Source organism: Cervus canadensis, chromosome 4 (genome assembly GCF_019320065.1).
Source record: "Cervus canadensis isolate Bull #8, Minnesota chromosome 4, ASM1932006v1, whole genome shotgun sequence".
NCBI classification, from domain to species: domain Eukaryota; kingdom Metazoa; phylum Chordata; class Mammalia; order Artiodactyla; family Cervidae; genus Cervus; species Cervus canadensis.
The window spans coordinates 95,229,883-95,297,606 of record NC_057389.1 but is presented as its reverse complement, the minus strand read 5'-3'; the positions used below and the strand labels follow the sequence as shown (position 1 = coordinate 95,297,606).

The 67,724-nt window shown below is 54.4% G+C and overlaps 4 protein-coding genes across 13 annotated transcripts; 2 read left to right on the top strand and 2 right to left on the bottom strand.

Moving 5' to 3' along the window:
* Positions 1 to 8,293: 8,293 nt before the first annotated feature.
* On the top strand, positions 8,294 to 14,834 carry PODNL1 (podocan like 1). 3 transcript variants are annotated; one of them, XM_043466895.1, is made up of 11 exons: positions 8,324 to 8,415; positions 8,540 to 8,588; positions 8,726 to 8,953; positions 9,679 to 9,772; positions 10,059 to 10,123; positions 10,276 to 10,385; positions 11,725 to 11,881; positions 12,113 to 12,228; positions 12,888 to 13,545; positions 14,133 to 14,281; positions 14,404 to 14,834. In XM_043466895.1, exons 2-11 carry the CDS (start codon positions 8,586 to 8,588, stop codon positions 14,552 to 14,554), a joined length of 1,731 nt encoding a protein of 576 aa, XP_043322830.1. In that variant the 5' UTR covers positions 8,324 to 8,415; positions 8,540 to 8,585; the 3' UTR covers positions 14,555 to 14,834. The 3 variants fall into 3 exon arrangements, with proteins under 3 accessions (XP_043322828.1, XP_043322831.1, XP_043322830.1); XM_043466893.1 differs by having other exon boundaries at positions 8,294 to 8,588; XM_043466896.1 differs by lacking the exons at positions 10,276 to 10,385; positions 11,725 to 11,881 and having other exon boundaries at positions 8,323 to 8,415.
* A 601-nt stretch (positions 14,835 to 15,435) lies between these two features.
* On the bottom strand, positions 15,436 to 33,686 carry CC2D1A (coiled-coil and C2 domain containing 1A). Of its 2 annotated transcripts, none has more exons than XM_043466891.1 (29): positions 33,385 to 33,686; positions 31,895 to 32,030; positions 30,118 to 30,233; positions 29,960 to 30,025; positions 29,563 to 29,697; positions 29,232 to 29,466; positions 24,756 to 24,880; positions 24,239 to 24,311; positions 23,985 to 24,056; positions 23,762 to 23,892; positions 23,610 to 23,682; positions 22,214 to 22,347; positions 21,730 to 21,841; positions 21,475 to 21,647; positions 20,626 to 20,748; positions 20,484 to 20,542; positions 20,275 to 20,391; positions 18,826 to 18,899; positions 18,691 to 18,749; positions 18,518 to 18,569; positions 18,311 to 18,410; positions 18,135 to 18,225; positions 17,319 to 17,456; positions 17,162 to 17,226; positions 16,526 to 16,589; positions 16,309 to 16,435; positions 16,151 to 16,227; positions 16,030 to 16,077; positions 15,436 to 15,950 (listed from the first exon to the last, which is right to left on the bottom strand). In XM_043466891.1, the coding sequence occupies exons 1-29, from the start codon at positions 33,442 to 33,444 to the stop codon at positions 15,930 to 15,932; spliced, it is 2,856 nt and encodes a 951-aa protein (XP_043322826.1). In that variant the 5' UTR covers positions 33,445 to 33,686; the 3' UTR covers positions 15,436 to 15,929. The 2 variants fall into 2 exon arrangements, with proteins under 2 accessions (XP_043322826.1, XP_043322827.1); XM_043466892.1 differs by having other exon boundaries at positions 17,162 to 17,223.
* Positions 33,687 to 33,809: 123 nt separating this feature from the next.
* Positions 33,810 to 54,649, top strand: BRME1 (break repair meiotic recombinase recruitment factor 1). 5 transcript variants are annotated; one of them, XM_043466887.1, is made up of 10 exons: positions 33,810 to 33,854; positions 34,118 to 34,181; positions 34,712 to 34,763; positions 39,957 to 40,137; positions 43,922 to 44,003; positions 44,218 to 44,322; positions 45,701 to 46,954; positions 50,920 to 51,008; positions 53,566 to 53,658; positions 54,001 to 54,649. In XM_043466887.1, the coding sequence occupies exons 3-10, from the start codon at positions 34,733 to 34,735 to the stop codon at positions 54,152 to 54,154; spliced, it is 1,989 nt and encodes a 662-aa protein (XP_043322822.1). In that variant the 5' UTR covers positions 33,810 to 33,854; positions 34,118 to 34,181; positions 34,712 to 34,732; the 3' UTR covers positions 54,155 to 54,649. The 5 variants fall into 5 exon arrangements, with proteins under 5 accessions (XP_043322822.1, XP_043322823.1, XP_043322825.1 ...); XM_043466888.1 differs by having other exon boundaries at positions 33,834 to 33,907; positions 34,116 to 34,181; XM_043466890.1 differs by having other exon boundaries at positions 33,847 to 34,181; positions 45,701 to 45,865; positions 46,853 to 46,954.
* A 1,905-nt stretch (positions 54,650 to 56,554) lies between these two features.
* NANOS3 (nanos C2HC-type zinc finger 3) lies at positions 56,555 to 60,518 on the bottom strand. 3 transcript variants are annotated; one of them, XM_043466884.1, is made up of 2 exons: positions 58,755 to 60,518; positions 56,555 to 56,889 (listed from the first exon to the last, which is right to left on the bottom strand). In XM_043466884.1, the coding sequence occupies exons 1-2, from the start codon at positions 59,224 to 59,226 to the stop codon at positions 56,822 to 56,824; spliced, it is 540 nt and encodes a 179-aa protein (XP_043322819.1). In that variant the 5' UTR covers positions 59,227 to 60,518; the 3' UTR covers positions 56,555 to 56,821. The 3 variants fall into 3 exon arrangements, with proteins under 3 accessions (XP_043322819.1, XP_043322818.1, XP_043322820.1); XM_043466883.1 differs by having other exon boundaries at positions 58,743 to 60,515; XM_043466885.1 differs by having other exon boundaries at positions 56,555 to 56,891; positions 58,760 to 59,706.
* Between the last annotated feature and the right edge of the window lie 7,206 nt (positions 60,519 to 67,724).

Here is a 67,724-nt window from a genome sequence, read left to right as displayed (position 1 = left end):
AATACATGTAGTGTGTGTGTGTGTGTACATGTAAAGAAACCTGTATGCAGGTCAAAAAGCAACAGTTAGAGTTGGTTCCAAATTGGGAAAAGAGTACGTCAAGGCTGTATACCGTCACCCAGTTTATTTAACTTATATGCAGAGTACATCATGCAAAATGCTGGACTGGATGAAGCACAAGCTGGAATCAAGATTGCCAGGAGAAATGTCCATAACCTCAGATATTCAGATGACACCACTCTTATGGCAGAAATCGAAAAGGAACTAAAGAGCCTCCTGATGAAAGTGAAAGAGGAGAGTGAAAAAACTGGCTTAAAACTCAATATTGAAAAAACAAAGATCATGGCATCCAGTCCCATCACTTCATGGCAAATAGATGGGGAAACAATGGAAACAATGATAGACTCCCAAATTCTTGGGCTCCCAAATCTCTACTGATGGTGACTGCAGCCATGAAATAAAAGACACTTGCTCCGTGAAAGAAAAGCTATGACAAACCTAGACAGTGTTTTAAAAAGCAGAGACATTGTTTTGCCGACAAAGGTCTGTAAAAGCTATGGTTTTTCCAGTAGTCATGTGGATGTGAGAGTCGGACCATAAATAAGGCTGAGTGCCGAAGAACTGATGCTTTCAAACTGTGGTGTTGGAGAAGACTGAGAGTCCCTTGGACTGCAAGGAGATCAGACCAGTCAATACTAAAGGAAATCAGTCCTGAGTATTCACTGGAAGGGTTTCCCTGGTAGCTCAGTTGATAAAGAACCCGGCTGCAATGCAGGAGATCCCGGTTCAATTCCTGAGTTGGGAAGGTCCCCTGGAGAAGGGATAGGCTACCCACTCTAGTATTCTTGGGTTTCCCTTGTGGTTCAGCTGGTAAAGAATCCATCTGCAATGGGGGAGACCTATGTTCGATCCCTGTGTTGGGAAGATCCCCTGGAGAAGGGAAAGGCTACCCACTCCAGTATTCTGGCCTGGAGAATTCCATGGACTGTATAGTCCATGGGGTTGCAAAGAGTTGGACAGGATTCATTGGAAGGACTGATGCTGAAGCTGAAGCTCCAATACTTTGGCCACCTGATGTGAACAGTGGACTCATTGGAAAAGACCCTGATGCTGGGAAAGATTGAAGGCAAGGGGAGAAGAGGATGACAGAGGATGAGATGATTGGATGGCATCACCGACTCGATAGACATGAGTGTGAGCAAACTCTGGGAGTTAGCATGCTTGGCATGAAGCCTGGCATGCTTCAGCCCATGGGGTCACAAAGAGTCGGACATGACTCATACATATATATATACATATATATGTATATATATATGTGCTTAGTCGCTCAGTCGTGTCCGACTCTGCGATCCCGTGGACTGTAGCCCACAAGGCTCCTCAGTCCATGGGGATTCTCCAGGCAAGAACACTGGAGTGGGTTGCCGTGCCCTCCTCCAGGGGATCTTCCCAACCCAGGGATTGAACCCAGGTCTCCCGCAATGCAGATGGATTCTCTACCATCTGAGCCACCAGGGAAGCCCAAGAATACTGGAGTGGGTAGCCTATCCCTTCTCCAGGGGATCTTCCCAATCCAGGAATCGAACTGGGGTCTCCTGCATTGCAGGTAGATTCTTTACCAGCTGAGCTACCAGTGAAGCCCATATATAAGTATATGTGTGTATACATATATATATATATATATAAAATATATATAATGTGTATATATAATATTGTGTGTATATAAAATATTGTATGTGTTAATATGTGTATATATAGTATTTATGTATATATAATACAGTTACTATATATATTTTTTCATATATACATATATGCATATCATTTTATGTATGTAAAATCTATATAAGTAAGAGGAGATTTAGCATGAGGAGTTGACTCATGTGATTTTGGAGGATGAGAAGCCCCCAAGCTGCTGTCTGGAAGCTGAGGACCCAGGAAAGCTGGTGGCGTTATTCCAGCTTGGGTCCTGAGGACTAGGGAAGCTGATGGTGCACCTCCCAGTCCTAGGGCAAGAGAAGACCGATGTCCTAGCTGAAGCAGGCAGGATGAGAGAAAAGGCGTGATTGTCTCCTTTCTCCAACTTTTGTTCTGCTCAGGGATGCTGTAGATTGAATGATGCCTAGGCACAGTGGGGAGGGTCATCAGGTTTACTGAAACGACTGATTCCGACACTAATCTCCTCTGGAAACACCCTCACAGATGTGCACAGGAAGAATATTTAATCTGGGTGTCCCATGAACCAATAAAATGTTATCATGTGGTTTTATATTTGACACATTCAACGAACCATCACCAACCAGTACATGGCAGGCACATCTTCAGGGTTTTTTAAAATTAATGAATTACATTATTTATCTTTGTCTGTTCTGGGTCTTCATTGCTGCACTCAGGCTTTCTCTAGTTACATTTCATGGGCTTCTCTGGGGGCTTCTCTTGTTGGAGAGCATGGGCTTTAGGGTGCACAGGCTTCAGTAGCTGCTGCACGTGGGTGCAAAAATGTGTGGCTCTTGGGTTCTAGAGCACAGGCTCAGTAGTCGTGGCGGCACAGGCTTAACTACTCCACGGCAAGTGGGATCTTCCTGGACCAGGGCTCGAACCCATATTCCCTGCATTGGCAGGCAGATTCTTTTATCACTGGACCATCAGGGAAGGCCCACATCTTCTGTTTTACCAGATACTTTCAGGTTCCTTTCTGACCCTCCTTCTCCATGGCCATCGAGGGCTTTTCTTTCACCCACACCTCAAACCTAAGGATCCTTCAAGGTCCTCTCTCTGACTCCCTTCTCTTCTCCTTCTACATGTTCTTCTTGGCGAACAGCATCCATGCTATGTCTCCAGTTCTCACCTCTGTGGATCTCTTCTGTGTCCACTAGGATTCGATTCAGTTATTAAAAGTGTGGGTGGGGGGGCTTCCCTGGCACTCCAGCGGTTAGAATGCTGCACTTCCAATGCAGGGGTGCAAGCTCAAGCCCTGGTCAGGAATTAAGGTTCCACATGCTGTGCAGTCAAATAAATAAATAATTTTTTTTAAAAGGATGGGTGGGTGGGTAGGGGACACAATTCTAAGTGACCTGTGGAACCAAAAAAAAAAAAAAAGTATATATATATACACACACACACACATATATATATGGAATTTCAAGAACACAAAACCAAATGATAACAAAAACATTACATATAAAAACTTGTGAAATGCAACCAAAGTAGAACCTCAGAGGAAATGTTAGACCCTGGTGGTCCAGTGGTTAGGACTTTGCACTTCCACTGCAGGTAGTACAGACTCCATCCCTGGCTGGAGACCTAAGATGCTGCAAATCGCAAATTGCAGGTTGCATCCCTTCCTCCCTGCCAAAAGGGGTGGGGGGTTGGGAGGGAGAACTAGTAAAAATAAAAAATATAAAGAAATTTTTAAATCCAAAATAAAAATGGCTAACCAAGAGAGATATCTATTTTTTTCTCCTGGTCAAGATAACTGGTGTTGGTTATGTGGAAAGGCCTGAAATTCCACGGGCTGTTTTGACCTCCTTGACTTTCACAGGGCCCCCAAGACTTCAGTGTGAATTTCTCCACTTTTGTCCCCACCCCAACCACCTGACTTGTTTCTCTATCAGCCAGAGCAGCCGCCCCCCATCTGGCCCTCGACCTAATGCGTTTTACCTCTCTGGCAGTCAGAGATTATTCAAACAAGCCAATCACATCCTCGGAAGGGAACCAGAGGTTACCGCACACTTTTGTCACTACCAAGGCTGTCTCCTGTAGCCCCTGCTTCCTGACTCTGCTCCTGAGTGCACCCCCCACCTGGTGGCTCAGTGTCCTCCTCCACTTCCGGCCTGTGAGTATGTGTGACCAATTAACTGATGATGATCTCATCTATCCTGTTAGGTATCATGTGCTGGGCTATCATGTGTTTGCACTATTTAGGGCATGTGATCCCTCTTTCTCCAACAGGGCCGATAGGAGGGGATTAAAACATGGGTCAGTTCATGGACCGCACAGTCTTCCATGGTATGTGAGATCCAGTTTCCTTCTACAATGTCTTGTTGCTCCACCATTCAAGGCTTCTAGTCCCAAGGCAGAGTCATGGTCCCAGATAGCTGATGGCATTCCAGCCATCACGTCTATGTTCCATCAGAAAATAAGGCACCCTCCTTTCCTCAAAGTTGTACATCTCACTTCTGCTCACATAGTCATATGGCCATGTCTAGGGCTTCCCAGGTGGTGGCAATGGTAAATATTCCACCTGCCCGCGCAGGAGATGCAAGAGACACGGGTTCGATCCCTGGTTGGGAAGATCCCGTGGAGTAGGAAATGGCCACCCACTCCAGTATTCTTGCCTGGAAAATCCTATGGACAGAGGAGCCTGGCTGACTGCAGTCCATGGGGTCGCAAAGTCAGACATGACTGAGTACCGTACAACAGCAAGGGCTTGTCTACCTGCAAGGGAACCTGGGAAATGTAGTATTTTATTCCAGGCAGCCACAAGGCCTGGCTAAGTACCAGTTAGTTTTATGGATTGGGTCCAGATCTTGAGGGGCTTATCAATCAGATGAAGGCTGATTGAGGAGTTTGGCCTTAGCCTGTGAGTCAAGACTGGATGATATTAGAGGATGAGGAGGGGCAGGTCCAAGGTTAGCCTTGGGATCATTAACTGGTACTGAGTTAAGACCCCTCCTTTCCTCTTCTCATTGGGAAACCACATTTTCCATCAGTTTCGTACTCCCTCCCACATCAACTCTGCCCCTTCTTCCCCCACCCCAAAATGACGCCACATCAAGACTTTCCCGGTGGTCCAGTGCCTAAGATTCTATGCTCCCAGTGCAGGGGGCCAGGGTTCAATCCCTGGCTGGGGAACTTGATCCCACATGCCACAACTAAAGGATCCTGTGCTGCAACTAGAGATCTCGAGTACTGGCACAGCCTAATACATAAAATTTTTTTAATTAAAAAAAAAAACATTGAACAACAAAATGAGGTCAGATTGCTGCCCTAGCTCCCATGGTGTTCCTGCAACTATCTTTTGTACCCCTGATTCCACAGTCCTCTTACTCTGAGATCAGAGCCCCCGGAAAACCAAGAGACAACAACACCCCCTCCTCATGCAAACATCCCCACACATACAGACACAATCCTACACGCGTTTTGATTCTGCCAGGCTCCACATTCGTAGACCATACTCCTTTACCACCCCTGTAGAACTCCCTCTTGGGCAGGGCAGAGCTGGGATGGGCTGAACCCGGCTAGGCACAGCACAGTGCAGAGAAGGGGGTTTGTTGCAGGAAGATAAGCCCTGTGGGTCATTCACAAGAGTGGTGGTTATGTTCCCCACCAATCATCACATTCCATCTGTCTAGCCACAGGGACTGATTCCAGATGGACATGTGACCAATGCTAGACCAATGACATGTAACCTTGGGGCTTTCAGCTGGACTAAAGCTGGGGCTATCTTGGCACCACATAGAGGAGCCTGCTGGTAGAGCTGAGAGGTAGAGACAGTTTCCATACTGAAGATGTCATTTGAGCCCCTGGAACCAGCTATGCCTGAAGGACACCCCTTCAACATTTCTATTCATGAGTTAATAAGTACCCTGGTTTGTATTAGTTAGTTTGGCTTGATTCTCTATTCCTTTGCATCTTTAAGAGTTTCCTGCCAGAAACTCACATATTAATAGTTTGGTTCTCATTGTCACATCCCTGTGGCTAGAATCAGATCAGTAGTTCTTCAACACCCTGGGGCTTTATTTACTCTATTACTCTCTAATTACTCTGTTAGGGAGACTAAGAAGCTGCTACACAACGTCCAAGCTAGTGCTTGTCAGTCCCACATGGAGAACTTGGAGGCCTGTTGTTCTCTTCTGGTCAAAGCTAAGTCCTATCTTCTGTCCTAGCCCTGAGCGTCCCATTTCCCGAGGCCACACAGCCCTAGGAAACATGGTTAAACGACTACCTCTTTGGGTCCAAGTTTCTTCTTCTGTAAAAGAGGGATTAATAATACAGACACCCTCTGTCCATCATTCTTCCACGTCGTGGTCCTTTCTTCCCACCCACCTGATGCACTTCACCTCCATCACCCCGTGGCTTGACGACCCCTCCCCCAAACCCTCTGCAGTTGGTTCTGTCTGGGGCTTACCATGCCCTCCTCGGGCCACACCAGCAAACATCTCGTACCTCTTTATTTTTAAAAATATTTATTTATTTATATTTGGCTGCTCTGGGTCTTGTTGCTCCACCAAGGGAGTTTCACTGTGTCATGTGGGGTCTCCTCATGGGTCATGGGCTCTAGAGTGCTTGTGCTCAGTACTTCTGGCTCATTGGCTTTGCTGCCCCATGGCATGTGGGATCTTAGTACCCTGACCAGGGATCGAACCTGCATCCCCTGCATTGCAAGGCGGATTCTCAACCGCCAGATCACCAGGGAAGTCCCTAATATCTCTTTGGGGGTGGAACCTGCTCTACCCAAACTGCCAGGGAATTCAGGTCCCTTGCGGGTAGCCCTCAACCAGTGACCAATGGAGGGAGTTGGAGGATCAATACCTCAGCTCTCTCACCCCTGGTGTGGGATGACTCTGATCTCCCAGGGCTCCCTTTCGGGACTGAGCTCCAGCTGCCTGCGGTGAAAATTTGCTTGATTGTGAGAATGACCAACCATCCCAGTGTGCCCAGGACTGAGTGTTCCTGGGATGCAGGATTTTGAGAGCTAAAGTTGACAAGTTCCAGGGCAAGTTGCTTACTCCAGTGATATCTCATCAATTACTAACTGCTTCCTTCCTTCCCTCTGCCACATCCCTGCTCCCCTACAGCTGCTGTCTCTGAGGCAATGGCACTAAATCTTCATCTCCGTCTGTTTTGGAGAGACCCCAACCTCCATCATGCCCTTTAAGCAGCCCATCAGCCACTCCCATCCAAGCTGAGCACTGTTGGGGCAGTTGCTTAGTTATTTTTTTCCCCACTATCTGGTTTTCATCTTGTGACAGCCTCTTTTCTTAAAAATTAAATAAATAAATAAATTTTATTTATTTGGCTGCTCTAGGTCTTAGTTGTGGCATGTGAACTCTTAGTTGTGGCACATGGGACCCAGTTTCCCGATCAGGAATCAAATGTGGGCCCCGCGCATTGGGAGCTCAGAGTCTCAGACACTGGACTGCTAGGGAAGTCCCTGTCTTATGACAGTATTTTGAAAAAGGATCTTCTGTCATCTTCATGTTATGTGTTGGAAAGCTGAGGTTTGGGCAGGAAAATGACTTGTCTGAAATCTTGCCATTAAGTGGTGCGTCTCAGGGGATGGGACCTGGGGCAGAGATGGGCTTCCTCACCCCTCGGCACACACTGCCACTCTGCTGTTGAGGGCCTGGTATGTGCTGGGCGCTATCTTACCTTTGTCTTTTTTTTTTTTTTTTTTTTTAATTCGTGCATTTGGATTTCCCTGGTGGCTCAGTGGTAAAGAACCTGCCTGCCAATGCAGGGGATGCAGGTTCGATCCCCGGGTTGGGAAGATGCCCTGGAGAAGGAAATGGCAACCGACTCTAGTATTCTTGCCTGAAGAACCCCACGGACAGAGGAGCCTGGCGGGCTACAGCCTGTAGGGTCACAAAGAGTCGGACATGACTGAGCAACCAAGCTCTCGCACACATTCATGCATTTGTTTGGCTGCCTGGGTCTTAGTTGTGGCATATGGGATCACCTAGTTCCCTGACCGGTGATCGAACCTGCCCTGCCGTGTTAAGAGCACAGAGTCTTACCCACTGGACCACCAGGGAAGTCACCTCTGTCACCTCCTTCTTATGCATTCTCTCAGTTAATCCCTACACCACTCTGAGGAGGGCAAGACCACCATTCCCCCACTTTGCAGAGTGGGAAACCAAGGCCAGGAGAGGTGGCAGGGCCCAGGTTCAAGCCCAGGCAGGCTGCCACCGAGCGCACATCCTTAACCACACGGCTGGTGCCTCAATACTTGTAATTTCCTCTTGGGCGGCGGCAGCTGTGGCCATTTGGGTACAGGGGGAGTACAGACTCCAGGGGGAGTCTGGCTGCCAGTGAGTCCAGCTGGCAGAGGGGAGGAGGGGCCCAGATGGCAGGCCTGACTGGGAGCGCCCCAGGCTGGTGTCTGGACTGGCAGGCTGAGCCCGGGTCTGCCCTAGCCCTTGCTCCCAGCCCCGTCTCCCTGGGGACCCTCCTGGGCCCTGAAGTGTCCTCCACTCCTCTGCACCCACCCCTACTCCTGCGGTCGGCCCAAATACCAGACAGGGCGAATCTCAGCTTTCCCCCAAGCATTCCTCGCTCCTGTGGCCCGGCCCAGGCTGGCCGAGGTTACGCAAGCCGAGCTGGGGTGGTTGGGGGAGGCGGGTGGGACTGAGGGGATGGGCTGGCCGGTCCTCACCACCCCATCCGGTGCCTGCCCGCCCTCCGCAGGGCGGGGAAAGGGTGGGCCAGCTCCCCTGAGACCCTGGGGGAACGGGCTGGGGGGAAGGAGGGTGGTTTGTGTGAGATGGGGGGCGGTGGCGGCCACAGCACAACCTCCAGAGGTGACCGCCTGGTTTCCATTAAGGAACCCTGGTCAGCAGTTCGGGCGAGACAGCAGAGCGGGGCTGGCTATGGTAAGGTGGGGCGGGGTGGGTCTGAGGGTGGGGCCTGCCTGCCTGCTGCACACCCCCCACCAGGCGGGGATGCTTCCGTTGCCATGGTGACCCGGTGCCCAGCCCGGGGACACCCTGACCTGTCCCTCAACCCCCAGCGACTGAGCCTATTGCTGCTGCTCCTGCTGCTGCCTGGCCTCCCACCCGCCCTTGGCATGGAGGATGATGCCTCCTTCCCCCACCTGGGGGAGAGTTCCCAGCCCCCACCTCGGGCCTGCCCCCCACGCTGCTCCTGCCCCCGGCCCGACACGGTGGACTGCGACGGCCTGGACCTCCGGGTATTCCCGGACAACATCACCAGGGCTGCTCAGCACCTCTCCCTGCAGGTGGGGCCGGCGTGTGGGTGCAGGGCGGCTCCCAGGGTGGACGGGGGAGCCTGTGGAGTGCTGGGGTTCAGAGTGTGGGGTCCCCGTGCAGGGGTGAGGTGCTGGGCATGTGGGTCGTGACACGGATGGGAGTTGGTCTTGATGAGCACGCAGGGGTCTGTGCAGGAGTCAGGTGAGAGGAGGTGGGGGGCACAGATGCTAAAAGTGGGAGGGGCTGAGAGCTTAGGGGTGTCGGAGGGGTCAATGTCTGCTGATTACGGGGTTGCTTGAGGTCAAGTGTAATGAGGCATCTGGGGTCAATTGTAGGGGTGGATGGGGCACCAGGGGGCCAGTGTCTTTTTGTTACAGGGTTGTTACGAAGTAATGCCTTTGGGATCAAGTACAGGGTGAAGGTTCAGTGGTAAAGAACCCTCCTGCCAAGCAGGAGACAGGAGTTCAATCCCTGAGTCAGGAAGATTCCCTGGAGGAGGGCATGGCAATTTACTCCAGTATTCTTGCCTGGAGAAGCCCATGGGCAGAGGAGCCTGGTGGGCTACAGTCCATGCGGTCACAAAAAAGTCAGATTTGGCTGAGCGACTCAACAACAAACAGGGTGAAGGGGCGTCAGGGCTTCCTGCTTAGGCTGATGGGAAGCTGAGAAGCAGGGCGTGGGGCCATCTGTTGGGGGCCCAGGGTCACGGGGGTCAGGGCGTGAATGTCGCCCCCCACCCCGGCTTGCCCTGCAGAACAACCAGCTCCAGGAGCTCCCCTACAACGAGCTGTCACGTCTCAGCGGACTGCGGACCCTCAACCTCCACAACAACCTCATCTCCTCTGAGGGTGAGGGGGGGGGTATGACGGGAGGAGGCCCCTCCAGAGCTCGGTCCGGGCTGCCCTCTCCTTCCCCAGCTGGGTCTGTGGGCAGCTCTGCGGCAGTTCCCAGAACTGCCCTTTGCTGAGCAGGATGGAAACTCAGGGGGTGGGGGGCGGGGGCTGTGGCTTCTGAGGACACGCGGGGGCGGGGCCGGAGGAGCCTCTGCCAACCTCCACCCGGACGGGAACACGGGCTGCCCCCTGCCCTCGCCCCCCGCCAGGAGGGCCCCCTCACTGCCCGCCTCACGCACAGGCCTGCCCGACGAGGCCTTCGAGTCGCTGACACAGCTGCAGCACATCTACGTGGCCCACAACAAGGTGAGCGCCCCGCCGCGCCCCCAGCCCGCCCCAGGCTGGCCCGGCAAGGGCGCAGCCGGCTGGGGTCACGCAGTGCTGCGCGGAGGTGGGCGGCAGGCGGGGCGGCGCAGGACGGGCGTGCCACCGGGACCACTGCGGCTGTGCCCCCGCAGCTCTCTGTGGCCCCCCAGTTTCTGCCCCGCTCCCTCCGGGTCGCTGATCTGGCTGCCAACGAAGTGACTGAGATCTTCCCGCTCACGTTCGGGGAGAAGCCAGCGCTCAGGTACAGCCCCTGGCCCAGCCCAGGCCCCGCCGTGTCTTGGGTAGGCCTGGGGTCACTCTGCACCCTGGGGTCTGACTGGGGTCATGAGCCAACCCTGGGGAGGCTCTGAGTGGCGGGGGAGACACGGCCGGATGCTCTGTCTGGAGAATTTCAGACTGGAGAGTGCACACACTCACACATAACACTCAACAGGCACACACTCAGATACATACACCCACACAGTCACACACACACACTCATTCACACACACCCACTCACACACAATACACCACACACACACATACACCCACATTCACACATACACTCAAACTCACACGTATGCTCAACACACATTCACTCACACACATACACTCAGTCACACCCACTCACCCACACAAATCACACCCACACAACTCCCACACACACACACTCGTCACACCCACCCACCCACACAACTCACACACACACACTCAGATACATAAACACCCACAAATTCACTCATTCACACACATTCACTCACACCCACCCACTCACACACACACCATACACAACACACACACACACACACACACATTCACATACTCACTCAAACTCACACGTATGCTCAACACACACTCACACACACACACTCAGTCACACCCACCCACCCACACAACTCTCACACACACTTTGACACACACACACACACACTCAGATACATACACCCACAGACACACACACACACTCACACACACACACCCACTCACACACAATACACAACACATACACCCACATTCACACATACTCAAACTCACACACATGCTCAACACACTCACACACATACACTCAGTCACACCCACCCACACAAATCACACCCACACAACTCCCACACACACGTACACTCACACACACACACTCAGATACATACACCCACACAGTCACACACACACTCATTCACACACATTCACTCACACCCACCGACCCACTCACACCATACACTCAACACACTTACACATGCATACACCCACATTCACACATACTCACAAACTCACACATATGCTCAACACACCTTCACTCACTAACACACATACTCAGTCACACCCACCCACACAACTCACACACACACACTGACATGCACACACACACACTGACATGCACACACACACTCACACCCACACACTCTGACACGCACACACACATGCATTCACACACACACTCTGACACACACACTCTGACATGCACACACACACTGACACACACACACACACATGCACTCATACACATACACACACACACACACACTGAAGCCTGCCCTGAGCTGGGGCACGGGGTGGTGGGGAGGCCGGGGCCGGGCTGGTGGCAGGAGCCTGGCTCCCCTCAGGTCCGTGTACCTCCACAACAACCAGCTGAGCAACGCCGGCCTACCCCCTGACGCCTTCCGCGGCTCCGAGGCGGTGGCCACCCTCAGTCTCTCCAGCAACCAGCTCAGCTACGTGCCACCCAGTCTGCCGCCCTCACTGGAGCGGCTCCACCTGCAGGTGCCCGTCCTCCGCTGACCGCCCGCGTGTCCCCACGCCCCTCGGGGCCCCTGCACCTGTCCTGGGGGACCCCTTGTCATCCCAGCAGTCAAAAGTGCCTTTGGGTCCTTTCCTCCAGCATGGGTAGCTCACAGGTTCTCTCTGAGCAGCCCTGCTCAAAAGAACACCCTGTCCCTTACTCAGGAGCCCTCTGCCCTGGACCCTCGGTCTCATTCCCGCCTCCCTCCCCAGAACAACCTCATCTCCAAGGTGCCCCGAGGAGCCCTGAGCCGCCAGACCCACCTCCGTGAGCTTTACCTTCAGCACAACCAGCTGACAGACAGTGGCCTGGATGCTACCACGTTCAGGTGGGGCCTGGGACAGGGGCTCAGAGGGGTGTAGGCTCATGCTGGCAGGAGGGTCTGAGGACTTACAATCTGGGAGCCCCAGGTCTCCATTTCACCACCCCCCCTTTATGGCCAATTCAAGGTCTCATTTGCTGTGTGCCTATTGTGTACCAGGCTTGGCCAAGCACCTTGCCTCCAACCGCCTGGTGCCTCAGTCTTATTACCCAACATCGCAGCTGCCACATGAAGCTCTCAGACTTAGAACTCTGACCTAGTCACCCCAGACTTACTTCCTGCCCAGATCTCTCAGCTCGTCACCCCCAAACTGAAATCTCCACCTTACATCTCTCGGGTGTGTGCTTGCATGCTCAGTCATGTCTGACTCTTTGCAACCCCGTGGACTGTAGCTCACCAGGCTTCTTTGTCCATGGGATCTCCCAGACAAGAAGACTGGAGTAGGTTGCCATTTCCTTCTCCAGGGGATCTTGCTGACCCAGAGATTGAACCTGCATCTCCTCCTCCCCTGGAAGGCAGGTTTTTGACCACTGAGCTACCTGGAAAGCCCAGACATCTCTCAGGACAGCTCCTCAACTCCCCCCACCCCAACCTGCCCTGCAGTATCCATCTGGGGCCTTCACTCTGGATGCCCAATCTGACGCCACCTTTCTCTCTCCTGCCAGCAAGCTGCACAGCCTGGAGTACCTGGACCTGTCCCACAACCAGCTGGCTGAGGTGCCCGCCGGCCTGCCCCGCACCCTGGCCGTGCTGCATTTGGGCCGGAATCGCATCCGCTGGGTGGAGGCGGCCCGGCTGGGCGGCCTGCGGGGCCTGCGCTACCTGCTACTGCAGCACAACCAGCTGGGGGCCACGGGGCTGCCAGCCGGAGCGCTGCGGCTGCTGCGGGGCCTGCACACGCTGCACCTCTACGGCAACAGGCTGGACCGAGTGCCCCAGGCGCTGCCCCGCCGCCTGCGGGCCCTGGTGCTGCCCCACAACCGCGTGGCCGCACTGGGTGCCCGGGACCTGGCCTCCACGCCCCGCCTGGCAGAGCTCAACCTGGCCTACAACTGCCTGGCCAGCGCCCGCGTGCACCTCCGGGCCTTCCGCCGGCTGCGGGCCCTGCGCAGCCTCGACCTGGCTGGCAACCAGCTGACCCAGCTGCCCTCTGGCCTGCCCGCTGGCCTGCACACCCTTCGGCTGCAGCGCAACCAGCTGCGGGCCCTCGAGCCGGAGCCGCTGGCCGGCCTGCACCAGCTCCAGGAGCTCAGCCTGGCACATAACCGCCTGCGTGTGGGTGACATCGGGCCTGGCACCTGGCATGAGCTGCAAGCCCTGCAGGTCAGGGGCAGGCTGGTTGGCCATACTATCCCCAGGGCAGCTCCTTCACCCTTCTGCCTGCTTGCCCAGCTCCTCCCCTGGAAAGCCTTGAGACGCTAGAAAGAGAGCCCTCACTGAGTGTAGACCAGCCCTGAGAAGCCATGCCCTCCTCCAGGGGATCTTCCAGACCCAGGGATGGAACCCGGGTCTCCTGCATTGCAGGCCGATTCTTACTGCCTGAGCCACCAGGGAAGAATGGGGTTGGCCCAAAAGTTCATTGGGCTTTTCCATAACATGTTATGGCAAAACCTGAACGAACTTTTGGGTCAACCCAATACTGTCTCTGTGAGTGATAACTGCATCAGTGGCTCCCCCGGCAGGGACCCTGTCTGGGCCCCCATCACCTAGAATGAGGCCTGCCCCAGAAGGGACTCAGCTTACCTCTGTGGAGGGCAGGACTTGGCAGCCATGAAGTAGGTCGGGGGAGGGGGCAGAAGAACCAGGCTGGGTGTACATGAGGGCCTGGGAGGGGAGCAGGTTGAGGCTTGGCTGAACTGGTGGCCCAGGGCCTGGGGCCACCGCGGCGCCATCTCTGCTTGCCTGCCCAGGTGCTGGACCTCAGCCACAATCAGCTGTCCTTCGTGCCCCCTGACCTACCCGAGGCCCTGGAGGAGCTGCACCTGCAGGGCAACCGCATCGGCCACGTGGGCCCTGAAGCCTTTCTCAGCACACCACGCCTGCGTGCCCTCTTCCTCAGGTACCCTGCCGGTGGCCGGGTTAGGCAACTCCAGGTCGACAGGAGAGGGCTGTAAGGGATGTGAGCGGGCCCAGGTGGGCCTCTCCCCTGGAACGTGCCCTCACACCCGTCTCTTGGTCCAGGGCCAACAGGCTTCACATGACCAGCATCGCACCTGAGGCCTTCCTGGGCCTCCTGCACCTACGCGTAGTGGACACGACGGGGAACCTGGAGCCAGTCTTGGTCCGCCTGCCGCCCACAGCCCCACGTCAGCCACGGGCAGCAGGCCCCTGAGCCTAGAGGAGCTCGGCAGAGCAGCCCAGACCCCTGGGGCTCTGCTGGGCGGTGGACTAAGGAGACAGCGCCCACCCAGGGCCTCGACCTGGCTCTCCTGGGCCTGGAGGGCTGGGCCTGCCTCTCCTGTGCTGGCGGGGCTACTGTGACGGGCCACCACCCAGCACAAGGGAGCCCAGGAGACGGGAGCAGGCCACTTGCACACTGGGCGAACAGGCAACTCGGGCCCTGCTGGACACTCCCCCACTGCCAGCAACAATAAAGTCTAGCCCCGGCCTTCCCTGATGATCCAGTGGTCAAGAGTCCACACTTCCACTGCAGGAGGTGTGGGTTCAATCCTTGGTTGGGGAACTAAGATCCTGTATGCCTCGCAGCGTGACCAAAAAACAAACAGAAAAACCCCCCTAGCCCTTTCAAGTGCTCACCGCAGACCAGGTGCCCTTCCACTTGTGGCAGGGGCTCTCATCGTGCCGTATCCAGCAGCGGACGTTGAAGCTCTGGGATGCTAAGTGGGTCCAGCAGTCTAGTCCAGGTCCTGGGGCCCACGAGCGGCAAGGCTGCCTTGCAAGGCCCTGAGATGCACCTGGGTCACCAGGCACCACCATGTAGGACCTGACCTTGTGTGTAAACCCAGATATACCCAAGGCCACCAGCTAGAGACACACACACAGATGCCCTCAGGTGCACTACAGACCCCAAGGACACACACACGGGCTTCACATACATCCCTGCAAAGTGTGCGCATAGACCATGTCCTTCATGGGCACACTCCCTGCCAGCCTGCTCCTCTCGCAGGCACCTCTTCATCAGCCCCCTGGGGTGGGGTAGTGGGGGAGACCCAGCCCAGGCACTGGGGGCAGGAACAAGAAACAAGGGCAGGACAGAGTGAGCCGGGTGTGGCCCTGGCTGTTTATTCCATGTGTCAGCCCTGGGGGCCCAGCTGGGCCAGGGCAACCCTCTGGGGAGACTGGCTGACCCTGGCTGGCCTCAGCGGTTTCTTTGGGGTGTGGGTGGACATCAGGGTTAAGGCTGGGGAGGGACAGGAAGTAAAGTGCTTGCAAGGGCCCTGGGGGCTTGGTCCCAGCCACCCTCCCGCTGTGGAGGCCGGCAAGGGGCTGTGCACCCCTGGGCTGTGCAAACGGACTTTCCAGGGCCCACCCAGCTGGGCCTGGGTGAGGGGCACACACAGGCTAGCAGACCCTGCCGACGCCCCCTGCTGGGGAGGCTCCAGCGGGGCCAGGTGGGCCCAGTGGGGGATGTGTCCGGCCAGAGTTGACTGTCCACTGATTGTCTGCTTGTCTGGTCCGAGGTTGTGGCAGTATCGGGGCCGCAGGCCAGCTCCCAGCTCTCCGGGGGCTGCCTGTCCCGCTGCCCCTCACCGGCGGAGCCGCTGCAGCTGCGGGGAGAAGTGGCCCGGGTCAGGGCGGGGACATGACCACATTCGCCCACCCACTCTCAATGCCCAAGCTGCTCACCTCACTCTCGACCAGGTTCCGTCTATACAGCGCCTCCTTGGCGGCCTCCTAGGGGGTGAAGAAGGAGTCAGCGGGCAGCCCCTGGTGGCCTCGGCCCTGCCCCCACGCCCGCCCGGCTCACCCTGCTGCCATCATTGCCCAGACGCCGGGCGGCCTCCGTGTAGAACTGTAGCTGGCGCTCCAGCTGGGCCATGTACTCTGAGGGATGGAGGTGGGGGGACATCAGGATGGGGCCCGTGGCCTCCACCCCTCCGCCTACACCCGTCCCTGAGCTCCTACCCCGCCGCATGCCCGGGCCTCCCTGCTCCAGCTGTGCCCGCTGCCACTGGCTGCGCTGCATGATGTCCTGGTACTGCTGCGCCACCTCGGGGGGCACTGGCCGCCGCGCCTGCCTGAGGGCCAGGATCTGGGGTGGGGGGAGAGGATGCAGAGGGAGCTGTGAGGGACCTGCGGACCCCAAGTCCTGCCCCACTGAGCCTCGCAGGGCGGTACCCACCTTCCGCTCCAGACGCTCTTGGTCGAAGGCCAGCACGCTGAGGCTGTGCAGGGGCCGTGCTGATCTATGGGGTTGGCGAGGGGTGAGGGGCTGCAGGGAACTCCCACCCCCAACCCTGTTAACTCAACAAACACACTGGGCCCCGGGGGACAGTGGGAGACAAGCCAAGCTCCCCCCTGTGTTGCTGAATCCACAACCAGACAGGGGCAATGGGTGTACACCCAGGCTACTGTGATGCCAGGTGTCAGGGAGGGCTTCCTGGAGGAGGTGACGGCCAAGCTGGGAATCAAAGCAGTCAGAGCTGGGCAGAGGAGCAGGAAGCAAGTGTGGCCATAGGGGTGCTCAGGGTATTGTAACACAGAGTAGCCAAGAGGCTCGTGAAAACTAAATGTAGCCATGAACCAACCGGAAGAAGTGGGGGGAAAAAAGGCTGGATTATTGACAGTGGTCTGATCACAAAAGGTCTTAAAGATCAAGCTGAGGAGTTTAAACTAGATGCTCCAGAAGAGGGGCCAGGAAAGGTTTTGAAGCAGGGGAGAGACATGCTCTAATTTGTGCCTGATGATAAGTTGTCCAGGAGAGGCTGAGATAAGAAGAAGGGCATTCTCTCCAGCACAGCTGGGCCCAGTCACCTACCTGTTCCCTGCCTCCCTTGTAGGAGCAGGTATGGGAGGAGCCTTCCCTTTGGGCCCAGCAACCTGCTTCAGAGGACAGAACCAGTCTTGTGAGTCTCGGCCACCTTGAACCAAGCCCCCCCGTCCCCCCCAGGGCTGCTGATGGGCAGGGGTCTCACTGTGGGCATGGATGCTGGCACGGGGTCGATGACCAGCCACCTCTCTGTCGTGGTCTCCAACTGCTGGGCCGTCAGTGGCTCACGAATCCGAACCATCACCTCCAGCCGCCCCCCTGTGGGCCTGCGACCATCCAGGACCTGATGGGAGTGAGGGGAGGCTGTTAAGAAGCATGCAGTGGGGCTTCCCTGGTGGCTCAGTGGTAAAGAATCCGCCTGCCAATGCAGGAGACATGGGTTCGATCCCTGGTGCGGGAAGATCCCACATGCTGCTCAGCAACTAAGCCCGTGTGCCACAGCTATAGAGCCTGTGCTCTAGAGCCCGGGAGCTGCAACTACTGAGCCCACGCACCGAAACCACTGAAGCCTGTGTGCCCTAGAGCCCGTGCACACAACAAAAGCAGCTACCGCAACGGGAAACCTGCATACCACAACTAGAGAGTGGCCCCCGTGTAACACAACTAGGGGGAAGCCTGCGCGGCAACGAAGACCCAGCACAGCCAAAATAAATAAATAAGTAAATAAAACTACAAAAAAAAGCAGCAGCAGGAAGTGGCTAGAGGCTCAGGGCTGGGCTCCAGGACAACCAGAGAAATTTCCAAAATATGAACCCCCGGGTATGGCTCAGACACCAGCTGCTCTTAATGGAGCAGGGTGCAGAGGGTACTTAGGGCTGGGTAGTGGGGAAGCCTGGTATTTCTGGGGAGGGGCTGTGCCAGCAGAGAGGACCTTCGGGAGGTTCAGGGCAGGGAGCATCTGGCTGAAGTTCGTGAGTGGCACGGCTATACCCAAGTATTCAGACCAATGTCCATCTCTCACCTCAAGGACCTCTCGGACCTCGCATGCTGTCTCCAGGGCATCCAGTTTCAGCTGGGCTGTGCCCAGGACCCGGTCGGTCTTAAAGAGCCCCCTGTGTGTGAGAGGGGACAGGATGGTTGCTCCTGGGCAGCTCCCCCTCCTCTGGAGCCCAGACAGCACCTGTGGCCCCAGCTCACCCCTTGTGGACCACTTCGAACTTGATGCCTTTGGTCTGGATGGCCCTTCGGAAGCCACGGTGGTTGCGGTTGATGCAGAGCTTGAACTGCTCCTTGAACTCTGCCGGGGGAAAGAGGGAGAGAGGAGGGGCGGGTGGGGTCAGGTTATGGTCTCATGGGCTTTCTGTGGGGAGGGGAGGTGGGGGACTGCTTCCTGCCAGGGCTCACCAGGGGAGTCTGTGTTTTTGATCACGCTGGTCTTGTCTTTCTGAGCTTCTTCCTGTGACCAGACAGGAGGTGAAGAAGCTCAGGGGCTGGGGCCTGCCCTTGAACCCCTGCCGGCCCGACATCCTCCAGGCCTGAGGGGGCTGGAGCCCATCCCCCCTCAGCTCCCCATGTACCACGTTGGGATAGGGGAAGTCGAACCGAACAAAGACATCCAGGTCACCAGGAGAAAGCCCTGCGGGAAGACAAGGGTCAGAGTTGGGCAGACAGGTAGACCCCACAGCCCTGCCCCTTGCCTGGTGCCCCCTCACCTGGAGGTGTGGGCAAGCTGATGCCCTTCACGATGAACAGGAGCATGTCGTTGCTGCTGAGGTCAGGGAAGATCCTTCCGGGAGGGAAGGCAGGAGACAGACATCTCAGTGCCACCGTCCTGCCCACCTTCTCGGCCCACCCCCCAGTCTCGTGAGGGTGTCTCAGGTTCCAGGCTTGAGGTTTTTTTTTTTTTCAGGCTTGAGTTTTAGAACCAGACAGACTACAATTCTCTATCAAGGTCTGCCACTGGCTACCTGTTTAGTCCTTTCATCAATCTGCACATATTTATTTGGGACCAGCTCTGCACCAGTCAGTGGCCTCACCTTTGTGGGACTGCTTTCCTTGCATAAGATTTCTGGAACCTTCTAGAAGTTTCTGGAATCTTCTAGAATTCACCAAGTGCCCTAGCTGCTGTGGGACCTTCTCTTTCTCTGACAAGGTTTTTTGAGCATCTACTATATGCCAGCCAGTGTCCTCACTGCTGAAAATACAGAGGTAAATGAGGCAGACCACACCTGTGTTCAGGGAGCCCTGATTAGCTAAGTGAACAGATGACCCCTGAATATATAAATAAACAAAACAAAAACAACTCTGCAGAGGATTAAAACACTGGAGAGAGTGGAGTGTGCTTGGGAGGTGCTGCTCCAGACACAGCCATCAAGGAGGGCTTCTCAGGAGAAGTAACATCATAGGTGACTCTGAATGTCAAGAAGAGGTGGCTACAGGGACTTCCCTAACAGTCCAGTGGTTAAGACTTCAAGTTTCTACTGCAGGGGGCATGGGTTTGATCCCTGGTCATGGAATTAGGATCCTGCAGGCCATGCAGTACAGCTAAAAAAACTTTTAAAAAATAAAGAGACTGCTACATGGTAATCTGCATAAGAGGGTCTAAGCAGAGGAGACAGCTGGTGCAAAGGTCCTGAGTGGGAACACAGCTGATGTATCTGATTGACCAAAAAGAAGTCTGTGTAGCAGCGGGTGAGAGAAGTGGGGTCAGTGGGAGGAGATGAGGGGATGACAGGGAGCCAGGCTGTGCAGATGTGGGGGAGCCAGGGTAAGGGGTGCAGATTATCCTAAGTGGTGACGTTAGGTTACCCTAGTGGCCACCCCTAACCTTGTGTAAAAGTGGGAAAAATGACCCCAACTCCCTGGAGTGTGAGATGATGTAACAGGAGCAGGACCCACCTCACCACTCCGTTGAGCTTGCCCAGGACTTTGGGATGAGGCCCAGCTCTGCATTCACTAGACTGTCCCCATTTCCAAACGTGTCACTGTCAACACTTGATTGCCATCCTTTACTCACACGGCATGTTTGCCTCAGGACCCTTGAACATGCTCTGCTCCCACCAGACCACCCAAACGCTCCTCCAGAAGGAAGTCCTCTGCTAGCTTCTGGGGAGTGTGAACCCCTCTCCAAAGGGTCAGTGGCGGGGTATAGGGGGCCTTACTTGATGACGCTGAAGGTTCTCTGCTCAAAGCGAGCAGTGGGCGTGGGGAGACCCCGGGCGAAGGCCTGCTTCAGAATCTCCATGCTCCGCTTACAGTCCTCTGCCAGCTTCTCAAATCTGCCAGCGAGAGGGCCCTGCTCAGGTCCCTGGTCCCAGGGGCAGGCTGCGGGATGCAGAAGTCAGTGGGGCATGGGGGCTGGGCTTCTTACTTGCTGGTTTCAGCGATGTTGCCTAGCTGAGTGAACTGGTTAGAGTGGTTCAGGCACATCTGGGGGAGCAGAAGACAGTGAGGGGAGGGTTGGAGCAGGGCCGTGTGACTGGTGATGACCTGGGCAGGGAAGTCCCCTTCACCTCGTGCTGCTGCCTTATGAGCTTGGTGAGTTCGCCGTAGCGTCGGGCAGACTCCTGAGACAGACCTGGGCCGGGACGCTGGACCAGGGCAAAGTCATCCTTGTTGACGGGGGCGGGCGGCACCTGGGGAGGACGGGGCTTGTGAGGGAGGGGCCTGCTGGACAGCTGTGAGCAGACCCACCCAGGGCTCTGCAGAAACATCACGCCTCCTTCAAGAGGCCTTCCCTGACTACAGCTTCACCCGCAGGCCCTGTTCTTTCTTCTTTCCCAAGGAGAAAAGTAATCCTCAAAGAGAAGTGGATGGTCTGTTCCACATGGCACAATTTGTTACCCTGATCTCCAACCCCTCTTCCCTAGTAATGGAGTTCTGGCTGGACACACAGTAGCCCAGCAAGAGACTACATGTCCCAGCCTCCCCTGCAGCTAAGTGTGGCCACATGACTCAGTTCTGGCCAATGGGAGGCAAGTAGAAGTGATGGCAACTCCACATCACTGCCCATAGTCAGGATGCAGATAAGGCATCTGCTTATCTGGTCAAAGGTCAATCCACTTTGACCACGTGGACATGAATGACCTCCTAGGGTGTCACAGAGTAGCAAGATGGAAAGAACCTGGGCCCTGGAGGGCTTTTTTAGAGGTTTCTTTTAGAGACCATAATGCCCTGGGTGTCACATACAGGAAACATAAATGTCTGTCTTATTTTAGCCACTGTCTTGGGCGGGGGAGAGGGGTTTGTTACAGCAGTTTAACCTGGACCCTGATAAATACATTCCAAGTCATGAGACTGCTAAGTGGCAGAAGTCTGAAGGGTGAGGGCCCGGGAAGGTCCACAAGGCCTAGAGGGTTCACCTTGGTGATGTCCACAGGCAGCCCGTTGCGTGAGGCCTCCAGCATGGGCTCCAGCCCCTTGGCCTGGCGCAGGTGCATCTTGGCGCCCTCCACGTCGTTCTTCTGCTTGGCTCGCAGCGCAGCCTGCAAGAGCTGCTTCTTGCGGCCCTCCAGGAAGGCCAGCTGCTGCTGGGCTGTGGGTACAGGGGCGTCTGCAGGTGCCGCCCCACCCACAGCCAGGCGATCGGCTGCCCAGGTGGGGCGGGGCGTACCTACCTCTGGTGGATGTGCCTTTGGGGGCTGCTTTGGCTATGGGGGCAGATCCTGACGGGGGTGCCTTTGAAGGTGGGGCTTTGGGCTGGGCTGTGGGGGCTGCAGGGCTGCTGAGCTGCAGAGGGATGGAGAGCAAGTCAGAGCTTTCCCAGCACCTGTGATGAGTCTGCTGCCCACAGCGCTGAGGCCTGACAGCGACAACACTGACCATCTCAGTGTCTATTTCCTCAGCACTGAACACAACATATGATCTTGTTCACACTAAACCTTGGCAGCAGCCCCAGGAGGTAGGGATTAGGACTGTGCTCGCTGTACAGAGGAGCCTGAAGTTCAGAGGGCAAGATGACTTGCCCGTGGCCTCATGGCCAGGAAGTTGCAGGCCCGGATGTGCAGCTGGTTCTTCCTGGCTCAAGGCCAGGACTGCTGGGGCTTTGCTTTGCTGCCATGCCACTCCCCTGCCTCACCCCGAGGCCCTGGCCCCTCACACCTTCTTAGGCTCCTCGTCCTCTTCATCCTCAGGGCCTTCGTCCTGGCTGGCCAGCTTCATGGCGGTCTCCAGGACCCCCACCAGGCTCTGCTGGGTGGGCTCGGTGGCCTCCAGGCCCTGGATCGGGGGAAAGCCTAGGTGGCCAGTTGGGACCCAGTCAGGAGGGTGAGGCCCACACTATAATGATTGAGACACAGGTTCTTCCCCTGCTAAGGAGCCTCAGGCCTTTGAATCTATGTGGGTTGGCCAAAAAGTCTGTTCTGGTTTTTAAACCCTGAACAAACTTTTTGGCCAACACAATACTTTGCGTTTTCTCGGTTCTTTCTTCTATTTATGGAGAGGTGGGATGGGCTGCACCGTGAGGCATGTGGGATCTTACTTCCCCAACCAGAGATCGAACCCACGCCCCCTGCAGAGGAAGCACGGAGCCAGGGAACAGGACTGCCAGGGAAGTCCCTGCCCTGAATCTACTCTGAATGCAAGAAAGGAGCTGCTGCTGGTTTCATGGAGATGTCAGACCATCCTAACCTCCCTCTTTGCTCTCGGCTCCTCTTGCCTGACCCTGGCCGGGCCGTGATCAGACTCCAACAAGCAAGCACCATGTGAGGTGGTGTGCTGGGCATAAGAGGTGGCCCTGGGCCTGGAGGGACTCCTGGGGGACCAACGGGCAGAGCTGTACTTGCTCTCATGGTGGACACACAGGCAGCTCTGAGATCCCAGAAGACACCTCCAACCCACCGGCGGGGGTGACGGGAAGCTGGGGAGCTATCTGTAAAACTGAGAGCTGATGACTAGGAAGGAGTGAGTCAAAGAAGAAATGACCAGGGCCTTCCCTAGTGATTCAGTGGTAAAGAATCCATCTGCCAAAGCAAGAGACACGGGTTTGATCCCTGATCCGGGAAGATCCCACATGCTGTGAAGAAACTAAGCCCCAATGCCACAATGTCTGAGCCTGAGTTCTAGAGCTCAAGCCGCAACTACTGAAGCCCGCATGCCTTAGAGCCTGTGCTCTCCAACAGGAGAAGCGACCGCAATGAGGCCTGTGTACCACAACTGGAGAGTAGCCCCTGCTCGCTGCAACTAGAGAAAAGCCTATGCAACAACAAAGACCCAGCACAGCCAAAAATAAATATATAATGTTTTAAAATAAATAAATGACCAGACAGTGGTGGGCTGGTGAACAGACTCTTCAGATAAAACCTCCTAATTTTTAGTGTTCACCAATTTCTGTGGTGTAAACATTCCCATGGTAAATGATTTTAAGGTACCCGTTGTCTAAGAAGCTTGCAGAATTTCTGAAGGTGCAGCCGTCAGCTCCCTGGGACTGGAGAGCTGGAGGGAACAGCACCTGCAAAGGCTCAGAGGTTGGTGGGGTGGGGCTGGGGGCAGGGCCTACCTGGAGGCACGGGCAGCTCCGCCACGTCCACCGCCCGGCCAGCCTTGTGGGCTCGAATGGCGTCTTGGTATTGCTGCAGGAAACACAGGTGTCAGGGCTTCCTGGACAAGGTCTCTAGGGGTGGCCACCCGCCTACTTGGGTCTCCACGCACCTTGACGATGCGCTCATGCATGCGAGCCTTCCGCTGGTCCCCCTTGGTCTTGGCTTGAGCCGCAGCCACGTGGTACCGCTCCATCCGCTGCTCTAGTGCCTCCAGGAGGGTCTTCGGGGGTGGAGGAGCCTCTGGGCCAGACCAGAGGGTAGAGTTAAGGGTCCTGGTGAGGGGAGACTGTCTTGCTCTGGCCGGCCCACCCCACAGGGTCCCAGGAGCGTACCTGGCATGGAGGGCACCACAGCAGGAGCTGGAGACTGCGCAGGCGGTGACGGTGGGCCCTGGGGCAGCTGGTCTAGGGGTAGAGAGGTCCAGTCCAGTGGGGGGCTTACTTGTGGCCGCCCTTCCCCCGACCAGGCTAGTCTGGCCTGACGCTGGGGTCCCCGGGGACCCCCTGACCGAAGGGGTGGCAGCATCAGCAAGAACGTCCTGGAGACCTCCAGCAGTCCTGGAGGATGGGCAGGATGGGGTCCTCACCAGGTGGAGGGGGCAGGCGCGACAGGTCCACAGGCTCCCCCCGGCTCAGGGCCTCCAAGACAGCATCAAAGCTCTGGGAGAAGGAAGATCAGGGGAGGAGGCTGCAGCTGGGAGCTAGGACCCCACGGGGAGCCTCCACGACCTGCCACAAGGCAGACGACTCCTCACTCTGTCCCTTCTTTTGCAGCATCTTTTTAAAATTCTTATTTTTGGCTGTTCTGTGACCAGGGATTGAACCTGCTCCCCTTGCAGTGGAAGTGCAGACTGACCTGGTGGTCAGTCTCTGGACCACCAGGGAAGTCCCTCTGCAGTATCTTGCTCAGGCCTCCTCTAGACATTTATGCCCATTTCACAGAGAGGGTAAACTGAGGCTTCAGGAGGTGCAGCAAACTATAGTCACGGAGTGACTGGGATTCAAATCTGGGTCTGTCTGACTCCAGAGCCCCTGTTCTTTGCTATCACACAATGTCAGAAGCATCCTGTCCTCTACCTCCAACCCTGACCCCTCTGGACGCACCTTGGCCACACGGAAGTGTTTGGCGGCAGTGGCGGTGTCTCCCTGCTGCTTGGCGTGGAGGGCAGCCAGCTTGTACTCACGCTGGCGGCTCTGCAACTGGGCCAGGGGGCCAGGGCTGCAAGGACCTGGGAGAGGGAACGGCACACAAGCTATTTCTACTTAATTCTCACAACAAAGGCCCACCTTAGAGACTTGAGAATTGAGGTTGAGAGGGGATGCTGTTTCCCTGAATCACACAGCCTGAAGAAGGCATAGTGAGGACTCAACCCTATGACTGTCAGCCTCTAGAGCCTATGCTATTTTGTCCCCAAGAAAATTCTGGAAAACTTTCTGTACTCTTACATGTTTTTAAGTTGACATCTAAAACTTTTCATTTTGAGTTAAGAAAGTGGCAATGGCTGTTGTTCCTAGTGTCTTCAAATACTGACATTTGATAAAGAAAATCATCACACTAAATCAATGGGCATGCTCTTTTAAATCAAATGTATCCTAACTACCATGGTGATTTGAAACTCACCAATATTTCCCTTTTCATTTTTCCAGATTGTGGTAAAATACACACAATATAACATTTACCATCTTAGCCCTTTATAAGTATACAGTTCAGTGGCATTAAGGACATTCACATTGTTTTACAACCATCACCACCATCCAACTCCAGCACTCTCTTCATCTTTCCCAACTGGAACTCTGTCCTCATTAAACACTTACTCCCCATCCCCCTCCCCCAGCCCCTGACACCCACTGGTCTACTTTTTGTCTCTGGGAATTTGACTCCCCAGGGGCCCCCATAAGTGAAATCATACAGTATTTGTCCCTTTGTGACTGGCTTATTTCACACAGCGTAATGTCTTCAAGGTTCATCCATGCTGTAGCGTGTGTCAGAATTTCCTTCCCTTTCCAGGGTGAATAATATTCCACTATATGGACAGACCACATTTGTTTATCCATTTACAGGCATACCTCTTAGACAGTATAAGTTTGGTTCCAGATCACCTCAATAAAGCAATTGTTGTAATAAAGTGAGTCACTCAGGTTTTTTTGGTGTCCCAGTACATATAAAAGTTACTACACTATACTGCAGTCTATGAAATATGCAATAGCATTATGACTAAAAAAACAATGTACATACTTTAATACAAGAAAATTTTATTGTTCCCCAGGGTAACTAAGCCCATGCACTGCAACTACTGCGCCTGAACACCCTAGAGCCCATGCTCTACAACGAGAGTCGCCACTCCAAGGAGAAACCTGCTCACTGCAACTAGAGAAAGCCCATGTGCGGCAACGAAGCCCCAGTGCAGCCAAAGATAAATAACTCATTAAATTTAAAAAAATTTATTGTTAAAAAATGCTAACTACCACCTGAGCCTGCAGCAAACCGTAGCAGTGACACCGAAAATCACTGATTACAGATCCCCATGACAAATATAATAATAATGAAAAACCTTGAAACACTTTGAGAATTGCCAAAATGTGACAGAGAGACACAAAGTGAGCAAACGTTGTTGGAAAAATGGCGCCAACAGACTGGCTCAAACTACAGTTATCACAAACTGATTTGTAAAGAAAAAATCACAGTAATCTGTGAATTGCAATAAAGCAAAGCTGAAGAAAACCAGGTGTGCTTTATCTGTCAATACAAACTGGACACATGGAATCTTCTGGGATCGACCAGGGATCGAACATGTGTCCTCTGCATTGGCAAACGGATTTCCAACCACAGGACAGTGAAGTCCTACTTTTTAAATATATGCCAGGGTTCACATTGAGCAATTGGGAACTTCAGGTCTTCCCTTATTTACATACACGTTTCTGGCAGAACTTTATCCTAACATGATGCATTTGGGTACTCGAGTCTTTTTTTAACACCTTATTGTACATTTAAATGTACCTTTCTGCAGTGTATCAGCAAAGTTGGGAAACAGGATTAAATGGCTTTTTAAACACTATATTAGATACAGCTTCAAATAATATGCCTAATATGTTCTTAGGAGAAGTATTCTTAAATTGAAATCAGTAAGTACAATTGTTGGTATAAAAAATAAAATACAATAGATACACCACCCACCACCCAGATATACATCCTAGAAACACCTGGAAAACAGCACCAAGTACCTGTTGTACTTTTTCAGACCGATAACTGGATTCATTGCTTTGTTTTGGTGGACTTGCCTGAGAAGGTGTCCAATTTGAAGCAAAACAACTTGACTTTTTTTTAAATTGAGGTATAATTAATTTACAATGTTGTGTTAATTTCAGGTGTATAGAAACCTGATTCATTTATTTATATACATAAATAAATGTTCTTTCTCAGATTCTTTTCCATTATAGGTTATTACAAAGTAATATTATAAAGTAATAACCTATAATGTATATATCTACTGTATAGCATAAGTTCCCTGGGCTATACAGTAGGTCCTTGGTTTTTTTGGAACTATTTAATATATAGTAAGGTGTATCTGTTAATCCCAAGCTCTTAATTTATCTCCCCCTGACCAATATCTTGACATTTCTCAATGTGGACCATTTTTAAAGTCTTTATTGAATTTGTCACAATATTGCTTCTGTTTTATGTCTTAGTTTTCTGGTCCCAAGGCACGTGGGAGCTTAGCTCCCTGAGCTGAGATTGAACCTGCTCCCGCTGCATTGGAAGGCAAAGTCTTAACCACTGGACCACCAGGGAAGTCCTGTAACACCCTGACATTTCATTGGCTTTATCTCCTGCCATTGCAAGTCCCTCTCAGTGTTAAAAATTTTTTTATTTTGGGGCAGAATTACTGTTGGAATTATTTTTTGCACAAAACTGAGCCAATCTTAACTATATCGAGCTTTTTTGATAGATAATTTTGATATACTAAGAGTAAAACTATATTGGCAAGGCAGCACTTGTTGACAAGGTGGGGGCTGGGTCCACCCCCTAGCACTTAGCTCCTATTTCCTTGTTCATTCTTTCCCTACTTTCCTTTTTTGTTTTTAACGTGCAAAGAAACCTGCTTCATATCAGTCAAATAGATGGGAAGAGACAGAGTCTTACAGATGTCATGTGATTCTCAGGGTCCCTGCGCAGCTATATACAAAGAAATCCCATTATGAAAAACTGTTGGTGATTTCAGCTGAGAATCTCAGGTCACGATTTCCAGTGGTCATTCTTGAGCTTTACTAAAAACAAAAGCTTAGAAACCAGCTTGGCTGAAGCACTCAGCAACTAGGGGTTCACTTTCTGAACCTCAGGCCAGCATTTGGAGTATCTCCTTTGTATATGTGCTGCCGAAGCTAGCACTGGAGTATCTCCTTTGGTTTGCCCCATTTTCTTTTCTTAAGGTGGTGGAAGGGGAGGTTAGGGGAAGGAAAACTTCTTGGGAGGTGTGTTCTCCAGCAAGTGAGTTTCAGGAACGATGGACAAGCTGAGGGCTTGGGAAGTATTTACTTAGTACTCTATGGGTGGGGGCCTTCCCTGGTCGTCCAGTGGTTAAGAATCTGCCTGCCAGTGCAGGAGACATGGGGTCGATCCCTGGTCTTGGGAAGATCCCACATGCCATGGAGCAACTGCGCCTGTGAGCCACAACTATGGAGCTTGTGTTCTAGAGTCCTCGAGGTGCAACTACTGAGCCTGTGCACTCAGGGCCCATGCTCTGCAACAGAAGAAGCCACCACAATAAGAGGTCTGTGCACCACAAGAAGAGTAACCCTCGTTGCAACTAGAGAAAGCCTGAAGCAGCAATGAAGACCCAACGCAGCCATAAATAAATAAAATAAAAATAAACAAATCTTAAAAAAAGAAAAAAACTCTAAGGGGAATTCCCTGGTGGTCCAGTGGTTAGGACTTTGCTCTTTCACTGCTGGGACCTGCGTTCAGTCTCTGGTCGGGAAACTAAGATCCTGCAAGCCACATGGCACACCCAAACCAAAACCAAACCAAAAAACCATAATGTTGTTCAGTTCTAAAAAGGAATGGAGTTCTGACACATGCTGCAACATTTTGTTAACTGAAGGAAGCCAGACACAGGAGGACAAACAGTGGATGATTCTATTACGTGAAATATCTATAAGAGGCAAATCCAGAGACAGAAAGTAGAACAGAGGTTCCTAGGGACTGGGCCAGGGAGAATGGGGAGTTAGTGCTGCATAGGGGAGATGAAAAAGTTTTGGAAACTGATAGAGGTGGTGGTTGCACAATATCATGAAAGTGATAAATATCACTCAATTGCATGTTGAAAAATAGTTAAACGGCAAATGTTTTGTTAAATATATTTTATAGCTACCACAGACAGAAAACCTCTCTTGTGAGCCTGTGTTCCCCTTGGAAAGTAGGATCTTGGGAGGGAAAGGTGTTAAAAATATCTAAAAATCAGTGCATAAAAAAAAAATAAAATAAAAATCAGTGCAGGCCCTGTACCCCCCCACCACAGGGCCAGCCACTAAATGAATAACCCCCTCATCAGCCCACATCAGCCAGCCCTGCCTGTGGCCTACCTGGGGGCGGCTGGGGTTTAGCGGAGACCAGGGATGATGATGGAGCAGCGGAAGGAGGACTCTCCATGATGACCCGGGGATCTGGGGCCAGTGGGTTCAGAGGGGCCGGCGGGACGGGTGCAGGTGTGTGGCTGGGCGTGGCCACTGGACCCTTCCCCACAGCCACAGGTGGCGGGATGTCCCCTTCGTCGATGGCTTTGCCTTTCCGGACCGAGGCCAGCAGGTTTTCAAGTGTCTAGGAGAAGGTGTGAACGTGGGTTTGGGAGGAGCCTGGAGCTGGGTGCCGGGGGCAGTGGTGAGGACCTGGTTACCCTCTTGTCTGCCCACTCACCTTAAGCCCCCGGTCGTAGCGCCGCATCTTGGCACTGTCTCCGGCTTGCCTAGCACTTTCGATCGCGGTCTGGTAGAGGGCCAGCCTCTCCTGCAAGGTGGCCTCCAGCCCTGGGCTGGGTGTTGTGGCCTTTGGCTGCGGGAGGGGCCAGGTGCATGGTCTGGGTGGTGACCCCTCTCTCAGGTCCACCCTGACAGCTCCCTGGGCTGAGTACCTACTGTATACCAGGTGTGTTGCCCCCTGTAACCCCGAAGGGGCAGAAATCATTGCCCATCTCCCAGGGTGGAGAACTGGGGATTAGAGGCACCCCACCACCTGTGCGAGGTTCCATGGTTGAGAGGGAAGGAGGGAGGCCTTGAACCCTGGGCTGCACGGACCAGTGTTGTCAGGGGTATACCTGGGCCACAGGAGGGTGGGACTCTGAAGCCTTCTGTTCCTCCCCAAGGACCTCATTCAGTTCCGCCTGCAGGGACACACGGCCGGGGGCCAATTGTGAGGGCCTGCTGGATGGACAACAAAGGGAGGGAGGTCTCCTACTCTGCCCCGGGCGCTCACCAGCAGGTCGTCATCAGCCTCCACGTCCTCCTCATCCGTTCCCTCCTCTTCATCCTCATCCGGGTCTCTCATACATAAGCTGGCCATCTTCTCAATGGCTTCCATGGGCAGGGGACCTGGAGGCAAGGGGAGGCCCTAGTTGAACCAGGATCCTTCAAGAGTCCCTGGCCTCCTGTCCCATTCACCCATGGCCATGAAAATTAGGGGAGCAGGCAATGGGCAGTATGTCTTCCTCTCCTGGCTCTTCCATGGCACCCCACTGTCCTTGGGCCAGCAGGCATGATCCTACTCCCTGTCGATCCCCCTGGCCTCATCTCTCCCTTGACAAGCCTGAGTTGGAACCCCAGATCTGCAACTTTCTCACTGTGGGACCCTGGGCAAGTCGCTTCACCTCCCTAGGCCTTAGTCTTCCCATCTGTTAGATGGGGGCAATAACAGTCTCTCCTCCACCATAGACTGCAGGGCCTAAAGGTAAATGCAGCCCTTAGAACAGCACCCTGTCAGTGTTTTGTTGTTCATGTAACTCTTGTTATTCACGGCACCCATGTTCTATAAAGTTGGAATTAGTGAATAATGAACCACCTGGCCCTGAAGGAAATACAGCATTAGGTTCCCATGAGCCTCTGGGCACAACATTGTTGTCAAACAGGCAATATATATCCTTGTTTTATGTGTGTTTCTACTTAAAGACACCTTCGTTAATATATATTGTTGATTCACTAACATGGAACTTGAGGCCACAGTACTATAACTAATGCCTGAATGAAGCTCATCTACAGTTCAGTTCAGTCGCTCAGTCGTGTCAGACTCTTTGAGACCCCATGAATCGCAGCACGCCAGGCCTCCCTGTCCGTCACCAACTCCCAGAGTCCACCAAAACCCATGTCCATCGAGTCAGTGCTGCCATCCAGCCAATCTCATCTCCAAGGTACATCTTAGTCTTCTCACGCTAAGGAACAGGAAACAGCACTCTGGCACTGCGCTTGGGGACCACGTGGATCCGCAAAACCAACAAAAAGCACAAACATGAGAAAAGCGTGACATTCCACAGACCAAGAAAAGGACACTATTTATGCGCTGAGACGAGAAGGCAGAGTGTCGCCTCGGCAGGGAACAGGCACACTGGGTGACTCAAACTTTTGGCAGCTCCATGCATGTCTGTGAATGACTGCAGAAGTGCACCAAGCAACTGATTTGGAGGTTACAAATAAATTTAAACCAATAGATGAATTCACAAACTCGGAATCCGTAGCTAACAAGGATCAACTGCATTAGCTATACAGTGTAAAGGTTCCGTGTGCCCAAGTTCCAGCCCCACTTGACCACTGCAGAGTCCCCTGCCCCCTACCACCTCTTCCAGGGCCTGTGCACAAACTGTGACTCACCTCCTCCCCCACTCTTCACCTGGCCCTCCCCATTGCAGGTGCCTCCTCCTGGAATCCCAGTCCAGCTCACAGGTCTCCCCCAATCCCAGCCCTGATCATAGAACCATGGGTTGGAGGACATGCCACATCCATTATTAGTCATTATTCCCATTTTACAGACAGGGAAACTGAGCCCCATAGAGGTGCTAAAACTCAGCAAGTCACACAGCCAGTTAGTTGCAGAAGTGGGACTTGAATCCTCATTTTGGGGCCAAAGCCAATCGCTTAACTCTTCCCCAGACTGAGGTTGCCAGGCGGACAAGGACCTTCTCTGTCTTCATACTCTCATTGCCTCAGTGCCCAGCTCCAAACAGGAGCTCAGAAAAGGTTCAGGGGTGTACTGAGAGTCTCACCTTTGCCTTTAAGCTTCTCCAAGGCTTGGGGCTGGCCTCCCACCAAGGCCAAGAACTCAGCCTCCAGTTCCTCATCGTTAACTCCATCTTCAGGGATCATCAGGCCATCTGGGGAGAGGTCAACTAGCAGGCCCAGCTGTGGGAACAATGGGGGTTCAGTCATACCATGGGATGCACCCCAGGTAGCTAGAGGCAGCTATGATGGACCTGGAGCCTGCTGGGGAGGAACCCAGGGCTCCTGGGGAAAGCCAATCAGCTGGAACAGGCCCCAGACACAACAGGTGTCTCAAGATGGGCCAAGTCACTCCTCTGGCACAGATCAACATGGGGCAAAGGGCAGGTAGAGAGAGATCCAACTGCCTGCTCTGAGCCCACACCTGTGATGTGTTGCTAGCCAAGTTCAGTGGTGAAATAAGGCCCTACACCCTTCCCCAAAGCAAAGTCACTCTGCACAACTGGGTTTTTCCATTCCAGCATCTTCAGCAGAGGGAGCTATGCAGGAAGGCTGGAGGTGTCAAGAGTAAAAGGAAGCACAGACAGTGCTAAAGTTGGAAGTGAGGTCTTGGCTGTGTGACACACCTGTCTTCCTATCCTATCCTTGCTAATGACCAACCATGATGTGACAATATTAGGCTGAGTACACAAATTACGCCCCCTTTCTTTGGGTCAAAAATGGCCAAGTATCGGCAATCATACATACATGGCTCCATCTAATAGTAATGATGATGACACCATTTATTGAGCGCAATGTTCTAGCACTTTCTGTAAACTATCTCAATGAATTTTCACAACTATCCTGTGAAATGCTCTCTTAAGGCCTCCATTGTACAGATGAGAAAACTGAGGCTTAGAGGTGTGAAGCCAAGTATCCAATATGCAGAAGCCCAGAGGGAACTTCAGGTCAGCCAGACTAATGCCTGGGCACTAAGTTTTGGCCTGAGCTCCTTCCATCAAAGCTGAGAAAAATCAAACTCTCCCAGTGCCTAGGAAAAAGGTAATGAGACAGGGAGAAGGGGCCCAATCACAATTCTGTGGGCTCACGGCAGGCAGTCTGGATTTGCCCTTAGCTCTGGCCAAGCAGTTGATCCCTATGACCTTGGACAGGTGTCTTCGCCTCTCTGGGCCTCAGTATCCTCATCAGTACAATGGGGATAAAAAAGTATGACCTGGCCAAGCTGATGCGAGGGTTACGAATGCTCAGTCCAGGAAAGCCATAACTGTTTTTCTTACCCCAGGTTCGAGGCCTTCCCCTTCCCGACTGGCGTTGCTACTGCAACAGGTGGCCCTGAGCCCTGGGCGGGGCTCCAGGAGCTGGGAAGCCCGGGCCAACAGGCCTTACTGTGGGGGTCGAACCTAACCTAGGGGGCGGGGACGCGGGATCACCTGGGACTGAAGAGCAGGTTCCTTTGGGGGGTGGGGCCCTCCCTCCCTTGAACGTCTGACAAGGGTGGGATGGGATACCTCGGCGGGGCCATGGGATACAGACTCACCTGGCGGGCGGTGGCGGCGCCTCGGCCCGGGGGTCCCGGGGGTCCCTTCCTCTTGTGCATCTTCCTGGCTGGCTACTCGGACCACTGGACCCCTGGCCTGGCCTTGCCCTGCCTCCTCCCCCGGGGCCTATGGCCGCGCACGCGCCCTTCCTGAGTCCCACGCCCCTTGTCGGCGCCCCGAGACCGCCGACCCCACGACCTCGGCCCCCAGGTGGCTGCCCCACTTCCGCCTCGGCCCTCGGGCGCCGCGGCACCGGAGCGCAGCCACTGGACTTGCCGGGCCCACAACACAGAAACTACAATTCCCGGCAGGCAGTGCGCGAGTGCGCAGGCGCGTTTCCGGTGATGGGCGGTGTCGCCGGTTGCGCGGGAAAGAGGCGGAGCGTGCGCAAGTGGAGAAGGGAGGTTCCGGCATAGCGCGTGCGCAGCAGGGCCTCGTAGTGCGCGGGAAAGAGGCGGAGCGATTGCAGGTGTGAGGAGTGGTGGCGGCCGCTGGGTTCTAGGTGTGGCCGGTTCACCTGCGAGCTCTGGTCTCTCCTGGTTTAGACAGTTCTCACTTTCGACGCCCAGAGTAGGGTTAGAATGGGCCTGGTCACGAGAAGCGAGGTCCACAGCACTCGGGCCTCAGACCTCGAGCTGCCCGGCTTCCGTGAGGGCCAACTTTGCCTGTAATTGTTTAAAAAAAAAAAAAAAAACCTTACAGAAATAATTTAACCGAATTATCCCTCAGCAGATCCAGGTAGACCTTCCCAGTTCCTGGTAACGACAGAGGGACCTCGACAGCTTCTCTGGCCCAGGTCAGTTTGGGCTTGTCTGGCTCCTAGGCTGAAAGGAATGGACGTGTGGTGGCGACTCCGGCCTCCCCCAAGGCCCCAGGCATCCTCCAAAGGGCCTCCCCATCCCTTGAAAGGTCCCCAGGTGTCCCCTCTAACGCCCTCAGATGACCCTGCAGGGCCCCATGTGTCACGTCGAAAATCCTGGGGTGTCCCTGGAAGGGTCCCAAGTACCCCAGCCTGGAGGAAGGGAGCTTCACATAGGCTGCACCATCTTAGAGACTGGAGAGGCCATACCCCGGCCCAGGTGCTCTCAGATCCTGGGCAGAAAATAGGCAGTTCCCTCTCTGCAGCATGGAGGAGTTTAAATTCTCATGCCGCGATAGCCCAAGGTGGTTATGATCCCCACCCTCTGCCCTCTTGGGGCTCTGTTGACCCCTGGGGCAGCCAGATGGGTCTAGGTGGGGGAGGGGTGGCCTCAGCCAAGGCCGCTGGGTCCTGTAACCCAGAGATAGGAACTGCTTGTAATGATGAGATTTGCTCCTTGTTTTCAGATTTCTCTAGGGAGAGATAAAATGAGTAAGAGGAAGAAGCTTCGGACCTCAGGTATTTGGACGATCAAGTTGACACATCTTTATTGCTGCTTCTGCTTTTAGGAGGAATGTGGGCTTATTCTTACCCCTAATGTGACCACACCAAGCTCCTTAAAATAACAGCAATGATTTAATACACACGATGACTTAGTGCAAGTGTAAGTTATGGAGAAGTGCTTATAGTAAAAAGTGAAAGCTTTGTGGAGCTTCCTCCAGCCTGTAGTGGGATCCCACAGCCTAGGGGAGGCCTGCAGGCTTCAGGAAGGGGTGCAGCTTCTATGCGGGTCCACTCTCAGAGATGACCCATGAATAGAGCTTGATGCTGGTATGTGACTTGAGCAAAAAACCTAGGTTCATCTCCCTGTATGATGGCAGATAACTTACTCTTTGTCTCACTTTCCTCCTGTAAGTAGGGGATAATAAAGAGCACATACCATTTCCTTTATTTTCTTTTAAAAATATTTTTAAATTTATCTTTAATTGGAGGAAAATTGCTTTACAATATTGTGTTGGTTTCTGCCGTGTATCAACATGAGTCAGCCATAAGTATATGTATGTCCCCTCCCTTGAACCTCCCTCCCACCTCCCTACCCTGTCCTTTAGAACAGTGATTCTCAACCTGTTGCAGGGAGCAGTTTGATTCCAGAGGACATTGGCAATATCTGGAGATTTTTTTTTAAGTATTTATTCACTTATTTGGCTGTGACAAGTCCTAATTGCGGCATGTGAATCTTTCAGTTGTGGCCCCTGGGTTCACAGAGCTAGTGGGATCTAGTTCTCTGATCAGGGATTGAATCCCCTGCATTGGGAGCAGGAGTCTTAACCACTGGACCACCAGGGAAGTCCCTAGAGACACTCTAGGGTTTTACAACTGGTGTGTTTGGGTGGGTGGCTGGGAGGTACTGGCATTTCAGGGGTCGAGGGCAGAGATGCTGCTAAAAATTATAGCATGCAGAGGACAGCCCCCACAGCACAGAATGACCTGGCCCTAAATGTCAGTAGTACCCCAAATGTCAATAGTGCCAAAGTTGAGAACTTTGCCCTAGAGCTCACATGTGAATTAGTATTTGTAAAGCACTGAAAGTAGACCCATGGCAGGACACAAATATATGCTGCTGTTATGATTGTCCTTTCAGATTTTTTTTTTCATTTTGAAACAATTTTGAGCTTACAGAAAAGTTGTAAAAATATTTCAGAGTTCCGTCTACCCTTTGCTCAACTTCCGCTAATGCTAAAGCCCCCCACAACCATAGGATGATGGTCAACCATGTTGTTTAGTCACTCAGTTGTGTCTGACTCTTTTGCGACCCCATGGACTGTAGCCCCCCAGGCTCCTCTGTCCATGGGATTTCTCAGGCAGGAATGCTGGAGTGGGTTGCCATTTCCTTCTCCAGGGGATCTTCCAAACCCAGAGATCAAACCTGTGTCTTGTGCATTGGCGCTCGGATTCTTTACCACTGAACCACTAGGGAAGCCTGGATCAACCACATCATGTAGCATAAAAAATAGGAAATAAATAGTACCCTACTTCTTCCAGACTTTTTCTTTATATACACAAATACAGTGTTTTTATTGGATAAATATAATCATCAACATACTGACCTGCAACCTCCTGATTTTCAACTTCATGGGTTTTCAAGATCATCTTTACTTCTCAATATACATAGAGAATTGCCTCCTTCAGAAGGAAGACATCCAGTATTATGTAGTATAGCTCCATTCCCCTGTCATTGGCTAAGGAATTTAAATTTCTTAAAAATTTAGGAATGACCCCTTCACCTAGTGGCTAATGAACTTCAAGAGTAGGATGTAGGGCAGGAAAGAAATCAACAGATCAAAGATGTTTAGTGTAAGGGCTTCCCTGGTGGCTCAGCGGTAAAGAATCTGCCTGTCAGTGCAAGAGATAGGGGTTCGAGCTCTGGTCTGGGAAGATCTCACATGCCATGGAGCAAGTAAGCCCCTGCACCAGAACTGCTGAGCCTGTACTCTACAGCCTGGGAGCCAGAACTGTTGAAGCCTGTGTGCCCTAGAGCTTGTGCTTTGCGAAAAGGGAAGCCACTGCAGTGAGAAGCTTTCATACCACAGCTAGAGAAAAGCCCAAGCTGGGACAAAGACCCAGCACAGCCAAAAATAAATAAATAGAATTATTAAAAAAAAAAAAAAAAAAAGATGTTTGTGCAGAGATGAGTAACAAGCTGCTTGGAGGCATAGGAATTTCTGTGACCTTGGAGGGGGAAGCTGGGGCCAGCCAGGCCCACCCACAGCAGGTCATTCGGGGCCTCTCTTGGCAGTGGACTCCTCAGCTCAGTGGACCCTGGGCTGGCCCAGGAGAGTTCTTTCTGTGTGTCCTGGATGGGTGGGGAAAAAGAAAGACGATTCTGGCAGGTGGTGAAAGAAGCCTTTCCCTCCTGATGTCTTTGGCCTTTAGTGTTGAACACAAGGTTCTGCTTTCGATTTTCTTAAATTAATCCTGTGGGGATGGATCACAGGAAGAAAATGGGAGCCTCTTTACTCCTGTTGGTATTTTTGGTTTTTATTTGGTACTAATAAATGTCCATTGGATGAGCAAAGCAAGCTAGTGTTTTGGCTTCTTAAGAAACTAAACAAATGAAGCTGCTATATTTTTGCATTTCCTGGCAGACCACAAAGTGGAAATGTGTTTGTATAAGAAACTCATTGGAACTTTGCTCTGGATGCAGTGCCAGAATAGGTCCATAACATGGGCGGGGGTGGGAAGCATGGTGAAGATGAGATCAAGATGAGATTTAGATCCTGCAGTTGATACCTTCAAAGTCCAGTTAGGGGGAAAGGAAAAATGCTTCTCAACCAGGGGAACTAATCAAATACACAGCAGTAGGGTAAAGTTCTAAATAGGCCCATGTGAACTGTAACTGACAGAATTAGGAGAAATTACAGGAAAGTCAGTGTGGTCTAGTGGAACCCAAAAAGCCAAATGGACGCTGAGGAGGACCCTAGCATTCAGTGTTGGAGGGAGGGAGCTCATTCAATGGATTTGTTGTTGTTTTAGTTCTGTCTAACTCTGCAACCTCATGGACTGTAGCCCTCCAGGCTCTTCTGTCCGAGAGATTTCCCAGGCAAGAAATACTGGAGTGGGTTGCCATTTCCTTCTCTAGGGGATCTTCCTGACTCAGGGATCAAACCAGCATCTCCTACATTGGCAGGCGGATTCTTTACCGCTGAGCTACCTGGGAAACTCTCAGTGGGTTTACTTCAAGATATATAAGGAGGATAAGGGGACGACAGAGGGCGAGATGGTTGGATGGCATGACTGACTCAATGGACATGGGTTTGAGCAAGCTCCAGGAGATGGGGAAGGACAAGGAAGCCTGGCATGCTCCAATCCATGGGGTCACAAAGAGTCGGACACAACTGAACAACAATATAAGGAGCTGAGTTTGGAAAGGTCTTTGTGACAACCTCCAGAAAAATCAGACCTGGGTTTGGTTTGTCTTTTTGTTCTCACTGCCTGGTCAGAGATGCAGTCCATAGTAGATGTTCAGTGAGTGTTCAGGTACACTTAAGCGTGAAGGCTCTGGAGCTGAACTGCCTGAATCCCATTTCAGAGTCTTTGGTCTCCCCATGCCTCAGCTTGCTCATCTGTAACGTGGGCATAACATGAAGACTCTATCTTGAAGTTTTACCATAACATGCCTGAGTCCTCAGGACAGTGTCTGGCATGGAACTGAACTAGAGTCAACCCTTATTATTTATTCATTGAATAAATGGTTTATTTGGGGCCAGATTGGAACATTCTGACAAGTCAGCCACTATTGGCAATTTTTATATAAGGAAATTCCCTTCATTAAACAAATAGATGTTAATAAGCACCTTTAGGCTCTGAATTGCTTTCAGTGATGGGAAAGGTATTTGTAGGGATGTAGCAGGGACCAAGAGGCAACCGAGCCAAGAAGTCACCTCCTTACCGCTCGATGACTCTGGGTCCCAGTTTTCCCAGGTTGGATATTCTGCAAGCATCATGGAAAACCAGAGTGGTACTTAAAATTTAATGTCATCTGCATTTTCTGGGAGGTGATCTGGATTTTCTCATGCTTTTATTCAGTCATCTTCCAAGTATTTATTGAGCGGTTCTCAACCCAGGAATGAAACCAGGGTCTCCTGTATTGCAGGTGATTCTTTACCAACTGATCTGTCAGGGAAGCCCCATTTATTGAGCACCAACAGTTTATTAGATGCTCATCTAGCCACTTGAAACCCAGCAGAGAGTGAGATAAATGAGGCCCCTCCTTGCATGGACAGGTTGTAGTGGAGGAGACAGTAAATGACCCAGTATATCGGACACTTGCAGAAAAGATGTAAAGTGAATACAACAGAGCATGGCTGCTAGAGGAGTTGCTCTATAGAAAGGGCAAGAATGGCTCCTCTGGGGACTTCGATGGTGGTCCAGTAGTTAAGACTCTGTTTCCACAGGGGGCACAGGTTTGATCCCTGGTTGGGGAACTAAGATCCCGCATGTCCTCTCACTAAAAAAAAAAAAAAAAAGCCCCTCTGTAGGGACAATTTGAGCTGAGATCCAAGGCAACCAGCACACACCTCTCACCACTTCCCCAGAGAAACAGTCAGCTGGACAGGTTGTCTTGTGATTCTGAGCCAGGCCTTGTCACTCAGGATTCAGCGTCTGTCATGACAGGACCACAAGTTAAAAGCCTTTGAATCCCATGGCCCCATAAGTTCTTGGGTCCCACCTGGATGACAGTCCATCCCATCTCTCACTCTCCAAGCAAGCGTCAGAGCAGGAATTTCCTGCCTTTTGCACAAGCCTGCTCATGTTGCATCAGCGACCCGGATGTGTTTGGCTGTTGGTCATGGCAATGTGTGCTCCCACTGTCCCCCCACCCCTTCATTTCCTTTTTTTTCTTTTCATTTATTTTTGGCTGTGTTGGGTCTTCACTGCTGCGTGAGGGCTTTGTTTAGTTGCAGTAAGCAGTGTCTGCTTTTCATTGCAGTGCACAGGCTTGTCATTGTGGTGGTTTCTCTTGTTGGGTTCCACTAGACCACACTGACTTTCCTGTAATTTATCCTAATTCTGTCAATAGTGGCCATGTGACACATAGGATCTTCCCAAAGCAGGGTTTGAACCTGTGTTCCCCTCATTAGCAGACAGATTCTTAAACACTGGACCACCATGAAGGGAGGCCCCCTTAATCTTCTTTTGTCTCCACACCAGGAAGGGAAGGACTCCATCTTCCGAAACTTCCAAAGAACCCAAGGATAGAAGACTCTGACAGGGCCACCAGCCAGAGTTCCATGTTAGACTATTTGCATCACCCTGAAGAATCAGAAGGCGGATCAGGACTCACTCCCTCTGCAGAGCAGAGTGGGGAGGAACCAGGACAGGCAGCCTCCAGGTAGGTGGCTCAGAATATCCAGCAAGCCTCTCCGCTGACAGTGGGCACAGCACACTGACCTGGTGGACTGGATGCAAAGGACAGGGGACCAGCTCACATGGCCCAGCCAGTCCGTGCCTCCCCCACAGCGGGTCAGGGCCCTTGGATTGAGCTTCTTGACGTTTTCCTCTAGAGGCTTCTCTCTAGTGAGAAAAGTCAATGTATATATATTTTAATTAAATTTTATTTATTATTTACTTATTTATTTTTGACTGAATTGCGTCTTTGTTGCTATGTGTGGGCTTTCTCCAGTTGCAGACAGTGGAAGCTACACTTTTTGCAGTACATAGTTTTTTCATTGCAGAGGCTTTTCTTGTTGTGGAGCACAGGCTCTAGGCATGCGGGCATAAGTAGTTGTAGCACACAGGCTCAGCAGTTGTGGTGCACAAGCTTAGTTGCCCCATGGCATGTGAAATCTTCCTGGACCAGAGATTGAACCTGTGTCCCCTGCATTGGCAGGCAAATTCTTACCCAGTGTGCCACCAGGGAAGTCCTCCCACATTCCTTCTTAATGAAGAGGGGACTGAAGGAGTTGTGGGTCTGTGAAATAATAATACGTAAGAGAGGATTAAGCATCTTTATGTTCCAGGCAGTGTGCTAATAATAAATACTTTACACATATTCGCTTATTTAATCTTCATGGCACTGTGACACAGGTTTTTAACCTCGTTTGACTGATGAGGACTCTGAGGGTTCGAGCAATCAAATGACTTGCCCAGGGCCACTAAGCTCATACAGGGTGGGCTGCGGTTCTGGCTTCGTCTGGTTCCTGTGCTCTTCACTACTATAGCTTCCCAGTTCTCATATATTTTCAAGAAATATGTAATTAAACACGGTGGGAAGAAAGGAAATCTCTGGAGAACCATTTAGTCTCCATGGGGGTAAGCCATATGTAACTGCAGCTAAGTAGAAAGGGTTATTAGGAGTTGGGAGAAGGAAAGTTCCTGCTGTCCGACGTCTTCAGAGAAAGCACTGTGGATTGGTGTAGCACATTTTCTGCATGAAAAAGTAAGGCATGCAGTCCGGCTGACAGGACCATTTTCTGGGGTGCGTGTCTGATCTCAGGTTTTGGCAGTCTTAGGGCTAAAGCTGCATGTGTGATAGGAAGAGAGGGGCCACGTGTCACAGCTAAGGCATCCTCCCAGACACACACAACGGTGTCACCATGTCCCTCACCCCAGAGAGGCCATCAGGGCTGATGAGGTCCTGGCCGCTGTCCACCCTGCTGTCTGAGTCCATAAGAATAATCAGAACCGGCAGAAGTGGGTTCCAACTCCTTTGTTTCTGTTTTTTTAATGTTTTATTAAGATATACCGCCTGTGCACAAATGTAGCAGAAAAAAAGCAACATGAATCAATCAGCCTAGCACATTTATGTTGAGAAATGAAATCTTGCCAGTACCCCAGAAGCCGCCCAAACAACCCATCCCAATTAAAAAATTTTGAGCAGACGGTTGCTATCAGTATCTAGACTTATTCTGTCTCCATAACCTCCCTTGGCATGATCCAAGCCCATTAGCGTAGCTTCATGCTTTATCCTGCTCCACTTCTAAAGTTGAAATCATGAAGTTTCAGTTCCAGAGTCTGATTTTTTTTTTTACAGTATACATATCCACATTTACTTGGGTATAACTGTAAGTCTCACCAGTTTTTAAAAAAGACTTTATTTTTTTAGAGCAGTTTTCGGTTTACAATAAAATTGAGAGGAAGGTACAGTGATTTCTGATATACCGTCTGCCCTCCCACATCCCTCGTGACCGCTGTCACTCACCAGAATGGTACATTTTTTTTTAACCAAGGATGAAGTTACATTGACATGTGGACAGGGAAGCCTGGCATGTTGCAGTCCACAGGGTCGCAAAGAGTCGGACACGACTGAATGACTGAACTGAACTGAACCTACACTGATACATGTTAATCACCCACAGTCCATAGTTTACTTTAAATTTTTTTTTATTGTTTAATTTTGGTTGTGCTGGGTCTTTGTTGCTGCACAGGCTTTTCTCTAGTTGTGGCAAGTAGAGGCTCCTCTGTAGTTGCGGTGCATGGGCTTCTCATTGCAGTGGCTTCTCTTGTTGCAGAGCATGTTCTGTAAGGCTTGCGGGCTTCTGTAGTTGCAGCTCCCCGGCTCTACAGCACAGGCTCAGAAGCTGCAGCACACAGACTTAGTTGCCACGCAGCATGTGGGATCTTCTAGGACCAGGGATTGATCCTGGGTCTCCTGCATTGGCAGGTGCATTCTTACCCACTGGACCACCAGAGAAGCCCCAAAGTTTACATTCTGTGTATTGTACACTCTGTGGGTTTGACTAGAGGAATAATAACATATATCAGTACAACATCATGCAGAGTTCTTTCACAGCCATAAAAATCCTAGTCTATTCATTTTCCCTTCACCACACCCTGGGTAACCACTGATCTTTTTCACTGTCTTCATAGTTTGCCCTTTCCAGAATATCGTATCATTGGAATCATACAGTACATAGCCTTTTCAGATTGGCTTCTTTCACATGGTAACATGCATTTAGGGTATCTCCACATATCTTCATGGCTTGAGAGCTCGTTTATTTTTTTAGATTTTATTTTATAAAGCAGATGGCATAATTTTGTTTGTTTATTTTGAAAAAGTCTGGACTTGTCTGGTGGTCCAGTGGTTAAGACTCTACCCTTCCAGTGTAGGGGATACCAGTTCAATCCTTAGTCCAGGAAGTTCTACATTCCTTGGGGTGTGGTCAGAAATTAATTCAGATTTTTTTACTGGAGTCTGATTGATTTACAGTGTTGTGTCAGTTTCAGCTGTACGGCAAAGTGAGTCAGTTGTGCACACGTCCACTCTTTTTTAGTCTTTTCCCATATAGGCCATTGCAGAGCATTGCGTAGAGGAGAGCTTGTTTCTTCTTAGCACTGAATGCTGTCCCACTGTCTTTATGTACCATAGTTTCTTTATTTTGAAAATTATTTTATTTATTTATTTGTCTTTGGCCGTGCTGGGTTGGGTCTTTGTTACTGTGCGTGGGCTTTCCCTGGTTGTGGAGAGCAGGGCCTACTCTCTAGTTGTGGTGTGGGCTTCTCATTGCAGTGGCTTCTCTTGTTGCAGGGCACAGGCTATAGGAGCCATGGGCTTCAGTACTTGCAACACGTGGGCTCAGTAATCACGGCTCTTGGGCTCTAAATCAGGGGCTCAGTAGCTGTGGCACACGGGCTTCTTGTCCCCTTCGGTATGTGGGATCTTCCCAGACCAGAACTCGAACCGGTGTCCCCTGTGCTGGCAGGCAGATTCTTTACCACTGGACCATCAGGAAAGGCCTACCACAGTTTAGTTATCCATTCACCCACTGAGGGCCTCTCAATTGCTTCCACATTTTGGCAATTATGAATACACCCGTTTTTTTAGACACTGCGTTTTTTTTGTATCTGCAGCTTTTTAGCATTTGTAGAATTGGGGGCTGGGATGTCAGTCCAAATGAGAATTCCTGTTCTTATTCCAGGAGCCGGTTCCTGGGATTATAAGAGTAAAGTGCTGCCAGAGAAGGCAGCTCGGCTTCTAGGCATGGGACTCCAAACGCTTGTTGGCAGGCATGCATCCCCTTCTCCACCCCGCCCTTTCTCAGCAGGTGCTGCAGGGCCGCCCTCTTTGGAGACGCTGAGCGCTACTCTGTCTGTGAATTCCATTGTTTGTCTCACTACACAAGTTAACCGTGTAGGAGGACTTGAGAACCTCCTCTGTTTTGTCTTTCTCCTTCCAGCTCTCCTGATAATGAAGCAGATGCTCCCTCCAGGCTCCTTGGGCAGCCGGAAAAGGAGCCAGTGCCCCTTGCTCCTTCCCAGGTGAGCCTGCTCTGTAGCCTTACACAGGCACAAAAGATGCTGGAGAGCTTGTCTGTGTTCAGCAGCAGCAGCTGCTGGTGGGAGTGTGTGCTGGGGCTGGAAGGCACAGACTACAAGGCAGAAACCGGTTTTGGGGTTTTCGCGCTTGATTTCCAAGACCTCATTCCTCCTTTATCTTTACTGCTGTTTTGTTCTTGTTGTATCTGGTTCACAGAACTCAGTGGGGAGGTTCGTCCCCCAGTTTGCAAAACCCAGGAAGACAGTGACGAGACAAGCAGAGAGGAGGGCAGAGGGCCTCGGGACGGGGGTGTTCAGCTCGGTAAGGTCCTACCATCAGCCAGGCTGTGCTCTGTAGGTGTCCCACCTCTTGGCCCCACCTCAGCAGCCAAGTTCGACCTTGGTTTCCTTTGACAATGACTAGGCTTCCCAGGTGGCTCAGTGGTAAAGAACCTGCCTGCCAATGCAGGAGATGCAGGAGATGCGTGTTTGATCCCTGGGTCAGGAAGATCTCCTGGAGAAGGAAATGGCAACCCACTCCAGTATTCTTGTCTGGGAAATCCCGTGGACGGAGGAGCCTGGCGGGCTACAGTCCATGGGGTCGCAAAGAGTCCAAAGAGTCAGACACAATTGAGCATGCACGCAACTCTGCACCTCTCCACACCCCCCCACCACCATATTTAGCACTCGAGGCGTCTGTGGACAGCAGAAGCTGTGTCAGCAGCCTCCAGGCCTGTGAGAGGCGCTCAGGGCAGCGTGCCTGCCCTGAAACTGTAGAGGCCAGAGCTCTGTGCCCCGAATTGGGTGAAAGTATGGAAACTCAGAAAGGCAGCCTGAGTATAGCACAGGGAGCTCACCTGGTGTTCTGTGATGACCCAGCGGGCTGGGATGGGGGACGAGGTAGGAGGGAGGGGATATATATATCTATAGTTAGAGCTGATTCACATTGTTGTATGGCAGAAACCAACACGATATTATGAAGTAATTTTCCTCCAATTAAAAATAAATTAAGAAACGCAGCCCGCATTTCTGTCCCTAAACCCCTTTGCTTCTCAGAAGCTTTTGCATGAATCAGGGGGATTCTTACAGCATGCTGTCTTGTCCTTACCCCTGTGAGCTCCAGGGGTCATGATCACTGTCTCTGGAACACACTCCCCTAAAAAGTGATTGGTGGGAGTTCCCAGCAGCTGTGTTTGTAATTTCCCGAGACCAGAAACAACCCACATATCTTTCAGCGGGTGAATGGTTGAACAAGTCGTGGTCCATTCACACCACAGAACACAACTCATCAATTTCCAAAAAAGGAGCAAACTAGTGTGAAACACATAACCACTTGGATGGATCTCCAGGGCATTAAGTAGATTCAGAGGAAATTGTAAAAACTGTACGACCACACATGTCTGTCGAGGGATGAATGAATTAAACAAAACATGGGTAACATCCATACAACAAAACAGATACTTGTATATCCATGTTCATTGCAGCAGCAATCGCCTTGAACTCATGTCTCCTGCATTGGCAGGCAGATTCTTTACCCCTGAGCCACCTGGGAAACCCACCCAGGATCAGCACAGATCCCTGTTTGGTGCACTGTCATCCTCGTGGCATCTGAGGCTTCGTACAGGGGCAGTGATGACTGGAAAAGTCTTCAGAGCAGTTGATTATTGAAGGCCCAAGGCTGAGTCTTTCTCTCTCCACAGGGAACTCTGCCAGAACTCAGTGCACAGCAGACCAGAAGCCAGCCTCAGGATGAGTCCCCAGGACTTGCCCTCCAGGAGGCCAGGGACGCAGGACACCAGACCCAGGCAGATGGCCCCTGCACCGAGCCTAGTGGCCTGAGCCCCGTGACCCCTGGGCCCAGTGATGTGGGTCCTCAGCCCTCTGTCTCCACCAGCGCCTCCCCAGAGTCGGGGATGGTGCCCTCTGCCTCAGAGAGGGCTGGCCAGGACCACCTGTCAGAGCCTAGGACCAGTGTGCCCAAGGGTGGAAGCACAGAGGAGGGTTGGGCTCCAGGCAATCACGGTCAGAAAGGGCCCCTGCCAGGCAGTGATGCTGAAGAGACAGAGCCAGAACGGGAAGCCCCCCAGCAGGGAGGTACCCCAGGGCTAGCAGGGGCTGATCTACTTGAGGGGCAGCGGGAGGAAGGAGGTAGCCTCCTGGGCCCTCCTCGCCCCCTGCAGACCCTCGGCAGGGAAGCAGAGTGGAGCTGGAGCGGCCCTCGGTGCCCTCCGCTTGGGACCATTGTTATCGCAGATGTGAACACAGACCCTGCTGAGCCAGAACACAGGGCTCTGAGGGGGGCTGGGCCAGACGGGGAGGTCAGTGCCAGGGTGCCCACCTCACCCAGCGGGAAGGCGCCCGATGCAGGTCACAGCAGGGCCCTGCTCAGCTGCACGCCTCTCACTGGGGTGACCGGTGGAGGCAGAGGAGAGGCACAGCGGGAAGACGAGCCCCCTGATGACATCCTGGGGTGCTTTGCAGCCTTCCTGCCTCTGCTTCATGAGACCCAAGAACCCACACTAGGAGCTGGGGACCCCAGCCCTTCAGCCTTAGAAACGGGCCCAGATGGTGGTCAGAGCCAGGTGCCAGGCCCGGATCAGGAGGGCTTGGGAGGTGTGTGCTCGCAGCCTTGGCTGTCACAACCTACAGGGGAAAAGGCAGCTGAGCGAGGGAGCCCGAGCCACAAGCAGGACCTCAAGGGGCTCAGTTTGTCCCCCAGAGCGTGTGCTGCGTCGATGGACCAAGAAGCAGTGGGCGGCCCTCCCCAGGATGCTGGGGCAGGCCAGGGCAACCCAGACACCCCCACTGGCCCCGTAGGCCAGCCCTGGCGCCCTGCTGACTCTTCCAAGCAGGCCATCTGGGAGGGGTCACCAGCCATGGAACTCGACTTCCTGCCAGACAGCCAAATACAGGATGCCCTGGAAGCCCATGGCTTTGAAGCCCCACCGGAGCAGGTAAGAGCTTCCCCGAGTTACAGTCACATGCCCCAGGGCAGGCGCCAGATGGCCACGAGCCCTCCCAAACCATCCAGTAGTCGGGGGAAGAGGGGCACGTGGTGACCTGTTTATACAGCAGATGAGTCCTGGGGTCTGAGTCACAGCTTCAGTGGGTGTGGAGTCAGCGATGTCCTGGGAAGGTTAGACCTGCCTTTCTCTAAGGGGCCTGTCCGTCTGGGAGCTGAGGAGCCCCGGCACGTGATACACACGGTTTTTTGGCCCAGGCAGTGCCCCCAGTAAACCTGCGTCCTGCACTCCTCAGTGCCCAGGCTCTGCCTGGAGATTCCTTAGGGGTGTCTAGAGGGCGCCAGCCCAAAAGGGCCTACCTGAAGAAGCAAGTGGCCTCAAAACTGGGCCCATGGGAGGGGAGCTCACTCCCCCACTGGGAAGAACCTCTGTCCATCTTTAGGGTCACCTGATACCATTCTTTTTCGAACATATACATGGACTTTTGTTTGTCTGCTGGAATTTTTTTTTTTCACTTACTGTGCTTTGCAGATAATGAGTTGGTTTTTTTTTTTTTTTTTTTTACAAATTGAAGATTTGGGGCAACTCTGTTGTCAGATGACGGTTAGCATCTTATTATTTATTTATATTTTTTGCCGCACTGGGTCTTCTCTGCTTTTGCACGGCCTTTATCTAGTTCTCAGCGAGTGAGGGCTACTCTTTTGCTGTTGCAGTGTGAGGGCTTCTCACTTGTTGCTGAACATGGGCTCTAGGGCTCAAGGGTTTGAGTAGTTGTGGAGCATGGGTTCGGCTGCCCCATGGCATGTGGGATCTTCCTGGACCAGGGATCGAACCCATGTCCCCTGCATTGGCAGGCAGATTCTTATCCACCAGGGAAGTCCTGTCTGCTGGCATTTGCAAGGGCTTTCCTTCGGGGATCTGCCCACTGAGCCTGTGCTGGCCGTGGGTGGTAACCTGTCTGGGCAGGTGGCAACCCCACTTTGGCCCCGCCCCCCAGTAGGCACCACATCCCTGGCAGCAGCCGGCACGCCTGAGCCTAAGTGCTTTGTGGACTCACGCTCAGAGGTGGGCGGTTCTCTTTCCACACACTGGGTGCGGCTGAGAGACTGACGAAGGTTGGGCACCTGCCCTGATGAGGCAGCCGGGAGGGAGTCATGCCCAGGTGGCCTGATTCCATGACTGTGCCTCAACCGTTCTGACCTGGAACCAACACAGAGCCCATGTCACTTCACAAATGTGGCCTCCGTTTCTTTGGCCATCCCTGTTTTATTTTATTTTATTTTTTTATTTTTTGCCATCCCTGTTTTAAAACTTGATTTTTGGTGTGTGTGAAAAAATTTTTTTCAGTTTTTATTAATTTGTTATTTGTTTTGGCTGCTCTGGGTCTTTGTTGTGTCATGCAGGCTCTCTAGTTGGGTTGCTTAGGCTTAGTTGCAGCATGTGGGATCTTAGTTCCCCGACCAGGGATCGAACCTGGGCCCCCTGCATTGGGAGTGTGGAGTCTTATCTACCAGACCACCAGGGAAGTCGCCTGTTTGAAAATGTCTTGAGGTTTGAGAGCCTGCTCTGTGCCAGGAGTAAACAGATCTGGATGGTCTCTGCCCCCATGAGGTTTTCAGTAGCGCCATTCGATCTGCTTCTCCCAGAGTGAGCACTTTGTACCCTGTCATTTCTGCCCTTAAATAGTCTCTTCCTAAGACGCAGCCCCCAAACAAGCAAAGGACGTCATCTGGTGCCCAGCTGGAGGAAGCCAGCTGTTCCAGCCGTGGAGGGAAACCATGTCTGGGTTGAGGAAATGTGGGTCTCAGGCAATGCCTTCCCAAGGGATGGCCAGGGGTCATTTGTGACACGGGCCTCCCTGCCCTGGCTCGGATTCCTTGTACCGTTCTGTGATCACCAGACAAGCAAGACTGCAAAAAGCGAGTCACAATGTGGCTAGATTGTAGCCTTTAAACACAGACGCCCGGGAGAGGTAGGCACTCAGGTTCTGGACAGAGCTGAAAAGTTGTAATTAAAGCCCCAGCCCTTGAAAAATGCACACCCCTCTCTTGGAAAGAAAGAGCTTGGTCGTCCCCAGTCTCTGGCCTCTTGGGCCGTGGCTGAGGGGGAGGGCTGGGGAAGCAGCTGGGACCTTGGGTGGCGTCTCGCAGGCACAGGAGAGCCCTGGTGGATGTGCCACCAGCGAGCGCACTCTGGAATCACCATAGAGCCGGCAGCGCCCAGGGTGGACGGGCCGCTGTGGGAGGAGGCACTGCCCTGACAAGGCCGCGGACACCCAGGCGTGTTCTGTTTTGACGCTGGGCCTTCCTGAACAAGTCGTGGCGACCCGAGCACAGGTTCCCGTGGGAAGGTTCCAGAAGGCAGGAACCCTCCCTGGCAGGAAGGCCCTGTGGGAACAGAGTGCTGGTGGATGGCGTCTCGGCGCGTGACCTCAGCAGGCTCAGCTGTGAGCTCCGCTGCTGAGGAGGGGCCCTGGGGACTCGCAGCAGTGACAGACAGGCTGCAAACCCAGCTGCCCTCTTACCCTGGCTCCCTGGGGACATGATGCTCACCCCAGGGCTGGTGGATCCCCTCCACTCGTAAAGAGGGCCTCATTTAAAACGCCGGCCCCCAGGGCCCTCTCGGGGCCCCACGGGTGGCCTCCAAGGTGGGAGGTGTAAGCTGCGCCTTCAGCACAAGCACTGCCTCTGTCATGACAGACTTTTACACGACCCTGGTGGGAGCCGTGGTCCCTGCTGGGAAGAATATTCCTTATGACCTATCTTAGGGGAATCTGTGGCATCGAATTCTTTTTTTTAATTTGGCTGTGCCGGGTCTTAGTTGTGACACGCAGAATCTAGTTCCCTGATTAGGGATCAAACCCGGGCCCCCTACATTGGGAGCGAAGAGCCTTAACCTCTGGACCACCAGGGAAGTCCCTGAATTGTATTTTAAGTCACAGAGTTGCCTCCGTGAGAGTCAGCCAGGCGCATGGGAGAAACCACTGTCTAGAACAGTCATGCCAACCTTGGCACTGCTGGTTTTAGGGGCCCGACTGCCGTTCTGTGCATGGAAGGGGGTTGAACAGCATCCCTGGCCTCCAGCCTCCACACTCTGAATGTGAGGAGCACCCTCTTCCAAAGACGTGACAACCCAAAATGTTTGCAGACATGATGACATGTCTTGGGAGTGGAGTCATCCCCGAGTGAGAGCCACTGGGCTGCAGACAGTTCTTCATGTCCATTCCTTTGTATCCTGGGACCCTTGGTAGACTGAGCTCAAACCCTTCACCCCATCCCCCACCCAGGACTTGGGTCTCCTCAGAAGAACAGACAGCCCTGGGCCAGCCGCTCCAAAGAGGCAAAGAGCCGTCACCTGCACCACTGAGCCACTGAGCCTGACATTTTCCATGAAAATTAAACCACCGTTGACCTTTAGAAATTTAAGTTTCGCAGGGTTATCTGGCTCTCTCTCCCCTGTTAATTATGAATGTTCCCTTCAAAATATATTTGCAAAATCTTTTCCTTGACATGAAACTCGGGGCTTATCTGGCCGACCTCTGCCCCTCCATGCCAGACGCCCACCTCACCACAGTCACCACCCTCGGGGTCTTCTCTGACCCCTCCTAGATACCACAGGACAGGCCTGAGACCACACCAGGCCTCAGCTGTCAGGGACAGAGGATATGTGGATGGAACCACCCACCGGTGGATCAGATCAGCTTGTCCAAAGGCTGGGGCCCGGGAGAGGACCCCGGGGTCAGGCCCAGTATTGAGGAGGGAGGTGTGAGCAGCCCGGACTGCTGGCCTGTAGGTCTGGCTGTTACAGCATCTGTCCCCCACACCACTTTTCCTCTGGAGGAGGAAAGCCTGCCTCAGCCTTCCCAGCGTGGCGGAGCAGAAGCCAGACCTGCATGACCCCTTTCCCTTCTCCGACCAGCCGGGTCATTCACATGTGTGTGCACTCTCTTTTTCCAGTTGTTTCCTGCAGGAGGCGAGCTGGACCCCTGCTGGCCTGGCACCGACCCACGTGCAGACAGAGGCTCCCTTGCTGAGGCCCAGCCGAGGTAGGCAGAGTGGGAGGCACCGCAGGACTTCGCCTTGGCAGGAGTCCTCCTCTTGTCTCTGGAAGAGGGGAGTGTGGCTGCTTTCCTGGGACTGAAGCCCCCAACTCTCCCCCACCCCAGCCTTTTGAGCTCCCACTCTGTGAATGAGGGTGATGGAGGTGACCCTGGCTTTCCCTCGAGGGGCCTCGCTTTTCTCTGTCCAATAAGGTTGCTAAGCCCTGAATCTCTTATTTATTTGGCTGTGCCAGGTTGTAGTTGCAGCATGCTGGATCTAGTTCCCTGAGCAGGGATCAAATCCAGGCCCCCAGCATTGGGAGCCCAGAGTCTTAACCACTGGGCTGCCAGGGAAGTCCCCCAATTTTTTCATTTTCGTTTTTCGGCCATGCCACTTGGCATGGGATCCTAGTCCCCACCAGGGGTCGAACCCAGGCCCCCTGCATTGCAATGCAAAGTCTTAATCACTGGACTGCCAGGAAGGTTCCCACCCCCACTTGCAAACTTCCCATGCCCCCTGCTCCCTGGGAGTGGAGAACTCCCAGTCAGCACCCTGTACCCAAGCTGGCATCTCTCCGTAGGTCCCTTGGGATGTTTCCCCCAGCTCCGTGGTGGTCTGAATGCACGTTGTGTGTTTTCTTGGAGAGATGGTCCAGAGCTTTCCTTGAATCTCCATGGAGGGAGCGGGGACCCAGCCAGAGCTCGGAACCATTGGCCTGCACAACCTTGGGGCCACCCCTGCTTTGGCACCCTCGGGCCTTCCAGAGTCTCCAGTCTGTCCCGTCTTCTTTCCTGCTTGGTTCTGTTCCCCGAGGCAGCCGCCCTTCTCTCCCCCCTAGAGGCAGCCGGTGTGTTGTTCCTCCATCTCATGGAGGTGTGTGAGTGTTGGGAGGGTCCTCTCCCCCCGCCCCAGAGCTTCCCTCTCAGCCCACCACCTCCTTTCATGTCTTTTCTCCCAGCCTTGCTGAGCGCCAGCACTGGGCGACAGTCCTCTCCTGTTACCTTGTACTCAAACTGCAGAGCGGTGGCCGATTGATTATTTATGGCCAAGTTTCCGTTTCTGTCTGGCAGGCGTGGAGGAGAGATGAGGGATGCAGCCCTTGGTGGAATTTGTCTCCTTTCTCTTCCTCCTGCTCCTCCTCCTCAGGGAGGAGGGAGGCCGTGCTCCCACCCCCTGCACACATCTGTGTATCGTACCTGTTGTACCACACATTGCTTCCCTGACAGACGCACACACCCACTCCCTGCATGGGGACCAGAGGCAGTTTAATCAACATGACCCCACTATTGTTTTTTTTAACATTTATTTTTGTGGTGCTGGGTCCCTGCTGCTCACAGATTTCCTCTAGTTGCAGAGAGCGGGGGCTCCTCTTTATTGCAGCACACAGGCTTCTCACCATGGCGGCTTCTCTCATTGCTGAGCACAGGCTCTAAACACGGGCTTAGTGGCTCCGCAGCATGTGGAATCTTCCCAGACCAGGGATCCAACCCATGTCCCCTGCACTGGCAGGCAGATTCTTAGCCTCTGTACCACCAGAGAAGTCCCCTACTATTGTTTGAGCAAAGAGGAGGGAGATTCGTGGGTGAATCTCTGACGGTCTCGATGCAACCCCATGTGGATGGCTGGAAGCCCCCAGGTGGGCCCTGGGGTCTGGTTCTGTGGCCCTTGGCCAAGAGAGAAAAGGCAAGAGATGGAGGCCCAGGCTGACCAGTCATCTCGGTGACTAAAGCAGGTGGAACAGAACCACAGTTCCTCTAGTGACAGCCCAGGAGATCTGCTAAGCTGTATGATCCTCTGCCCCCTCACAGGCTATATGTTTTTGATATGGTGGTGCCCTGGCATGCCTACCCTTTCTATAGGCACTGATGCCCTCTAATGCCAGGTCTTCCAGGACCTGCTCTGGGCACTGGGGAGAAACACAGAGCTTCTCCCTAGTTGGGTGGGACCTGGGGCGGTGGTGGTGAGCGACAGACAGATTATTAGCTGGTCAGATGGCAGATAGCAGGGAAGGGGTTAAAGTTTTAACCTGTGGTGGATGGGGAGGGAGAGGGAGGGCTCCCCTCCCATCTTCTCCCTCCCCCACCCCCACAGAGGAGACATTCTGGAAAGAACATTCCAGAGCCCTGAGAAGTGCTAAGGGCATGGCCAGGAATTTGGTGTGGCTAGAACAGGGGGAAGAGGGACAAGAGGGAGCGGGTGGGTCTGGAGGCGCGGCAGATGGTGTAGGGCTGCGGGGAGAGACTTGGGCTGGGTTTCCATTTCCACAGCCCCTCCAAGTCACTTGGGGGCACAGGATGTAAGGGCAGGAGGTGGGGGAGGAGGAGAGTGTGGCAGCTGCCCACAGGACCACCTGGTGGGGGAAGGGGCTGGATTCTGGGTGTGCTTTCAGCAGTAGAGCCGTTGGGTTGGCCATCAGGGCCCTGCCTGGTGGGAGGGGGCATCATTGCTGTCAAAGGTGTTCCTCTCTGGAATAGACAGCCCAAGGCTCAGCAGAGCCCCCCGTGGAGGCTGGCGAGGCCCTTCAGTGAGTCAGGCCTCTCGTCCTGCCTCCTGTCCCGCCAGGACACGAGTGGGGATCAAGAGCTGCGAAGCCGCCAGCATGGAGGATGCGACAGAGACTGTGTGCGGCCTGGTCATGGAGCTCTCCAACCTGAAGTAAGGGCTGGGCTGGGCCCTGCGGACCCGCGGTCCCTGGGACAGGCAGAGGGGATGGGGCCAGGGGCGGGTGATGGAGGGCCCGGTGCACCAGTGATCTGGGGGCGCCAGGCTGGGCCTGGCCCCCCAGTGAGGGGCCTCTGGGAAGCTTCTTCACAGAGCTGTCAGGTTGAGGTGGGGCTAGATGGGTCACAGTCTGCCTGCAGCAGGTTGATGCGGACTGTGCACACGTGTGTGTTTATGTGGGTGTGACCTGAGTACCCATGAGTGAGCGAGCCGATGTGAGCAGGCCATTGTGCCTGAGTGTGAGGTGGGGCACAGCCCAGGCCTGTTTCCACCCAGCCGGCTGATTATGAGTGCCCACCGGGATCTGGAGACCTTCAAGCGCGTCAGCTACTACCGGAAAGCAAAGCCAGCCGGGAAGGCCCCCACACCCTACACCGCAAAGGGGGCGGGGACCCTTGCCCGAGGGGAGCAGTCCTGGAGGGATCTGTAGCCAGTTCCAAACTGCCTGGGCTTGTGCGGGTGTTCCTGCAAGCTCACTGGCCCCCAGAAATGTCCTGCCCAACAGTGGGGAACAATCCCTCTGCAGACCCTGTGTGCTCCCCCACCCCGCTATCTTGACTTTCTGACATGCAGGTCCTGGGGGCCCCAGAAACCTTCCCTCAGCTGACCCGGAAGTCAGCTTCCCACGGGAAACACAAGAGGCCCTGCCTCTGTCAGCAGCCTCCCCTGGGAGCTGTGTGGGGCGGGGACCTGCTCCTCCCTGTGGCAGGCCTTCTGGGGCCCCAGGAAGCCAGCTGCTTCTGACCAAGGGGCCCAGGGCCGCCCAGATGTTTATCTGAGTTTGCAAATTTCAGCTCCTTAGCTGAGGTTACCAAAGGTTCAGAATTTGTTTCTTTCCTGGAGGAGAAAAGGGCTCTCTTTGTTGGTCATACCCTTGTTTTTCACTGGATTTCCATTTCTTCTGGGAAGCCCATTAATAAATGATGTCCTAGCTAGACCTCAGACCGTGTGACCTGTTGTTTGGGGTTGGAGGCATTTTCAGTTCCTTGATGGCCTGCCCACAAACCTCCCTAACCACCTCTTTCTCCTTCTGCTTCTCATGCTCCTTGCGAAGACAAGTTGGTGTATTGCTGGGGGCCCCCACTCCCAGATGGAGTCCAGGGGTCCCCATGCGTTACCAAGTGTCAGACTCTCCTGGAGCAGGTGGCTATGTGCAGAGGTGTGCACGTGTACAGATTCCGGCACACAGGTGTCTGTGGACCAGGGAGCCCACTGAGACATCCTGACTGTCCAAGCTGGAGCTCAGTGCTGAGACGGCCTTGCCGCTCCTCTGTGGGACAAGCTGCTGAGAAGCCCTGGTCTAGGAGGCAGCACTGGGTGGGAATTACTACTGATGCAGACACAGCTAATGCTTGGAGGGTGCCGAGGGCAAGCGTGTGCACACCCTGCCCCACCAAGCCTCACCACAGCCCCAGTGAGGTCACATGGTCACTAGCAGTCCCAAGTGCTGCTGTCAAACCCGTTTTGCAGAAGACATTGCTTCTGTTAAATAGGTCACCACTAGGTGGACCAGACCCAAGACTAATTTGTTGCTCTGCCTGTGGCTCCTGCACCCTAACACCTACGGCCAAGGCCGGGAGGACCCTCCTCCCACCACCTTCTTATACCTGGGACATCCCATTCAGGTGGCTCAGAGTCCCCCAGCCCTTTCTCCCTGCTGAATGTACAGCCCTTACTTGAACCCCCCAGAATGTGCCCAGTCACCCCATTCCCTGGGTCTCAAGCCCCAGTGGCTCTGGCTTATACAGTTAGCATCTGTAGGTAGCTGAGAGTGGCTGGGGTCCCCTGACCCCATGTGAAACTCTTGGCGCTGCTAAGGAGGCCTCCCTCCTGTCTTCTTTCTCCTCCTTCCCTTTTCTCTCCAAGCCTGGGCGGTAGGCTGTCTTCAAGGGCCGTCTCTGATCCCTGGCTCACCGCAGCCCTCCTCAGGTCCCAGATCAAGTGGAAAAGCCAAAGGCAAATTCTAGGAAGTCCAAATCCTGCCCTGACAACCCCAGGAGACCTCGCAGGCTGGGGGTGGAGACCAGGCTCAGGCCAGCCCTCAGATTGGGGGAGGAATGTGGACTGGCACTTCTCACTTGCTGCCCCTGGAGGCTGGTGGAACAAGATCTGGGGGTGGAGGAGGCAGACGGGCTGGGGATCCCCCCAAGCAAAGCCCCCCGGAGAACCAGATCACGCTCCCTGGGTGGGGATGGACCTCTGTCCCCTCCCACTCCTGACCACGTACAGCCTCCACAGTGCCCCTTGCCCAAGGCCTTGTCTGGCACAACCGACCAGGACGTATTCCCATTCCTTATGGCCCCCAGCCCTCACCCCTGCCCAACCCAGAAGTCCTTCCCTTGCTCTGAAGGGCCTAGCATGACTCTGGCCCCCAGTTTCTGGAGCATCGACGGTAACCTAAACATTCACTGAGGGCGTCTGAGGTAAGGACAGCGATGGGGGGAACCTCTAATTGTTTCTCCATTGCTCCCTCAAATCAGGACCCCACCTCCAGTGTGGTGGATTCTACCCATCTGACCTGTCAATATGCAAGAGGTGGCCAGAAAAGTTTGCAAACACAAAGTCATGGAAACAAGATTCATGGCACTAACTCAGCTGCAAGTGTCTGCTCTGCTCATAAGTGCCGGGCTGGGGCTATGCCCCAGAACCCCACAGCTGCCATTTCTCAGCCCAAAGCACCTCACCCCAGCGCCCCAGGGCGAAGAGAAATCCAAATAGCAGTTGGGGAAAGCGGAGATGAGAGTTAACATGTGGAGGCTGTGGGAAGCGACAGCCCCAGCGGCGCAGTTCACGATACCTTGTCCCAAGACCGGGCTTCGTGTGACGCTGATCCATTCATAAACATTTATTGAGCGCTGACTGGGTGCCCAGCGCTGGGGAAGAAGGGCAGGGGTGCATGAGGACCACCTCCTTCTGTGACGGGGGTGGGCGCGCTTAGGACGGTGGTCCCAGACCCGGGTCTTTTGCCAAGCCCCCAGGCTGGAGGCACCGTCTAGGGGCGGATCCTCGGAGGGTGGGTCTTCCCTGAAACCCAGCCTCCACTGAGCCTGGGTCCCCATCCCCAGGTGAAGGCGTCATCCTGCTTGCGCCGGTCTCCTTAGGCAGAAGTAGAGGGGCAGCAGAAAGAGGGAGGAGTTCCAGAAGACTTCCCGGCACCTTTGGAACCTAGATTTTAAAAGCAGAGTTGGGGGAGGAGAAAAACATTTAGTAATACGGATGATTCGATGATCCGGAAGTTCCGACTCAACCTGCAGAGCTGCCGGGGCTCTGGCGCCACCTGCAGGCTCTTTCTGGACTAGCACCCCTGTGCTATTCCCAGCCCGGGGCAGTCCCAGGTGGGACCCAGAGCCAGACACAAAGCAACGGAAACTCCCACCTCCGTCCTGCCGTGCTGCCCCCTCGCGGCCGCAGGGCTCCGGGAACCCCGGATTGGTTACGCTCAGAAAGTTTCCTGGGAGGACAGCCTCAGGCAGCCTTTCCGTGCCAGTATCTTAGTGAGGGCTTCCGACCCCATCCCACCCCCACGGAGTCAAGCTTTCCTGTTCCCTCGGGCTTAAGGGGGAAAAGGAAGATTCTGAGACGATCGTCTCTGTGTCCCTTCCGCTTCCGCCCTCTCCCAGTCGGACCTTGCAGGAATGCTATCCTCTCCAGCAGGCAGTCTCACAACCCTTCTAACATGTATTCCCTGCACAGCTGCCGGGATGGGAAGGGGTCCTCCATCCTGGTGACTTCCCGAGGGGCCGCTCCCAGTCTGATGGAGAGGGAGTACTGGGGTACCGCTCCGTCAAACCGGTCCCTCTGTTGGCTGACTTCCCCAAAGGCTATTAAAGTTGCTAAAACGGATTTCTTTTTTAAAAATCTGCAGAAGCGGAGGTCTTTCGAGTCTGTAATAGTAACTGGGGATATTTAAGCCTAGCCACTCAAAGCCTGCCGGCTACGGAGGTCAAGGGGAGCTAGTTAGAAGTACAGATGCTCCGGCCTCACGCAGACCTGTAAAACTGGAATCCGAATTTGATGAGCAAGATGGAGGGGACCCTATGTAGCTGTGCAGACCTTAGGGAGCTTCCAGCTACCCTCCGGGGGTGACCCACACACAGAAAACTCATGGTTCTTTCCCTCCAAACTAACATGGACTCGAACACCTCTGCCTGGAGGACCAGCTTGTTCCAACCCCATCAAATCCACCCCCACAGCCCAACCCATTAGCCATGGTCTAACACACAGCACAGTCTTAACACACACTTAATACACAGACCTGCTCTGGTCCCTTTCTCAGCTCCCTAGTACCCAAGTCCAAACTCTTCAAGGTGATCAGCAAGGAGCCCTTCCCTGAAATTTCTGACACCTTCCCCTCCACCCTACATGCACGCATACTCCCATCCCAGATGCAGGGAATTTGACCAAGTTCCCTAACAAGCCCCAGTGCCCAGGGCCCCTTTAGCACTTCACCAAACTGAATGAGGCTTCCAGGAGTCACTTCCTCCAGGAAGCCCTCCTGGACCGCTTTGTCTAGCTCTGGTGCCCCCTTTAGACTCCCCCGTTCCTGTTATAACTGTCACTCTCCCATCTACCACTGAGGGCCAAGCCCAGCCCAACGCTTGGCACAGGACAAGCCTCACAAACTACCTGGCGAATGAGTGGACAAGTGAGGCTGTTTCCCGCTGGTCACAAGGCACCTACGTTTCCGCACAGGATTGCAGCCCCTGCTGTACCTGTTGCCAGACCCCATCACTAGTCCCCATGGCCTCCCTGCTGGATCACCCTGCACCTGAAAAAAATGTTCCCTCTATGGGCCCAGAGAAGGAGAGTGTCTTGCCCAAGGCCACACAGGGAACTCCAGCCCCAGCTTACCCACTGGGGCGACAGTTCTAGAACACGGTTCTATGCTTTCTATTATGTATGGATTCTCTCCCCCGCCCAACCCTCTGAAGTGGGTCAGCCAAGAGGTTAACCCACTTCCCCGAGGCTCTGAGTCAGCCCAAGGCAGACCCCCGTCTGCAGCGAGTCCCCCCAGCCACCTGCATAGGCACCTCCGCCGCCGCCGCCGCCGCCTCCGCCGCGACGCTGTCCGTGTCCAGGGTCCTGCGTCCTCGCCTTGTCCGAGCGGACCAGCTTCTTGCCAGCCGAGTTCCGGGTGGTGTAGCTGTAGACGGAGGTGTAGCCCTGGCCGGTGAGCGGGCAGAAGCGGCGAGTGTGGGCGCGCTCGCGGGTGGCACCGCACTGGGGGCACACGTAGTCGCGGAGGATGGGGCACAGCACCCGGCCCGCTTCATCCTTGAGCACGTGGGACTGGTAGATGGCCCGGGACTCGCCGTTGTGTTTGCAGAAAGAGCACAGGCGTTCGGGAGCGGGTGAGGACTCAGGGCTGGGTCGCTGACCCCCTGCTTCTGGCACTGGTTCTGGCTGGCGGTCCAGCCTGGTCTCCGGCTCCTCCTCCCCACGCTGAGCCCCCACCAGGCGTGCCAAACCCAAGTAGTCTGTCCACAGGTTGAAGGTCCCCATGGCTGGGCCCCGCGTGCCAGGTGGAGGAGCAAAAGAGAGGAGAAACCCAGCCGCCCCCAAGCTGGTCTCTCTACCCCTGCCTCCTCGCCCTTCCCTTCCCCTCTCTGGAGCCGAGGAGTCTGGGCTGTCAGTTCCCTCCTTATACCTCCAAGGGGGTGTGAAGAGGGAGGAGCAGGCTGTAGGAGGTTCCCTGTTGTCACGGGAGGGGGGCTTGCTGCAGCTCCCCCAGAAATGCAGCTGCCCGGGGGCTGCATGGCCTCTGGGTGGCCTAGGGATGGGGGGGAGGGTGACAAGACACAGGCTGCAGGGGGTACCAGCAATAAGCAGCCACACACCCCCCCAGAGGGCATTGAGAGGGCCTCCCTTGCCTACCCCTCCTGGAGAGCCAGAGTGATGCAGGTGGGGGCATTGGAAGCCCCACCCCAAAGACTAGCATTGCTGTAGCCAGTAACTTAGTAACTTCTTTCTTCCTTCTCCTGGACTGGGGGAGGGGCCGGGTACCCTTGGGCTCTTTGGGGAGGGGGGAGGGGGAGACACCGTTGTTCCAGCTGTCTTTGGAAGGAGGATGGGCCTGACTTATGGGGTGGGGGGGACAAGGACCAAGGCCCCTAGCTCTGGTCACCCTCAGGGAGCTTTCCCACCCCTTGTCAGTGGAACCTCCTCTAAACTGAGGAACAAACTGGGGTTTGAAGCCACCTGCCCTGGGATTATTCACAAAAACAAACACAAAGCCTGCCTCCCCCACCAGTTATGGGAGCATTAGGTGTTGTGGAGTCAGTCTCTTCTGGTCCTGGGGTGGAAAAGGGTTTGAGACTGAGAATCACAGGGAAGAAGAGAGCAGACGCGCAGGTGGGGCTAACGGGGGCAGAGGGGAGACCCCTAGCATTCTCCAGCACCTTGATCTCCCTCTCAAATGAGACCTGAGCCCCATCTCAGGAGGATGCGGTGTGCCCGAGTCACCCAGGTGGGACACAGACTGGCAGGTGATCAACGGGCATCAAGGTGCTAGGTGGGCAACTGAAGGTGAAGGAGGGGTCTGCAGGTACCAGGTAAGGAGGGCGAGAAAGCAGGGCCCGAGACTGTAACTCAGACATGAGGTGACATGCTGCCTGCACACCTCATTCATTCACTCATTCAAGAAAGCTTCACTGAGCCTTCTGGAAGCAGGGCTCCCTAATCCCTTTCAGAAAGCTTTTTCAGCTGCCCAGTCCTAAGCTTGTAATTCCTGTCCACAGCCCTCCAGGACTGGTTCCCCCAAATCCAGCCTGAGTCTGTAAGGATCCCAGACACCAGCCCCCCTCGAGGGGTGAGAAGCCAGGGTCAGGGTCATGTGCTGGCTGAGCAGTTTTGGGGGGTGGGGGGGGAGGCCAGGGTGGGTTGTGTCCCCCATCCCATTCCCCCGAGGCTGTGTCTGGCCCAGCCACAGTGACATTCATCCCTCGGTGGGTCTGGTCTCTGTCACAACCCACCGACAACAATGAATGTTGATTGTGACCTTCGCTGTGGCCTAAGGAATGTTGATTGTGACCTTTGCTGTGGCCTAAGGGAGGGGACGTGTTCGGGATCCCCTGCCCCTGCCCTAGATCTGAAAGGTAGGGGGTGGACGGCAGTTCCAGGCCTCGGGGTCCACTCAACGGTCGATGGTTTGCCTGAGCTGCCCAAACTCACCGACAGGTTGAATGTTCCCCCAAACCCTTGGCAACTCCTTGGGGGGCGGGGAGTGCAGGTTGGGTGGGGGTCAGGGAACCGGGTAGGGTGAGGGAGGAGAGGGGAAGGGAATGGGAGACTTAGAGAATCTATTAAGTCAGGGAACAGTTAGGTGCCAACTCTCTGCTCCAGGACACGGAAAAAGGAGATAAATCTAAGTAATAATAACAGCAGATACTTCTGTCACCTTTGCTATGCAAATATAGCAGCAGAGGGCGCTGGGCTTCGAACCCATTTATTCAAAGCATTCTCAAAAGGGCCCTCAAAGGTGCATATTTTTCCTAATTGTCAGTTTGGGACACAGGCCAGAGGGCACTCTTAGCAAGAGGCAGAGGAGGGATTCCCAGTGGCCCCAAGAGGTCTGGCGGCCAAGTGGTTCTGGCCCCGGGGGCATGGATGCAACAGAGAGATAAACAAGTCATTTTAATACAATGTAATACCTTCAGTGAGCCTCACCGTGTTCCGGACACAATGGTTTTGGAATCACAACAACCCACGGCGGGGCGGGGGGGTTGTCAGAGTCTGCACTTTGCAAATTCGAGCCCCGAGGTGTGGCCGCTGCCTGGCCCCGCCTGTGGGTCCACCTGCCGTTTGGACAAGGGCGAAGCTATAGAGGATCGCAGAGGGTCCCGGGCTTCCGAACTCAGGCCCTTGTCGGGATGAGACCGGCGCCCAAGCGCATAACCACACGAGGGTTGCCCCGTTAATGCCCTTCCCCATTTCTTCACCCTCAAACCCGGTCCCCAGTCCCTCCCTCCAGGGGCCGCTGCAGAGTAAGCCGCCCGCCCCCTCGGGTGCCCCCACGGGCAGTCTCAGGGGAGGCAGCTCCCCACCTCCCTGGGTCTGGGAGGTTTGGGACCTCCCCTCCCCCAACCCCGAAAACAGCCTGGCAGGGGACTTCAAATTTCCAGTCCCCTTCCATTTCACTGAGGGCAATATCGAGCCCCAAAGGATGAACCCTTTGCCGTAATACTAAGGCAAACCAGAGGCCCCGGGTGTGCTGAGCTTGAGTGAACCCAAAAATGACCTTCCGCGGAGGTGGCCAGAGGCAGCGCCCTCGGAGACCCACCCTCGAGCCTCCCCACCTAGAGCCAGCCTCCAGAGACCTGCCCCTCGCAAGCCACCGATTCCAGTCCCACCCCCCAAGGCCCGCCCCCTCGGAGCCCACCCACAAGTCGCACATCCCTAGGACCCTCCCTCTAGAGCCCGCCCAGATAGACTCCCATGTAGCCCGTCCCCAAACTCGAATCTCCATAAAACACGCCTCCTAAGCCCGTCCTCCAAGAGCCCACCCAGCTCCTCTAAGGCCCGCCCCGGGGCCTCGCCCTCTGAGCCCACCTCCGCGGGCCTCCCACCTACAGCTGTCTCTGGGAGCCCCCGCACTCTAAGGCCTCTAAAACCCTCCTGCCCAGACCCCCAGAGACCGCGTCCCTACGCGTCCCCCAGGTCGTTCCCAGGGATCTCAACTCCGCTAAGGTCCGCCGGGGACCCCCTCGGAGCCCGACTCCCGTAAGACGCGCCCCCCACCTGGATCGCGTTCCCCAGAGCCCGCCCTCTCGCCCACCCGGGACCAGTCCGGTTCCCACCCCTGTCTGGAGCTCCGAGCGGAGCCTCCTCTCCCAAGGACCATCCACCCGCCCTGCAGAGCCCTCCCCCATTCAGGCACAGGGTATCCAGGCCTTTCTTGGGGTGCGTGTTGGGAGAGGATCACCTGCAGTGAGGGCAGTGGTCCTAACAAGTAGAATGCTGAGAGAGGAAGGTAGCTTAGGAGGGCAGGGGTAATAACAACAACGATAACAGTAATTCTAATAATGATGCTTTACATACATCGCCCTGTTATTAGGATGCCCATGTTATCAATGAGGAAGGTGAGGTTCTGAGAGTTTGGACCAGAACTCTCTCAGCGGTTCTTAACGACCAAGAGGTTAGAATCATCCGGGAGAGGCACTGGCCAGAGTGTGGTGGGGGTGGGAGAGGGGGCTTCCCAGGACACCACCGCTCCTTTCCCTGAAGGCTTTGACTTTGACCTGCCGAGGAGGCAGGTCCTAGTAAGGGGTCTCCCAGCTCAGGAAGGCAGGGCTGGGGCCAGAGGATGGGCCTTGGGATCAAAGAGAGGTGCCCTAGGCCCGCAACCCCCAGCCCCACCCTATGGGGGAGGGGCTGTCCGGACAGAACCTGGGGTCTGACTGTCTCCCTTTGTCTGTCGTGGAGGGTATAGGCTTCCCGCCCTTGCTGTCTGTCTGGGTCCTCCCGCCTGGGTCTGACTGTGCCCCTCAGAGGCTGGTATTAGTCTGGGTCCCCAGCCCTGCTGTGTGCACCCACCCCTGGCTGTCTGGGGTTGCCTGTGTGTGTCTGACCCTTGCCACCTGATCTCCCCTATGTCCGTCCGCCTGTCCCCTCCAAGTCTGGGGCTGCCCTTTGGTGAAAGGCTGCTGTGGGTCTGTCTCCTTCTCTCTGTCTGCACCCGGGGCCCTTCAGCAGGTGGCTGAGTGTTCCTTCCGCCAAGTGTCCTGAGGCCTTCTTGGGGGCTGAAGGGGCCTCCAGTCTGACTTTGAAGCCCAGCAGGGAGTCGTCTCCTCCCACCTCCAATCCGGGGCCCTGCCTCTTTCTCATCCTTATCCCTGGGACCCCACACAGCAGCTGGGAGGGCCTGTCTGGGCTGGGAATGACTGGGTGGGGGGCAGCCTTTCAGCAGCCAGGCTGACCCAGAGCCTATCCCTACCCCCACCCTCATCCTAAGCAGGAAGGCAGAGCAGCTGGCATGGGGCCTGGGGGTCAGGGGTCGGAGGTGAGAGGTCCCAGTGGAGCCAGATGGGCAGGCAATGGGTGGAGGCAGCTCTGCTGTCAAGTTGAAGAACAAGGTGCTGGTGTGGAGGTGGAAGCGGGGAGGAACACGAGGTTAGAGATGCAGGGCTTCTGGGGGTATCTAGTGGCCTGTGTGCCCCTCCTGTGTACCAGAGTGCATATGCCCCTGTGTGTGTGTGCACAGGACCAGGGGGCGGGGAACACGCGGAGCAGGAGGTACTCAGAACCTGGCAGACAAAGAGCCCATTATGTAATGTGCAGTGGCAGTATACATAGGAGTCCCCATGTGGGGTCTCGTTGATGGCCCAGGCTGTCTAGACTGGCAGGCAGGGGGCCCCTCATTTCCATGATACCTACATGGCCTCTCAGGTTGCCACCCCGCCCTCCCCAGGCTTCCTCTCCACTTGCTGGCTGCTCAGGCTTTTGACTCCATGTCCTCAGACAAGGGGCTTGTCTGTCCTGCTCAGGACCCTGAGGGCAGCCAGTTCAGCCAGGAACCTGAGTTTCCTTCTCAAGCCCACCAGATGTGGGGCTGGGGGAGGCGAGAAGGCTCCCTGCGGTTGGGGTTGGGGGCCGTGGAGGGGCCTGGGACAGGCTGATGAGAAATTCAGACACTTCTACCAAGGCTTGTAGTGCAGAGTGACCCTGGGTCTGGGTCAGGATGGGCCCCATATGCAAAAATGTAGGCAACAACTGCCTATGGGCCTGTTACTTGGGGGCCGTGATGGGCTTGGGGGTCCAAAAGCTACTTTGGTGGGATATTTTAGGGGGTCTGTAGGTGTCTGTTAGTTCAGGTAGGTATGTGCCATAATGGGCTACTGGCTGTCTCTACGCCAGTTGTGTGTTGGCACTGCTGTGGGCTTCTGTTTGTGTGTGGATGTCAGTGTGGGTATGTGTCAGGCTAATTGTGGAAAATTGCAGGTCTGAGCCGGTGTACATGGGTGTCTGGCATCTGTCAGTGTCACTGTGGGTGACTGTGGTCTGTGTCATCTGATGATGGTGCCCCCCTGACTCCTCCTCGCTAAAAATTCAGCTCCAGGAGGATAGGGATCTTCATCTTACAACCCCAGTAGAGAACAGTCCCTGGTACATACAGATGCTCAATAAACAAGTGCTGGATGTGTGGGCATTCAGGTGACTGTGGATTTCTGCATGTCCCTATGTCCTTTTCCTGTATGTCATTTTCACTGCAAATGTGTTACTGTGTCTGTGGGTCAGAGGTTTTTTTTTTGGCTGCGCCAGATCTTAGTTGTGACATGTGGGATTTTCAATCTTTGTTGCGGCATGCGGGATCTTGAGTTTCAGCGTGTGGGATCTGTTTTCCTGACCAGGGACTGAACCCAGGTCCTCCTGCTTTGGGAGCATGGATTCTTAGCCACGGGAGCACCAGGGAAGTCCCAGGGGTGTCTAAGGGTATAATCAAGTGTCAGGGTGGGTGACTATGGGTGTAGGTACCACTGGACTGTTCATATCTGTCTGTGGGTGACAGTGTTATAATGGGTGTCTAGGACGGTCAGTTTAACTGTATGTGTGTAGGTTAAGATTACTATAACCTGATGTCAAAATGTCCATCATCTGTGCAGGCCTTGTACCATGTGTGTGTGTGTGTCAGTTTGCCTGGGTGACTGGGTGTGTATTTGCCTGGGTAGGCACACAGACATCTATGTGTGCATGTCCAAGTTCTTGAGAATACTGGTGTCCATGTGCCCCTGCTCTGTTGGGGCATTTACCTAGCTTTGGTTGTCGGGTTACTCTGATGACAGCCTGTGGGTGCCCGTGGGACAGTGATCACAGGAGTGTCTGTGTGTGCAATAGAAAACTACGTGTGTGTGTCAGTGTTATGTGCAAGGATATGTCTACCACGGTCGGTGGCAGCTTCGTTTCTCTGTGGCAGTGTTTTCCCAGGTGTCAGCCCCGGGTGTCCCTGTCATTGTGGGTGATGTGTGCCCACGTGGCAGTGTTATGACGGGTGAGTGTGTGTGTACATCAGGGTTCTAGCAGGTGATGTGAGTAATAATGGGGATGATGTATGCGGGAGTATAGGGTGTAGATTCCGGGTCTTCATCAGCCATTTGGGAATATCTAATTGTGACTCTGTAACTGTATCTGTGAGCAGTCCAGGGAGGTGGAGAATCGGTGGGAAAGGAGATGGGGGGACTGAAATGTAGTGGGACGGGGGGTACCTCTCAGATCCCATCAGCCAATGAGGGGTCTTCTCCGTCCCCTCCTCCCCACCCCCAACGCATGTCCTCCAGGGCGAGGTCCCTGTGAAAGGCGCCTTGTCGCTTTAAAAGGGTTCCCCAGCAGTGGGATTCCGGGCCATTTTTTCCTCTTTACGGTCACTTTTTGAGGGCGTGTTCCTGTTAGCAAACCTTGGCCCCGGTAAATTCTCTGCAGCCGCCGGCGGTAATGACAAGCGGGGGCGGGTGGGGGGTGGTGGCAGCGGAGGGCCCCGGGGCTCCGGCAGGCGGCGCCGCTGTCGCCCCTGGCCCGCCGGCGCAGCCAGGCCCGAGCGGGAAGCCCCCGCCGGGATCCGTCTTCGCAGGGCCCGCATAGGCCTGCACGCCCGTGAACTTGGCCGGGAGCGCCTTCTCGAACGCGCGCGCCGGCTCGGAGCCTTTACCGGCCCAGGATATCCGAGGCCCCCATCCGCCCTGCTCCCCCAAGAACAAAGCTGGCCGCCGCCCGGCCCCAGGGCCTCCTACGGTCAGGTGTCAGGAGGCCCGGCACCCTTGCCCCTCCGACCCTCAGCCTGCGTCCCCGCCCCGCAGGGGCATCTCGGCCCGCCCTCCCCCCGGCGGCCCCCGGCTGGCCTGGGACTTCTGGGTCTGTCCCCTATGGGGCGGGGGGGTCTGGTCCTCCGGGGGCCCCTTTCGGGGAAGGCGAGACACAGAGAAGCCGCCAGGGCCTCCCCGCCCCCCTTCCCCAGCCGCCGCAACAATGGAGGGCCGGGCTGCAGAGGCCGGGGCGCCCGCCCCCCGGCCGCGAGCAGGTGCGCGTGGGGGCTGCGGCGGGTCCCGCCGCCGCCCCGCCCCGCCGCGCCCCCTCCCCGCGGGCGGCCCCCGCCCCGCTCGCGCCCCGGGCCGGCCCGGCGCCCGCGCTCACCTCGTTTTGGGGCCGCCGCCTTGTTTCCCCCTCTTCTGTCCAAAACCCGCCCGGAAAAGCCCCCCGAGCCGCGAGGCGCCGGCACGGGAAATTGCATTTTGGCGGCTCCGGGGCTGGGCGGGGGCTCCCCAGGCCGCGGGCAGGGGGAGGGGACCGCGGGGCTCCGGCGCCGGCTCGAACCCGCGGCCGCCGCCTCCCGCCCGCCCGCCTGTCTGTCTGTCTCGGTGACGTGCCCGCGCTCCCCGCCGCCGCCGCCCCCTCCCACCGCCCCGCTCCTGCCGGGCGGTGGGTCCAGCCGCGGCCGTGTGCGCCCCAAGGCCTCCCGCCAGGCGCATCAGGATGCAAGCGGGGATGCCCACGGGACTCCAGGACGCAGCTCCCCGGCTCCGCGCAGGGGACACGGGGACACGGGGGCGCGAGCGGGCACACGCTGGAGCCCAGATGCACGCAGACCTCAAAGGCGCACAAAGGCACGCGGACCACAAACACAGGGAAGGGTGTGCAAGGGACTTCCAGACACAAACCCGCGGAGGGAATGGTAGGACACGGGGGCGCCCGCCACACAACTTGTTCATAAAACCCACTACACACATAGGGACAGCTGGGGCCACACAGACACATGCAAGATACAGACACGCACCACATCCGAGAGACAGGAAGAATGTCTTCAGAGCTGAAATAGAGTACATAGAGGATCCCAGGGGCACACACAGAAAATATTGGCACAGAAATAGACTCGCAGGAATGGCCCCAAAATACGCAAACACACACACAAGGTACACAGACATACCGGTGTGAACACAGAACCAACACACCTCCCCACTCGTCAAGTGCACAGCCATGGGAACACCCTGACACACACCACTTCAGCACACGTGGAT

Excerpts from the sequence above, each read along its gene's own strand:
- CC2D1A (XM_043466891.1), bottom strand. The coding sequence starts at position 33,444 with ATGCACAAGAGGAAGGGACCCCCGGGACCCCCGGGCCGAGGCGCCGCC. Across the intron at positions 24,312-24,755 it reads AACACTTCCGTGTGGCCAAG|AGCTTTGATGCTGTCTTGGA; the intron begins GTGCGTCCAGAG and ends TCCTTCTCCCAG. Across the intron at positions 18,226-18,310 it reads TTCGAAGTGGTCCACAAGGG|GGGGCTCTTTAAGACCGACC; the intron begins GTGAGCTGGGGC and ends TCTCACACACAG.
- PODNL1 (XM_043466893.1), top strand. The coding sequence starts at position 8,352 with ATGGGCTGGCCGGTCCTCACCACCCCATCCGGTGCCTGCCCGCCCTCC. Across the intron at positions 10,386-11,724 it reads GGGGAGAAGCCAGCGCTCAG|GTCCGTGTACCTCCACAACA; the intron begins GTACAGCCCCTG and ends GGCTCCCCTCAG. Across the intron at positions 11,882-12,112 it reads TGGAGCGGCTCCACCTGCAG|AACAACCTCATCTCCAAGGT; the intron begins GTGCCCGTCCTC and ends CTCCCTCCCCAG.
- NANOS3 (XM_043466883.1), bottom strand. The coding sequence starts at position 59,226 with ATGGGGACCTTCAACCTGTGGACAGACTACTTGGGTTTGGCACGCCTG. Across the intron at positions 56,890-58,742 it reads CGGCGGAGGTGCCTATGCAG|GTTCCAAAGGTGCCGGGAAG; the intron begins GTGGCTGGGGGG and ends TTTAAAATCTAG.
- BRME1 (XM_043466887.1), top strand. The coding sequence starts at position 34,733 with ATGAGTAAGAGGAAGAAGCTTCGGACCTCAG. Across the intron at positions 34,764-39,956 it reads GAAGAAGCTTCGGACCTCAG|GAAGGGAAGGACTCCATCTT; the intron begins GTATTTGGACGA and ends TCTCCACACCAG. Across the intron at positions 53,659-54,000 it reads ATGGAGCTCTCCAACCTGAA|CCGGCTGATTATGAGTGCCC; the intron begins GTAAGGGCTGGG and ends GTTTCCACCCAG.